Source organism: Benincasa hispida, chromosome 2 (assembly GCF_027475165.1).
Source record: "Benincasa hispida cultivar pf3 chromosome 2, pf3_genome.v1.1, whole genome shotgun sequence".
NCBI classification, from domain to species: Eukaryota; Viridiplantae; Streptophyta; class Magnoliopsida; order Cucurbitales; family Cucurbitaceae; genus Benincasa; species Benincasa hispida.
Window position 1 is genome coordinate 25,276,152 of NC_143479.1, and position 72,089 is coordinate 25,348,240.

At 34.7% G+C, this 72,089-nt stretch overlaps 4 protein-coding genes across 8 annotated transcripts; 3 read left to right on the top strand and 1 right to left on the bottom strand.

Moving 5' to 3' along the window:
* The first annotated feature begins 6,239 nt into the window (after positions 1–6,239).
* Positions 6,240–6,800, top strand: LOC150037767 (uncharacterized). Its single transcript, XM_090311019.1, has 2 exons — positions 6,240–6,590; positions 6,741–6,800. The coding sequence occupies exons 1-2, from the start codon at positions 6,240–6,242 to the stop codon at positions 6,798–6,800; spliced, it is 411 nt and encodes a 136-aa protein (XP_090167145.1).
* A 14,054-nt stretch (positions 6,801–20,854) lies between these two features.
* Positions 20,855–24,092, top strand: LOC120071415 (MAP kinase kinase kinase, putative (DUF1644)). 2 transcript variants are annotated; one of them, XM_039023689.2, is made up of 2 exons: positions 20,855–21,083; positions 22,633–24,092. In XM_039023689.2, the coding sequence occupies exon 2, from the start codon at positions 22,708–22,710 to the stop codon at positions 23,728–23,730; it is 1,023 nt and encodes a 340-aa protein (XP_038879617.2). In that variant the 5' UTR covers positions 20,855–21,083; positions 22,633–22,707; the 3' UTR covers positions 23,731–24,092. The 2 variants fall into 2 exon arrangements, with proteins under 2 accessions (XP_038879617.2, XP_038879618.2); XM_039023690.2 differs by having other exon boundaries at positions 20,861–21,083; positions 22,698–24,092.
* A 2,182-nt stretch (positions 24,093–26,274) lies between these two features.
* Positions 26,275–29,138, top strand: LOC120072357 (deSI-like protein At4g17486). 3 transcript variants are annotated; one of them, XM_039024838.2, is made up of 4 exons: positions 26,275–26,866; positions 27,652–27,939; positions 28,480–28,560; positions 28,706–29,138. In XM_039024838.2, exons 1-4 carry the CDS (start codon positions 26,713–26,715, stop codon positions 28,843–28,845), a joined length of 663 nt encoding a protein of 220 aa, XP_038880766.1. In that variant the 5' UTR covers positions 26,275–26,712; the 3' UTR covers positions 28,846–29,138. The 3 variants fall into 3 exon arrangements, with proteins under 3 accessions (XP_038880766.1, XP_038880769.1, XP_038880768.1); XM_039024841.2 differs by having other exon boundaries at positions 26,297–26,866; positions 28,641–29,138; XM_039024840.2 differs by having other exon boundaries at positions 26,350–26,866; positions 27,549–27,939.
* A 2,104-nt stretch (positions 29,139–31,242) lies between these two features.
* LOC120071282 (alpha/beta-Hydrolases superfamily protein) lies at positions 31,243–38,241 on the bottom strand. 2 transcript variants are annotated; one of them, XM_090310885.1, is made up of 11 exons: positions 37,842–38,113; positions 37,362–37,440; positions 37,148–37,226; positions 36,371–36,485; positions 33,184–33,220; positions 32,920–32,989; positions 32,583–32,687; positions 32,269–32,419; positions 32,096–32,178; positions 31,650–31,743; positions 31,243–31,542 (listed from the first exon to the last, which is right to left on the bottom strand). In XM_090310885.1, the coding sequence occupies exons 3-11, from the start codon at positions 37,176–37,178 to the stop codon at positions 31,470–31,472; spliced, it is 759 nt and encodes a 252-aa protein (XP_090167011.1). In that variant the 5' UTR covers positions 37,179–37,226; positions 37,362–37,440; positions 37,842–38,113; the 3' UTR covers positions 31,243–31,469. The 2 variants fall into 2 exon arrangements, with proteins under 2 accessions (XP_090167011.1, XP_038879397.1); XM_039023469.2 differs by lacking the exon at positions 37,362–37,440 and having other exon boundaries at positions 37,842–38,241.
* Positions 38,242–72,089: the final 33,848 nt, after the last annotated feature.

Consider the following 72,089-nt stretch of genomic DNA (forward strand, 5'->3'; position numbering starts at 1 on the left):
GATAGTTTTGAGAGACTATAAATACTATGTCTAAGGCTAAAGAGATGGGGGAGTAGGAAATTGGGAGGAGTTAAACTCTTTGTCTAGCAGGGTAAGCAGGCAAGGGTGGAGGAAGGAAAGAGGCATCTTAAAGGAGTTGGGTGGATAGGTTGTCGAGTGTAGGGTACTCAATGCACGTTTCATGCATTGACAGCCAAGGTTCAAAGTTATGAGCAACCCTTCCATAAAAGTAAAAATATGATTTCGATGCAATAAATAGTTGTCTTTAAGTAAAGCTTTATTGATTTAATAAGATATTTTGTAAATATGATGCTTTGAACTTGACGCGTTGAAGAATTCTTTATTTAATAAGTGCTGAAAACATGATGTTTTGAATAACATGAAAATATGTTTTACTATGGCTAAAGCGCATAGTTTGTAAATTAATGTTTTAAGATGACTCATATAAAAAATATTGAGTAAGCGTATGGTTGATAATGTATATAAAAGTGGTTTCTTCCACTTACGTGATTATATTTTCGTAGTACCGCATGGGATGGTCAGAGGATCTTCAGATCTAGCTTCTGAGCCTGTGACAAGAAAGTAGGATGTATGTCTACGTGCACGTACGACGAGATCAGGCTGTGTGCATTGAGTTGGTTCACACCAACGAGAACTGGGAGTGTTAAGTTGGTTCACCAGGATAACTCAGGTACAAGACTGATGATCAAAATTACGAGTGGTATTTATAAATTATTCTGGTGAACTTTGATCCGTTAAAATGGATTGAACCATGTGTTGAAATATGTTTTATTATGAACCACGTGTTGAAGTGTATTTCTTTGTAAGTTCCTTTCTATGCGTTGAGGTATGTTTTATTATATAGTTCTTTCAGGCATTGAGAAGTGATAAAACTGTCTTATACGTTGTAGCTCTATAATTGGCCACTATTGAGAATGTTGAATCTATGTGAGTTGAACCTGGCCACATGTTTCGAAACGTACGTGAGCTGAGTGCGGTCGCATGTTGGTCTATCTCATTGTGGTAAACTAGAGTATGCGCTTGTGATGATTTTATGCATTTATGATGTTAATGAAATAATCTTTAAAAATTTATCTATTACGATCGGGTAAAAAAATGTTTAAAGTTATGTTTAATAGTTAAAATTGTCGCTCACTGGGCTTCCTAGCTCATGCTTTTCAAATGTTTTTCCCCCCAAGTAGTGGAAGAGTTCCAGTTACCTCTTGAAGATGAAGTCTACCATATTGTTGAAGAGTCATATTTCAAACTTTACGTTCATAGTTGTCGAGTCACCATGCATTGACAAGTTTGATGTTATGTAAAATAAGTACATGAGACCAAAGTCATGATATGTAGATTTGAAATATTTTAATAAGGAATAAAAGAAAATACATGCATTTGTAGACATTATGCATTTTCCTCGAGGATAATATCATGAGAAGTTATGTGTAAGTAAGTCATGTTGGCTTTTTGGCCCTTAATCTCAAATTAATTAATTAATATTTTGATAATAAAAAATCTAAACTTATTGACCAATAATTTTAGTGTTTTAAGTATCCATTGTGTAAAGCTCGGAACAACAGTTCCAACACTATTTGATTCACTTAAATCGGAGCTCAAACGAAGAAGATAAAAGTGAAACAAGCTTAATGAAAAAATTCCGAACTGATGACGTGGCAGATTATTTTTCATCAAAGTGGACCAATTGAAAGGTGCCACTTGGAGCAATAGAATAGTGATATATGGTAGGTTTTTGATTTTTGAATTGGTTTTGAAAAGAAAAAAAATTTAATATCATGTTATGTTTGTGACATGATGGATTTATACCTTTTGTTGGGTTTCAAAAGAAAATAATTTAAGATATATACATATATATATATTGTGTCTAACGGCTAGTTGAGCTTAAATCTCCACCATTCAATTTTCTTTTATCAACATCCAATGACCCAAATTGAATTTAATTTTCACCTACCTTCGTCTCTTTTTAAACTCTTCATCTTCTCTCAAATTAAAAAAAAAAAAAATTACACATTTTTTACAATCCTAAAAGCCACCATTGTTGTTCTCGCTAAGCTTCGTTATTTCTTCTTTCCATTTAATTCTTTATAGAGATTTATGTATCGTGAGAATTGATTTGTGCGAGATTAACAATTGTAAATCCACTCTATTAAGAGAGTTGTAAGAGTATTCTTTAACATTTTCCAACTTGTAAGAGTTGCTCTTGATCCAAAAACGAGTTGTTATAACAGTTTGATCCTCAACCGTGAAAAGAATCGGGTTTGTTCTTGCACCTGGAAAAGGAACGTTGTAGAAGTTCGACTCTAAGTCGTGGAAAGAGTCAAGTTCGTAGTGACATACCCAAGAGAAGCTTGGGAAGTGGATGTATGTCGGGCTGTGCCGAACCACTATAAAATTACCGGTGTCAATTTCTCTATTCCTCTCCTATTTAATTTTGCAATTAATTTGTTATTATAATTTATTACATGAAATTAATTGCAATATTTGTTCTTGAAGTTAATTGCTCATATTTGTATATTTTGATTGATAGTTCTTAAATTTTTACATTCATTATCAATCTTGTTATTAGAATCAAATTGGGTGCTTTAAAGTAGTATTATTAACTTTATTTTGGGTTGAATTTATTTGCATGAATTTATTGTTTAAACTACTTGTTAGCAAAAAGTTTATTAATTTGCTTAATAGGGCCCACATTAGGAAAAAGTTTTAATTAATTTAAATAAACCTTATTCACCCCCTTCTAGGGTTGTCATATCGATCCTAAAAGTCAGGCAATAGATACTATCGTGAAGATGATTTCTATCATTCTCACACCCCTCTCAAGGTTAAGAGGGTAGTTTGGGGAGGAATGTGACAATCTCATCGTTGTGCTGGCCTCTGGGAAGCTACATTTATAAGGTGTCTTCCATATAGACTTGTAAAAAGCATCTAAAATGTGCTTTTATTACCTTCAAATTTAGAACTAATGTTGCTAGTTTTGTTTGGTTTGACGTGGTTTATTGAGTAATTTTAGGAAACTAAGCATCAGGAGCAATTTGCACAAAAATGATCAATGAGAAATTACGGGTTGGCTATGGAATTAGAAAGAAACCAAGGACCCAAGATCAAGAAAAGAGACAAATTTGGAAGGTAATTCGGGGGAGTCAGTGTTGGAAGAATGTTGCAACGCTGCTCCCTAACACTGTAGACTTGAGAGCAAGTTGGAACAGGGCACGCTGCAACGTTACGACTTTAACACGCGGCTAGCATGACGCCAGCATTGCAATGTTGGTTTGCAGTGTTTCAATGCTGCGAGTATATTATAAATAAGAACGTGCGCCTCCAGATTTGAGAAAAGGAAAAATATAGGGCCGACTTGATATATTCTAGTTTGCACGAGAGCCGAAACAGAGCAATTTTGATCCTTTTTTGTTGAAGACTCGAGATTTTAACTGAGAAGTGATCTAAGAGCGTTTCTAGATTGATCGTGATTGTGTAGTGTTGTTGAAGAACAATTCGATATTCGTGGCAGAGTCAAGAAGATCGTGATTGGGATTCGAACCTATTGAGGGGAGATCGTTCTTTTTTGTTAATTTATTTTTCGCCATTATGATTGTTTGTTTATTGAATACTGTTCTCAGAATCATTTGTGGCTAAACTTTATTTCTAGGGTTTTGTGGATTTTAGGGATGTTACTTTGAATATTAAGTTTACAATTGATATACTTTGCATAGATTTCTAAATTATTTGTGCTTAATGCTTTTAATTAACTGACCACTAATTGAATGAACTTAAGTTAATTAGATCTCTCGAGAGATAATTTAATTTGTTGGACCCAATAATTTAGATTGTTATTCGAAATTGCACGAGAGTGAATTTAGAATAATAAAGGGTGCGAATGAAGGGTCTTAATGTTGTAACTATTCAAGTGATAGAAGAGATTTAAGTCGATAGGTAGTTATTATGATGGTTTAAGCTCGAGAGGGGATTTCTTGATTTTAGAACTTCTAGCCTTAATCTATCCATTTCAATCAATTGCATGTCATATTCATTGTATTCCCTAAATGATACAACACCCTGGAATTGTTTTGCTCTGAATCGTTCTTGTGTGTGACTGAATTTTTGTTATCCATAGTAAAGATAAAAATCATCTTTTGGCTGCCTGGATAAAATTGACAAAGAATTGTGATAGCTAGGTTAGGAAAATTTTGCTCAAGCCGATCCCTGAGGACGATACCTTATTTGAGATTTATTACTTCGTTTGTATGCGCTTGCACATAACGCATCCAGTTTTTGGTGCCGTTGTCGGGGACTGGCACAAATTTTTTTCTAGCTTAATATTGCTAAAGACTGAGTTGATCTTAATTTGAGTTTTTTTTTTTTTTTTTTTTTGTAGTTGTTGTTGAATCCTATGTATGCGAAGAAGTCAATAGGATGAACTTGTTCCTTGTGATCCAGAACTTGAATGGACTTTGAGAAGAGTAAGAAGGAACAAAAGAGTTGAGCTCGATGCCAGGGGAGACCAAGGAGGAGTTGTTAGAACTATTAGAGATTATTTCTAACCAGCTATCCCTACAACCCAGACGGGCATTGCTGATGCCCTAATTAATGCCAATAATTTTAAGCTAAAACCTGATTTAGTTCAAATGGCACGAGACCTTACATTCAGAGGAACTCTACATGAAGATCTACATAAGCATATCCGCTCTTTCTTGGAAATTAGCGAGACAGTAAATTTAAATGGAGTCTCTTCTAATGTCATTAGACTGAGATTATTTCCTTCTATGTAGGACAAGGCGAAAGATTGGCTGGAGTCACTTGCAACGGGAAGCATAACCACATGGGATGAGTTGGCTCAAGCCTTTCTGAACAAATTCTTTCCTCCTACGAAAACGAGCGCAGACTGAGAACAGAATTGGCACATTCAGATAGAGAGAGGACGAGCAGTTATTCGAGGCATGAGAGTGCTATAATGAGTTGTTGCGGAAGTGTCCCCAACATGGATATCCTGACTGGTTATAAATCCAGTTGTTCTACAATGGGTTGACCAGTACAACGAAATCCATCTTGGATGCTGCTGCAGGTGGCTCAATCTTTGCAAAAACTGTTGATGCTACTCAGGCATTATTGAAGGACATGCTGCCACGAGCTATAATTGGCCCTCATAACGATCTTCATCTAAGAGTGGTTGGAGTTTAGAAACTCGATGAGGTAAATGTTTTAAAGACGCATATGGCTACTTTGACTAATGCCATTAATCTTTTGTCCACAGGTACTCGACCATTGATTGCATCGATGGTAGCTTGTAATGAACTCACATTATGGGAGGTACCTAACCCTGAGTAGAAAAATTATGTGCGCCAAGCAAATCAATTTCAAAGTGCCCATCAAAATTCTTATCAGATGAACTAACCCACTCATTATCACTCAGGTTTGCGCAATCATGAGAATTTTTCATATGCTAACAATAAGAATGTTTTGCTTGGGGATTTCATATGTGGAGGCTTTGCTTGGGGATTTCATAAGGAGTCAAGGAGCAGAACCAATTTGTTGGAGAGCACAGTAACGAATCATGGGAAAGCTATCCAGAACCTTGAGGTTCATGTTAGCTAGATCGCTACTACATTGAATACTATGAACAAATGAGCTTTTCCTAACTGTACGGAGAATCCAAGGGAAGAGTTGAAAGTAATACCCTTGAGAAGTGGGAAAACTATTGTGCATCCTGTAATAGACTAGATAGAGGAACAGGTGGTATTGAGTCCTTCAGCTGGTAATGTGAATAAAGGAAAAAAGAATGATGTTCCTATATCATCCAAATCAGGGAGTAATTCAAACCTTCACCTGTTGTATTGAATAAAATGCACTATTCCCAACGCTTTCAGAAAAAGAAATTGAATGATCAATTTGTTAAATTTTTGGATATTTTTAAGAAGCTTCACATTAATATTTCTTTTGCAGATGCATTGGAATAAATGCCAAACTATATGAAGTTCATGAAGAAAATGTTGTTTTCAAAGAAAAAATTAGAAAAGTATGAGACAATTAGCTTAAATGAGGAATGTAGTGCTATATTTCAAAGGAAGCTACTACAAAAGTTAAAGGATCCTGAGAGTTTTACGATCCCCTGCACTATAGGGAATTTGACGATAAAAAAGGCCTTATGTGATTTAGGAGCCTCAATTAATCTGATGTCTTTATCTTTGTATAAGAAACTGGACATAGGAGAGGTATAGTCGACAATGATCTCATTGCAGTTGGCAAATCGTTCCCTCACGTATCCTCATGGTTTAGTAGAGGATGTTCTGGTTAAAGTCGGTGATTTCATCTTCCCAGCAAATTTTGTGGTCCTAGCCATGGAAGAAGATGTTGAAATTCCCATCATCCTTGGACGACCATTCCTAGCCACAAACAAAGCTTTGATTGATGTTTATGATGGCAAGCTTACACTTCAGGTGAATGATGAAGAGGTAAAATTCAACATCTTTCGTTCTTCCAAACCTAATGAGCCTGCAAATTTGTGCCAAGAGGTCAACGAAGTAGATGGTAAACATTCTGAACAGTCTCCTTGTAAAGGAAAGGGCAAGGAAAAGGTAATTTGTTCTGAACAACCTCCAAAGGAAGGAACAGTAAATTTTCTCGATTATATTCGTAAGGGAGATATTGAACTGGTGGACGAAGAGAGAGAGGATTATGCTTTTTTTTATAACTGTTCTTCGACTAAATTTTTATGTGAATGTCAGTGCGGGAGAAAAATATATATTCCAGGTGTTGCTGTGCATGAAATGATGACGCCACCTTAAAATTTGTCTGAATTAGAGATCTGGTCTAGCTAAAAACGTTAAACTAAGCGCTTCTTGGGAGGGAACCCAAGTGTTCTTGTTTTAATTCAGTTTGATTTTAGTTGTTATTTGATTTTTTTTAAAAGATAGAGAGCCACCTCTCTTGTTTTGATCTTCAATTGGAAAGGATGCTCAAGTGTTTTCAAGCACCAATTCGCCATCCAGATTCGTGAATCCCTGCTCACTACTCAAGCTTGATGTGTGATTGTTTGAAATGTTATGCATTGGGGACAATGCATCTTTTTAAGTCTGGGGTGGGGGCATACTTTGTGCTTGAATCTTGTGTTTTTATGCATGTTGTCTTGAATTGATTGTTTTATGCATGTTATTGTTAATTTTGAGAAAAAATTGAGAAAAATTGAAAATTTTGAAAAAGAGTTGATTTTGGTTAGGAAGAATACTAGACTAATTGAATTGTATTATTTGGTTCCTTTCTTTTATTATGATGGTTGATGAGTCACACATGATGTATGCCATGCTTTGAAGTAGAAATTGGATAAAATAGTCTTGTCTTGAGTGTTCTTTATTCTGAATCCCTCTTTGTATCCTCTGTTATCTTGAGCACAAACTACTTTAATTTAGAACCTCTAACTGAACAAAACATTAATTTAAGTCAATTTAGTTGTCACCTCGAAAGACCCCACTGATTATAGAGTATCTTGCATGATGGGTTGTAATGTTAGACTAAGAGGAAAGAAAAGAATATTATTATTTCCATTGAAAAATATATAGAGAGAGTATACTCATGTGCGTAAAATAAATATATTTGTATTATTGTAAACTTGTAATGTGTATGCATGGATGGGGGTAAAAAGAGTTGCCTTTGCTGTGATCAGTTAGGATACCTGGGAATTGACTGGGTATGGTTCCCTGCAGTAGATGTGTGAAAGTCAGTGCCGCTAGGTAAAATGATGCAAATTAGGGTCTTTTTGCTGTAAAAAAAATAATAAGATATATAAAAAGAGAGAGAGAGAAAAATGAAGAGAAACATAAATAAGGCACCTTAGTGGGCATATTACTTCCTTGAGTGTAGTGATACTTGATGATTGGTTCTTGAGCTAGATTAGGGGGAAAACTGATGAAGCTTAATTAAATCTTAAGTCAGTTTTTGAGTTTTGAATTAAAGAAGGAGACACATACACACACAAAGGATTCAAAGTTTTGGCTTTAGAAACTCTCAACGATTAGGTTGTGTCTGAATTTTTCTATGGATAAGTGTTATATATGTTGAGAAGTTTATGAAGGAATAAGAGATTGCATGCCTTGAACCTTTTCATTTCAGTATTCATTACTTCTCCTACTTTATGTTTCTTTCTTTTCTTTGCTCGAGACTAGCAAAGTTTTAAGTTTAGGGTGGTGAAAAGCATCTAAAAAGTGCGTTTATTACCTTCAAATTTAGAACTAATATTGCTAGTTTTGTTTAGTTTGATGTGGTTTATTGAGTAATTCCAGGAAACTAAGCATCAGGAGCAATTTGTGCGAAAATGATCAAAATCCCAGGGCAAAACTCCAATTTTGAGCAATTACGGGTTGGCTATGGAATTAAGAAGAAACCAAGGACCCAAGATCAAGAAAAGAGACAAATTTGGAAGGAAATTTAGGGGAGTCAACATTGGAAGAAAGTTGCAACACTACTCCTTAACGTTGTAGACCCGAGAGTAAGTTGGAATAGGGTAGCGTAGCGTTGCAACGCTACGACTTTAACACATGCCTGGCATGACGCCAGCATTACAACATTGGTTTGTAATGTTGCAACGCTACGAGTATATTATAAATAAGAACGTGCACTGCCAGGTCTAAGAAAAGGAAAAATATAGAGCTGAATTGATATATTATAGTCCGTATGAGAGCCAAAACAGAATAATTCTTATCGTTTTTGGTTGAAGACTCGAGATTTTGACTAAGAAGTGATTTGAGAGCGTTTCTGGATTGATCATGATTGTGCAGTGTTGTTTAAGAACAATCCAGTATTCGTGGCGAGAGTAAAAAATATCGTGATTGGGATTCGAACCTATTGAGGGGAGATCGTTCTTCTTTGTTGATTTATTTTTTGCCATTATGATTTTTTGTTTATTGAATACTGTTATTGGAATCATACGTGACTAAACTCTGTTTCTAGGGTTTTGTAGATTTTAGGGATGTTACTTTGAATATTGAATTTACAGTTGATTGACTTTACATAGATTTCTAAATTATTTGTGCTTAATGTTTTTGATTAACTGGCCATTAATTGAATGAACTTAAATTAATTAGATCTCTCAAGAGAGAATTTAATTCGTTGGACTCAATAATTTAGATTGTTATTCGAAATTGCACGAGAGTGAATTTAGAATAATAAGGGGTGCAATTGGAGGGTCTTAATGTTATAACTATTCAAGCGATAGAAGAGATTCTGGTTGATGGGTAATTATTATGATGGTTTGAGCTCGAGAGAGGATTTCCTAATTTTAAAACTTCTAGCCTCAATCTATCAGTTTCAATCAATTGCATGTCATATTCATTGTATTCTCTAAATGAAACAACACCTTGGAATTGTTTTGCTCTGAATTGTTCTTGTGTGTGACTGAATTTTTGTTATCCGTAGTTATAGATAAAAGTCATCTTTTGGTTGCCTGGATAAAATTGACAAAGAATTGTGATAGCTAGGTTAGAAAAATTTTGCTTGAGAACGATACCCTATTTGGGATTTATTACTTCGATCGCGTGTGCTTGGGCATAACGCATCAAGTTTTTGGCACCGTTTCCGGGGACTGGCACAAATTTTTTTTGCTAGCTTAATATTGCTAAAGACTGAGTTGATCTTAATTTGGGCATTTTTTTTCTTTTTTTTTTTGTAGTCGTTGTTGAATCTTGTGTATGCGAAGAAGTCAACAGGCTGAACTTGTTCCTTGTGATCCAGAACTTAAACGGACTTTGAAAAGAGTAAGAAGGAACAGAAGAGTTGAGCTCGACGCCAGAGGAGACCAGGGTGGAGCTGTTAGAACTATCAGAGATTATTTCCAACCAGCTATCCCTACAACCCAGACGGGCATTGCTGAGGCCCCAATTAATGCCAAGAATTTTGAGATCTGGTAAGAAGCTCTCTCACATGTCTCTAGAACCTATTTTATAACCATCTAGTCTTTTTCCTTTGCCCGAAAGAAAATACTACCATCTACCAAAAAAAGTGAGAAATAGAAGGACAATATGGATTAATATGCAAACTTGAAAAGTGACCAATCCATTCCTCCTCTTGCAGAAGAGTATAGAGACTTTTAGTGTAAATAAGAAATAGATAGGGTGACAAAGGGTCCCCTTAAAAGAACTCGTATGAGGAGAACCTTGAGCGGAAGTAGATCGACCAAATTTCATTAATTATTGAATACAAAGTTTACAGTAAATAGACTATAAGATATGCATTTAAAATCTAAACTACAGCATGCTTTACAAGAAAAGGTTTCAAGAAATATCACCTTTGTAGAACTTTTCTTCACGATTTTCCTCATACAGATCACGAACTTCTTGAAGACCTTCTTCAAAATTAATCTCGAACCAAAACCCGGACACTACCACAATCATAACCTTGGTATTCTCAGGGTGAGAACCCAGGAGTGGTGGGCTCTGACTATTTTGGTTAAGAGGGAAAGTTTAAGGTGGATGAGGAAGATTGAGAAATATCTCAAGAACACACAAAACACAGAACGCTTCTATAATTTCTTTCTCTCAATCCTTCAACAACAACGTAGAATAAAAAGAAAAAAATTTCTTTTATTCTCCCTGCCATAAAGAATAACCACCCCACTAATGTGGGTGGAGAGAAAAGATAGGGAAGGGAGTTGTAACTCCCTTCCTTATTATTTAGGATATAAATATGATAACTAACTTATCATATTATATATTATATCAAATATAACATATAACCTATGGTTTTAATATTGTATCACATACAATATAAACTATAGTTTCTTTTCTCTATTTTATGGCATTTAATATAAATCTCATTTATATTAAATTTAACAACTATGAATCTCATTCATAGAAAATATATTTGAATCTCATTCAAATATTTATTTCCTCCCATTAAGTTATAATGTATCAAATACATTATGACAATTATATCATATATAATTAAATCCCTATATTAATTTAAATAATTTAAATTAATCCAAAAATTGATTCTCAACTAAATCCTATTAAGCTACCAAGGGGATCTCATGGACCTGTAGATTAAAGCTCCAACGGTACATGAATAATTAATTAAACTCTTTAATTACATTATTCACCATCCATTAACTGTCGAGCACTCCACTAAAGACTGACAACTGCACTCTTCGTACTACAGATATATTTCTGTGTTCATTGGATATAACCAATCAACAGTACGATGACCCTTCATAAATTACTCGTAATTACAATTGGACCAAATTACTGTTTTGCTCCTGTAGTTACATCTAACTCCTTAAGTACCACTAATCCCTCTAATGAACAATAGATAATAGTCCTACTATGATTAAACCCCTCTCGAGCCAGGAGAGGGTGTGGCGCCACAATGTTCAAGACCCGGAATCAGCTTTTAAGGGAGCAATTTATCTACTTGCCCCTGCCTCGGAGAAAGAGCGAATTCCATCTTGTGTAGTTGTGTTCCCAGCTCCCCAATCAGACGAATCCCCAAAATGGTAGGCTTGTTGAGTCGGCAGTCTGGCTACTCTCACCCATACAAATCAAAGGACCGCCCTCAAAGGCATGAGTTCAAAACTCACTCAAGATTCAGGCCATGTTACCTATGGTCATCCTGGTGAAATGTAAGTCTCTATTATGAACGGTGTTATATAATGAGACTAAACATTTCGTGGTCTGGTCTTATATAAACTCCTTTGTATAGAATATCTCCGCTCATATGTCTATACATGAATGATCAGGATCAGATCATTTGTAGCATTTTACAACCATTGTAACACCTACAAAATGGGTCATACTCGCATACCCGTAGTGTCACCATGATAAGGTACCCAACCCTATCCATCTACTACAGACCATTTAGGTTATCACTTAAACATGATCCACCCATATGTCTCCACATACATGTTTAAGTTACAAAGTTAACCTTAAAGGAAATCACAAATAGAGATCTCCATGAGTGGCAGAAGTGGATCGTTCTAAATTCCATTCGAATGAACACAATGATTACAGTCTTAAACAGAAATATACATATTATGCATCAATAGAAATTGCAGCATGCTACAAGAGATTCAAGGGATAGAGTATGTGTACCTTTGAAGAACCATTCTTCAAGTATCCCTCTATCAACGTCCAATGTGTCCAACAATACACTCGAACGCAACGACCGGTATAACCAATAACACAACACGGACACAACGATCGTATGAATGCACCTCGAACTCAATCAAGTCCAACTCGATTCACAAACGGATGTAGAACACCACCATAAGTGTTACCTTGGTATTCTCGGTGTGAGAATCTAGGAGTTGTGGGCTCTGTATGATCTTGGCTTGAGGAAGACAGAAGATATGCGATTGAGTAGACAATCGAGTAAGTGGGAGATAAGAACACTGTCTATCGCATAAACAATGTACTCAATCGTTTAGTAAATGAAGCCTATCGCATAGACTTTTCTACTCGATCGTGTAGCAACGATCAAAAGAGTAACTATCGTATAGTCAACTCTTAAACGATCGTGTAGACTCTGTCAACGCTATCGCTTAGTAAAACTCCTTTTACTTGATAGCCCTTTTTCAGTGAGAATTATCTGAATGGATCCAACTTCTAAATTTGGAAAACAATTTTTCTTTTATCTCACGATTACCATAAAACTTCCAATTGTTGGGGTTGATGCCCTAAAGTCTCGTGTTCTGTAGTTTGTAAATAGTACATACGAACACCTGTGATTCTTAATATATGATATTTACTTCACATCTTGTTGTTTTGCTCATTTACTTGTTTTAGTTGCTTTACCACAAACCAATAAACATCAAATCCCTGGTTATCTATATGTGACTCAAGCATGCATGTGGTGGCATACAAGTGGATCATGTTTTGAGTGATAACTAAAATGGTCTGTAGTATATGGATATATGAGGGAAACCTTATCCTGGTAATGCTACGGACGCGGCTCGCTTTGTGGAATGGTCACAAGTGTTGTGACTTGCCACAGATGATCTGATCCTGATCATTCGTATTGGGGACATGCAAGCGGGGGCGTCCTATACAAAGAGTTTGTATAAGACCTGACCATGAAGTGTTATGTCTCGTTATATAATATCATTCATGACAGGGACTTCACTTCACTAGGATGACCATAGGTAACATGACCTCAATCCTGAGTGAGTTGGGAACTCTTGCCATTGAAGGCGATTCTTTGATTTGTATGGGTGCAAGTGGCCAAGTCTTCGATTTAAACCTACCATTTTGAGGATATGTTTGATTTGGAAGCTGGAAACTCGGCTACACAAGAAAGAATTCACTCCTTCCCTGAGGCAGGGGTAAGTAGATAGATGGCTCCTTTAAGGGCTAATTCCAGGGCTTGAACGATGTAGCGCCACACACCTTCTCATAGCCTGAGAGGTGTTCACACATAGTTGGACTATGTTGTATTGTTCATTAAAGGAATCAGTGGTACTTAAGGAGTGAGATGTAACTACAGGGGCAAAATGGTAAATTGGTCCAGCTGTACTTACGAGCATCTGTGAAGGGTCATCGTACTCATGATTGGTTATATCCAATGGACACAGAAATATATCTGTGGTAAGAAGAGTTCAGCTATTGGTCTTTAGTGGAATCACTAATAGTTAACGGATGGTGAATCTCGTGGCTAAAGAGTTTAGTCAGCTATTCACGTACCGTTGAAGCTTCGAGCCACAGGTCCATTAGATCACCTAGGTAGCTTGGATAAAGTCGAGAACCAGTGTTTGGGTTAATTTGAAATGTTCAAATTAACAAGAGGAAGTACAATTATGTATGATATAATTAGAATGGTTAATTATATATGATATAATTGGCTAAATGTATGAGATACAATATTTTGGAAGAAATTAGATATAAATATGATTTATATCAAGTATAGGAAAAATACTATAGTAGATATATGATATCAAACTATAAGATATAAATATAATATGATTATATTTATTAAATAAATTAATTGATTAATTATTTAATAATTAACCCATTTTCACGTTTGTAAGTGGGAACGTGGGCCGCGAGGGTTAAGGTAACCGGCGGGATACAAGTTGAAAATCGTTTTCAATTTTTGGGCAATTCATTCGTGCAAAAAGAAAGCCCGCACCCAAAAGAAATCGTGAAAGACTGATTGTTGAAAGCCTATACGATAGATTCTCAATCGTTTAAACGATCATCTAACTCGCGCATTCCCTAAACGATCATGTACCAGTTTCCTAAACGATCGTGTAGTTTTACTATACAATAAGCGTCCCCGCTATACGATAGCAAAGTTCTTCTCGTGTGCGCATCTACACGATTTCTTCTCCTCCGTCTTCTACCAAACTCACTAGAGCCCACTCTCTGGGTTTTTGACATCGAGGATACCTGGGTCTCCCTATTGGTGGTGTTGTCCCCGGCTCCTTGTTCGTGTACGTTCGGATCGTGCAGTATCAAACGAGAGACTCGCCGGGGTGCTGGTAGATCGGTGGAGTTCTTCTGCTGCTGTGGGTTCATATATTCGAAGACCGTCTTCCTCTGGTAATGAACCTCTTCTCTATGCTTTATTGTATACTGAGCATGTTGTTGTTGAGTTTTATTATGCATAACTGTTAATTTAGAATGTATATCGTTTATATTTTGGTCACTGTGAAAATCGGAGCGATCTAAACCTGCTCATGAAATTCTCGTTTTGAGATCCTTCACCAATAACCTCCCACTCAAACGGTTATTAGAGGAAAAAAAATAGTTATCATATAATTAACATATTATAAATAAATATGATAACCAACTTATCATATTATATTTATAACCTATAGTTTTAATATTTCATCATATGAAACATATAAATCATAGTTGTTTTTCTATTTTATTATACTTAATATAAATCATATTTATATTAATTTCTCCAATTAATGTATCTAATACATCACACCAATTATATCACATATAATTATATTTCTCTTGTTAATTTGAACATTTCAAACTAACCCAAAATCCGATTCTCAACTTGAACCCATTGAGCTACCAAGGGACCTCATGGACCTATAGCTTGAAACTTCAACAGTACGTGAATAACTGACTAAACTCTTTAGTCACGAGATCCACTATCCATTAACTATCGGACACTCCACTAAAGACCGGCAGCTGCACTCTTCTCACTACAGATATATTTCTGTGTCCATATAACCAATTAATAGTGTCCCTTCACAAATTGCTCGTAAGTACAGACCAAAATAAGGTATCCCTCCTTTATCCTTACACTACAAACCATTTAGATTATTACTTAAGGCATGATCCACTTATATGTCTTACATACATGCTTAATTTACATAAAATAACCATAGATCTTAGTTTATTGGATATGAGTAAATGCAATAAAATAACATGTATTTTTTTATTTTATTAATAACAATGTGTATCAAATGTTTACAAACTATGAGACCACCGGGAGAATTAAGACATCAATCCCAACAATCCTTGGATGTTAGTTTATTGGTTTGTGGTTAATGCAACTAAAATATCATATATTTTATAAACAATGAATAAAATATAAAATTTTTTATTAAATACATCAAGAATTTGTTCAACAATGTTTACCAACTAGAGGACCCTACAAGATTTAGGACATCAACCCAACACCCCATACCTCAGCCACGAGATAGTTTGAATTGCTATAGTCGTTATTGCTGATGATGACAGTGAAAGTAACAGATTCAGCACAATGCATAATCCACTGAATCCACAAGTTCCCCCATTACTTGATGAAGAAACCCCCACTACACCCGATCGTACGCTTTACTCATATCTAATTTAAGGGCAACGACCCCAGTTTTACCAGACCGCTTGACTGCACACATTCGGATCTAATAAGAGCATTATCCATGTGAGCCTCCCAGGGACAAAATCAGACTACGAAGAGGAAATAATAAGATCCAGTACCTCTTTCAATTGATTTGCCAAAACTTTAGCCACAATTTTATAGACAACGTTGCAAAGACTAATGGGGCGAAAATCCGACATCAAGAAAGGATTACTGTCCTTAGGGATGAGCACAATTGAGGTATAATTAAGATTCTTCAGTCGATCCTCGTCATTCAAGATATTGAGGCACAACCTTGTCGCATCCCCAACCACCTCTCAATAACGCAGAAAGAGCATGGCGTTTAATCCGTCAGGACCAAGCGCTTTGGAAGGTGCATACTTTTCACAAAAGCCTCAATTTCAACGGCAAAAAAAGGTTTGACAAGATTAGCATTGGTCTCATTCGAGATTGTCTGAGGGATGACATTTAAAATTTTAGTGACACTGTCCGGCATGATGGTTAAAAGACTTGCAAAGATTTTCAAAGAACCGAGTGGCCATTTCGGCCATCTCCTTCTCATTTTCCACACAAGAGCCATCCTGAGATTGCAATCTATGAATCTTGTTGATTTTCCTGTGATGCGAAGTCCGTGTATGAAACCATTTAGTGTTCCTATCTTCCCATTTTAACCAGTCCTCACCTGACCGTTGTTTTCAGTACATTTCTTCCTCATCCAAATGCTCTAATTCCCTCTCGGCTTTTTCCTGAATTATCCCTTTCTTTTTGTTTAACAGCACCTCCGATCGACCCATTCACCCTATTTCTATTCCATTGAGCAAGATTTTCTAGACAGGCACTAGCCTTTAAGCAAAAGTCATCACCCCTTCTATCTCCTGTAGTGGTCCATACGTTTCTAATAATCTATTCAGATTCTTCATTCTCCTTTTTTACTTTTACTACTTCGTTGGTCAACATATATATATATATATTTTTTTTTAAATTTCCATACTGCTAATACATATTTCTAATTATTCAACATCTATATTAAAATTTTCACCCAATAGCTTTAAAAAATACTTGGTCCTTTTTTTGAAAAAAAAAAACTATAAATATCTTATTTTATTTTTTTATATATATATATTTATGTGAAGTAGTAATTTTTAATTAATATTATTTAATTTAAATACCATATATTAGTACATTAAAGTTATATATTTATATGAAAGTCAAATTATAAGTTTAGTTACACGTTTTGAAAACTGTGATTAATAAATTATTGAATTTCTAATTTTAAATCTAGTGAGTCATTTAAAAATGTCTAATAAAAGTATAAATTTTCTATTTTAAATTTAATAAATCTAAATATTAAAAATTAACCGTTTCATTAAATTTAAAATTTATTATTTTTGTTACTAATTAAATCTTAAATGTTTCAAATTTTAGTTAATATATCCATTGATTTTTAAAATATTATATATTTAAATTTAATATCTAATATAACATTTTGAATATGTAAGAGACTATTCAATGCAAAATTGATATTCATAAGTGAAAGTTTAAATTTCATTTAAAGAGTGATAGAAAATAGTGAAACTTAGGCCCTTTGATAACCATTTGGTTTTGAAAATTAGGCCTATTTCATCTACATTTCTTAAAATGATTTACATTTTTCTTAAGAACAATGGTTGAATTTCTAACCAAATTTCAAGAACAAAAACAACATTTTGAAAACTACTTTTTGTAGTTCTCAAGATTTGGCTTAGTTTTTTAAATCATTGGTAAAAAAATAAATAACAAATGAAGAAATTTGGAAGTGAAAGGTATGTCCATAGACTTACTTTTCAAAAATAAAATCAAAATGTTCAAATGGGGTCAGCTTTTAAAATTTTGTTTTTATTTTTGAAATTTGGCTATGAATTCAACAAATATGCAAATCATTGTAAGAAATAAGGAAGAAATAGGTCAAATTTTCAAAAGCTAAAAACAAAAAATGCAATGGTTATCAAACGGGGTCTTAATGTTTAACATTTTGAATATATAAGAGATGTATTGGATGCAAAATTGATATTTTGAGAATTTAATAAACAAAAAATAAGAATTTGAGTACCTATTAGAAATTTTTTAAAATTCAAAAACTATATATAGACTTAAATTTAAAAGTTCATGATTAAAATTGTGTCTATCGTGACATGAATCTCCTAAATCGATCACTATATATATATATCGACGTTAAATTTCAATATAGAACTTTGACCTAAATTTTTTTTAATTTTCGGGTAAATAATTAGTTTTTCTTTCAAGAAAAAAAATGATATTATATTAGTTAATAACAAGTTTAGGTGAATCGGGAAGTTGGTCAAAGTCAAAGGGATCATAAAGAATCCAAAAGCAGCTCTTCCAGCGAGTCAGCGGATATCCTCTCTTCACTGCCGGAGCGCGCGTCTTCAACAAGCGCCAACTTCAGCGCGTTCAAAAGTCGCCGTACTTTTCTGAAATTTGAAGGCGGCAAAATTTTATTTTATTCATAACAGGCCCTTCACGCACTAAATTCTATAATCAAACTCTTTAATACTAAAAACCACACTTTTCAAAAAGGAAAAAAAGAATTACAAGCCGTAGCCAACTCAAAAATGTAGGAATTTTAACAATCTATTAATCAAATGCACAAATATTTGGTAATAATCAAGACTCTGTTTGAATTTCTTGGTTAACATCTTATTTAAGTATAAGAATGGTATTTTTGGCCAAATTCTAAAAGATAAAATTAAATACTATTTTTATAGTTTTTAAATTTTAGTTTGATTTTGAAAAAATTGGTAAAAATAGATAAAAAAAAAAAATAGAGATAAAAAGAGTATGTATAAGCTTCATTTTCAAAAATTAAATAGTTACGAAACAAGTCATAAATTGGATAATATTACAAATTCACATGACATTTTAGATATGTACGAATTTTCACAATTAATTGTAAAAGTTATAAAATTATTATGATTTGGCCAATAATATTGACCATTAATTTTTGCTTTTTCATTTTTCAAATCAATAGTGAATTTTCATTTTCGATTTTAAAATAATTTAAATGAAAAGACTTTGAAGATGATTGTAACGATATTGTTGTGTCAAAATTTAGATGGGGAAAAATGCATTGAACCTTCATGTCATAGCAACTGTAAATTTGTAATGTAGGGAAGAACATAACTTGAAAAATAGAAAGATCTAGACCTTGGTGTCGTGTTTTCATATAAGTTACAATGCTTAAATAAAAAATATATATATATATATAATAAAATAACTCTATAGCAAGTAGAGAGTTTAAGTATTAAAATTAAGTATTAGAATGATCTTACTTCTACGGTCATATCAATGTATTTATAGTGAAATTCTGACCTAGGACGTCCACATCATGGCTTTTGAGTCATTAGGTATTCTTAGATTAAATGGGTAAAGGCATGCTTTGTCTAGTTTATCAAATTTATTTGGAGGCTCGAACTCAGGCTCAACTTCACCCTTGGATGAGGTTTGGATTTTTTACCGAAACTATATACCTAGTTGGTTTACCAAATAGGTCAAAGTATGCTCCATTCATCAATGGGAGGAGGGCAAGTAAGTGGGTGTGGGCTTGACTCCAACTCCCTACTTTCTATATACCTAGTTGAGTCATAAGGTGCACTTTTTTTCTCCCTTGAATTTCCCTATTTTCTTCTTGATTGGACAGTTTGTAAAAATTGATTACGTCTTCTGGTCCAAAGTTACCCCAACTTCTATATTTTAAATTAAAAGAAGTATATCATTATACCAATGCCATGGATATTAAAGTCCACACTTATGTTGTAGAATTATAAAAGAACAAAATAAAAACTATTGCGTCAATACAAAATTTAATACAAAGTTTAATTGCTTTTTTTTAAACGCCAGTTTGTAAATAGTATGAATAAAAAATATTACCATAACTCGAATCACTGTTTTGTAAAGTAAAGCTTAAAATATAGCAATGTCAGTAAAATGCAGATGGTTTCTAATATTTTTACAAAAAGTATATTAGGGTAATTATTTTAAATGATAAAATTGTTGATTTTTTTTTTAAAATATCAGATGTCTAGTCTATCATTGTTTTTTATTGATAGACGGTAACATTTTATTATATTTATAAATAAGTTAGTTTATTTTTTATATTTGAAAAAAATCATAAAACTTAACAAATAAACATTTTAAAATGAGTTAGAATTCTTAATTTTGTATATTAGTAATATTTTGCTATATTTATTTTATGTTTTATCGACTTTTTTATGATATAATGAAAATGTTGATTTACCCATATGTCATGTCAAAATTTATGGATATCTAAAAGTATCTCGCAACAATTTAATATTTTTAATTTTTTTTATTATTCTACCATTTAATACCTTAGATTAAAATAGTCAATACAAGTCGAATTTATTCCTATTTGTAAAAAAAGAAAAAAAAATTGACCAACTTTTTATATAGAGAGTGATAAGTTCCTCAAAAATAAATAAATAAAGCGAAAAGTTAAATTGCAAGCTCAGTATTTAATTTTTAAGTTTATGAGGTCCGTACACCATTTTTTTAATTCTAATTTTGTGCTAAATACATTCTTGAATGTAATTATTTTTCTTAAATAAGCTGATTTATTACATATAAATATTTTATACCTAATAAAATCATAAACTTTTGTTTAGTAAGTGAATTTAAAATAGGTATATTTGGATGTATGTTAGTATGTTACTATCATCATAGTTAAAAATAAATAAACTAAAATAATTTTAAAAAAATAAATAAGAAAAGAAAAATAATTTAAAATTATAAAATTATTAAAAATGTTTAAAAATAATAGAAAGTATATGGTAGATAGACGATAAATTTTTGCTATATTTATACCTATTTTGATTTATCTTTCCATACAAACAAAATGCACCATATATATGTAAAGAACTATCGAATATTTTTAAAATTTTATAAACCAAATAGACAGATACCATGGCTAAATTGGTAATTTGGCCAAAAAAATATAAAATTAAGGTAAAATTTATTCATTAGCGAACTCGGAACATCCACGTCGATTCCATGTAAGCAGCGATTTGTTTATATATAGCCCTGGGAATTTTTCTGCCCCTTCTTTCTCGCTGTTGCTGAAGCTGCCCTAGATCGAGCTTCCATTGTCTGAGAATTCATCATCGTCTTCCTTCCTTGTCCCCGAATCGATAAGATTATTATCTCTTCACTGACAACTTCTCAGGATTCCATTTCTTTAATCCGTTTTCTCTTTGGTAATTCTCTGCTCTTACCCTCTCCCCGATTCTTGATTCTTCAGCTCTCACCGATCTTTCCACAATCGATTCATTTCCCTTCGCTTTTGTCCCCGATGACCCTTTTCCCCCTTTCAATTTGTGGGTTTGGGGGGTTTGACGGTTTAAGTGGACTTTAGACGAGCTTTAGGGGACTTGTGGTTGTGAAATTGCATATATGTTGAGCTCATGGTTTGGCTGGGGATGGTTATTGGATTGTGTATAGGCTTGGTTGCTCTGGTGTTTTGATATTTATTTTCTTTTGAGTTTATAATCGACTTTTCGTTCTGGAAATGAGAAACGCTCTGTTCAAAATATTACTTGCAACCAACTGTCTATTCTTGTTGTAATCACTGAGAACATGGATGGTGGTATTGAAAGATATGAACATGTAGCTTGCTTATAGGATTGATTTCATGGTTTCAATTGCTCTAGTCTCGTGGTGTTTAGAATTATTTATTTATTTTTAATTTTCAAATGTTGTGGGATATGGGAAGGAAGAAATGGAGATCTAAATCATTTACCTCTGCAGTTATATAGGATTTGGTTTCAGTTTCATCCATTTCTGGATTGTGTGTGCCATATAAAATTAAGCCTCCGTAGGGTAACTATTTGGTTTTTGAAAATTAAACCTACACTACTTTCACCAATAAATTTCTTTCTTTGTTATCTACTTTTTACAAATGGTTTAAGAAACCAAGTCAAATTTTGAAAACTACAAACTGAAACTTCTAAAAACTTATTTTTGTTTTTGGAATTGGGCAAGAATTCAATCGTTGTACTTAAGAAAGATACAAATCGTTGTAAAAAATTGGTAGAAATAGACTTAATTTTCAAAAATAAAAAATTTAAAACGAAATGGTTATCAAGCGGTGTCTAAATAATACAGCAAGCCGTACATTCATAATCAATTTTTTTGCCGGATACTGCAATTGTAGTTGCTAAGAGCCAGCATCCTTGGTATCTCCAGGAAAATTTGCAAGATAATGAATTCATGTATTGAAATACAATATTGTATTATTTAATTGAGTGAGATGAGAGAACAACTTTTATTGATGCAGTCTTCTATGTGGAATTTTGTTGAGTACGTTTTGTTATTTTCAGCCAACTCTATTAAGTTGCTGTTCCATGTTTTTCTCATGTTTTGGAAAGAGTCGTTTTCTTGATTTACAGTGAACAGCATGTCTGCTACAAATGAAAGACTGCTAGATTGTAGCTTTTGTTCCTATGCGACTTGTTCTTGTGCAATCTGCTTTATCAATGTCTTTTTTCTTTCCAATTTTATAATTTATTTATTTTTTTGTGTTGTCATTCTAATCTCTTGGTTTTACTTTAAGAAGTAATGATCCTAGTCATTTAATGGCATAATTGGGGGCTCCCTTTTTTTATGCCCTCGGCCAAATTTCCTGTACCGGGATTTTAATCATATGATAACACAACACAGAATATGGGTACAAACGTATATACCACATCTTATTTAGTATTATGGAAATAGGATGTAGTTTCTGAAGTTAGAATTGATCTCTTACAGGTTTTTTTTCCTGCTATTGCCTGGTTAGTATTGCTCAGCACTTTAGAGCTCTTTTTCTATTTTAGAAGACTCATCATGCCAAAGGAGAGAAGAGATCGTTCTGCATCTCATGATAGGTATAGAGCATCTCCATTCAGTTGCAGCTCCAGTCGTTCTAGACGATCTTCACCTAAACTGCCCTTGGGAGGTGAGGATAATTTGAGAGAGTGGGAAGAAGTTAGATGCCCTGTCTGCATGGAACATCCTCATAATGCAGTTCTTCTCATATGTTCATCCCATGAAAAGGGTTGCCGTCCTTACATGTGTGATACTAGTCGTCGCCACTCAAATTGCCTAGATCAATTCTGCAAGTTGTTTTCAGAAACTTCAACAGTGATTCCAGTGCAGGCAGACGTGGAGCTCCCAACAGTAAACTCTTCACCAACATTGGAATCTGAGCCCGTGGTTGATGATACGCCAGATGAACAAAGTGAGGGGATTGAACTTGATGTGCACCCTTCATCTTGTGAGAATCAGATGCAGCCAAAGCTGGTATGCCCTTTGTGCCGTGGGAAGATAAAAAAGTGGGTCGTTGATGAGCATGCTCGTCAGTTCATGAATGCAAAATCAAGAAGTTGTTCCTGTGAGACATGTAGCTTCAGTGGAACCTATACAGATCTTCGGAAGCATGCAAGGAAGGAGCATCCTCTTGTGCGTCCATCAGAAGTAGACCCCGAACGGCAGCATAATTGGAGACGACTTGAGCGGCAAAGGGACCTGGGAGACCTTTTGAGCACACTACAATCATCATTTGGAGAGGATAGGGTTGATGATAGTATTTTGCCCATTGATGATGGGGGTTGGCTCACAGTTTTTTTCCTTATTCGAGTTTTTAGACCTGAATCCAGTAGAAGGAGCAGCAGTTGGTCTAATGTATCTAGAGCTAGAGGCCAACCAAGTTTTAGGAGGAGAACAACCAGACTGTGGGGTGAGAGTTACGATGGAGAAATAGGTTCATCTTCCAGAGATGATGATAATGATTCATCAGATGGCGGATCAGGCCCGTTGAGGCACCATGAGCGCGTACTGCGACAGACAACTCCAGATAATACACCTTGATACTTAATGTATGTGCTTTTGTTTTGATTCTCATGCTCTGAGGATGGTTGGGTAAACAGGTTTGCTCAATCTGTGTGTGGCACCAGATAGCAATTGGTTACTGCTTCTGTTGCCCTTTTATTCTCCCAGACGGAAAGAAAGATGGAGGCTATTCCTTACTGCCTTTTGTCATGTGTTCCATTGATTCTGGATCGATTCTGGTTCGAATCTTGTAATTTACTGAACCTCGAGTCATTTAATGTCTTTATTTGGCAGCTCTCGTACTCTACATATGTTGCTGCAGTTTCAACTTAGTTTCTCTCTCTCTCTATATATATATATATTCAACTTTCAATAAAAATTACTTTGATTTCTCAGGGGAAGTGATAAATTCAATCAAAAGCTCTTGGACCATCCGTCTTCTATGCCAGCCAAATGAATATTCAACCTCAAAGAAACAAACACAAAAAGAGGTTCTATCATTACTGCTAAACTACTAGCTTGGTATGATTGAATAAGTAAACTCGAATATCATAATTCACATTACAACTGTAGGCTATGTGAATGCAATCAAGTAGCCAAATTTGCCTCTAAGGTGTATGAAAGTGAAGCAAGATAAACTTTAATCGGATTTTGACAATATGCTTTTAAAATCGTGAAAATCAACTGGGAAAAGGATCTCTCAGAACAAGGACTATGCTACTGGAACAATTACTTGATTGCTTACTTAAGTATTAATGCATTTTTCAGTCCCATGAGAACCAATAGTCTGTGCTATGTTTATGCTATAATTTCTATGCACCTTAAAACTAGCTTGAGAGGCACTTCCAAATTTTCTCTGGCATATGATTCTCTTCTGACATGCATCTCAGACCTTGGCAAAGGCTCTTCCTAGAGTTTGTGATAGGTTTATATCAGGTTCTTTTATGTGGCGTTTAGCTTATATAGGTTTGGTTTGGTTTAGCTTGAAATTGTGAATTTTGAGTAGAAAAAAATTGGGTGCAGCTTAAACTGTACCTATCTCTTGTGCAGTCCAAATAACACCCAGTAAAAGGCCGCCATATATCAATTTTTTTAAATGATTTTTTAAAATTTTATTTTTACTATGTAAAGGTAAGGAGAGCATGAGATTAGGTTGCATGTAACCATTATCTTTGGGAATATATTTTTCTATGTAAACCTACTTGTCTTAAATTTGAAATTTGTAAATAATGATAACTCTTTTTAACCAATTTCTCAGTTATGTTTTTTTCTTTTGTAAATGTGATAGAGATGAGGGATTCAAACCACAGATCTATTAATTATTAACACATATTACATATCATAAAAATAGTGTGATGAATATTCTTTTAGAGATTTTTCACGTGTATAAAAGATATATTTCATAAGTTATCTGTGAGATTACCAAGTACATAGTTTGAAATAAATAATCCTATATATCAAATACAGGTTCGACTTTCTAATCTCAAATTAACGATAATCTCATAAGTTTGTGTTTGAATTATGCTTTTCTTTTTCCAGAGGATGGGACAATCTTGACATTACGTTTAAAGTTATTTCCTACCCACCAATCAAGGAGTGTCACATGCCTATAAACAAATCATGTCTTACCCATCTAACAACTTTAATAAATTGCAGAAATCACAATAACAATTATTTTGGGCAATTAGGGCTTGTCCACTCCATTATTTATTAATAGGAAAGAAGCTCTCAATTTAAAGATACATGGTCCTACTTCTTCCCAACAAAATTTCACCAAATTGAAGGTCATTTCTATTTTCTATCATAGCCACAAATACCCAATGCCATTTGAAGCACATCTTGAAATCCAGCACTTCTGTAATCTCTACTTATTCACTTATCTCCTCATCATCTTTGGTCTTGGGCAAATTATAACTCAACTTTTACTCATATTTCTCCGACCAAAATTTAGTAATAACCCAATTTAGAAAATTATATCTCTGGGATTCAATTTCTAGGTCTTTTGGTACATATATTTATATCAATTGAGTTATTCTCACTTTGACATCTTTACGATATATATAATGTAAAAGAATGAAGTTTTACTAACCTTTATTCTGACTTTGACATCTCTACAATAATATAATGCAAAGAATGAAGTTTTGCTAACCTAAACATAACTCAACTGGATAAAACATTTGCTCGCTCTTGAACAAGATAGAGTCTCGAGTTTCTCTCCGTGTTTTTGGCATCTCTTCAATATATATAATATAAGAAAACGGAGTCCTACTAACCTGAACATACCTCAACTCTCTTGGTTAAGATATGTGTTGAGTTCCTCTAGATGTTTCAAAACAACTTCATTTTCTTTTAATATTTGTGAGTGTTCGGACTAACTTATGCGCACCTCGACTAATCTGAAACCTATAGGATATTAAATCGATAAAGTGACTATCATGAATTGAACCCATGGTCTCTTCCACTATCACTAGGCTAATCCATGATGGTTTGTTTTAAAGCAACTCCATGAAATGAATTTTTTTTTTTTTTTTGTAGATTTTTTTTTCCAATAAAAAAGACGAGTATTATTGAGACCTTAAAAACATTCTATCCTTCAATAGAATTAGAGTTTTTTCTTTTCTTTTCTTTTTTTAAGATAGAATGAGATTTTAAAAAGGCAGTATTTTGAGTTCAAAGATGGTAGCCATATTTGGGGAGGGCTCCAGATGGAACGTTTGGGAGCCCACCTTTCCGTTTATCCTAATTCCCATTGCCACTTTTTCTTAAAAGTTTTTTTTAATTGATTCATGTTTTTGTTTATGATAAATTTTCGAAATTCCTAATCTTTTTCTTTTTCCCCTTCTCGCCGGAGATCAATCTCTTTTCTTTGATTCATGTTTTTTTCTCCAATGGGCAGAGAAGGAAAAGGGGAAGGAAAATTTAAAGTAAAAAGATCTTTTTTTTCTTTCTAGATTTTCAAATTTAGATCCATTTGGGATCATTCAGGAAAAGATATTGTTGCAGCGATAAATTTTTTTGAAGATGGGAGCAGAGAGTACTTCGAAAACGACCCCCGAAAGTGAAGATTGGAACAAGAAGTACGAGACCCAGGTGGTGTTAAACGTTTATGATCTCACCCCTGCCAACAATTATTCTTATTGGTTTGGTTTTGGGATTTTCCATTCGGGTATTGAAGGTGATTTACTGATTTCCACATCCGCTTTTGCCCTCCTTCCCCTTTTTTGCTATCTTCCTGATTTTGTTTGGTATTTTGTGCACCCTTTATGTTTGTTAAAATGTCTCTGAAGAAAGATTGGTGAAACTGTTCCTTTTCTTTTGGAATTATTTTAATTATTTGGTTTAGAGTGGAACTTAATCGAAAGTTTAGCACGGGAATATGAGAAGATTGGACTTAGGCACCTGTTGGTTAATGTCTTGGATTGAAATTAACTTTGAAGATCTTCCATTGTCTGGATTGGTTGATCTGAAGCTGATTGTGGATATATGATATATTCGTATAAAGATAGCTTGATTTGCGTCCAATGAGGTGTAGCAAAATCCTTTTGTGTAGTTGTCATTGACATATCTGAACCTTCAGGGTTAGCAAATTGAAGCTTCATAATGTGGGTTATTTTCAGGCTGAGCACAAGCTTTTGTTTGATCTTCCGACTGTTTTGGATCTTTTTCTTCTCTTGTTAGCATTGAATATTTGAGTGATAATGTCTTTGTGGGGAGAATAAAACCACTTGATTTCTGTGTGTGTGTGAGAGAGGGATTCAGAGATAAGAGAGATTTTTTGGTATGATCTTCATATGTTGTTAAGTTGTTACATTGTTATATAAGATTAAAGCTGAAACTGGATTGGTACCTGTTTGCAGAGAAAATTCTAGATTATGAGCTCAGAATTTTTTGTTCAGTGTTATCGTGCTCTTGTGAACCTAACGTGTGAATCCATTCAAATGTCTTCCATGTTGCACACAGTCCATGGCAAAGAGTATGGGTTCGGAGCTCACGACTTCCCCGCTAGTGGAGTTTTTGAAGTAGAACCAAAGAGCTGTCCGGGTTTTATATACAGATGTTCTGTCACGTTGGGACATTTTGATATGCCCCCCTCTGAATTCAGAACGTTTATTGAAACTATTGCTTCTGAATATCATGGAGATACATATCATCTTATTTCCAAGAACTGTAATCATTTCACGGATGATGTCTCATGCAGATTGACTGGGAAAAGGATACCTGGATGGGTTAATCGGCTTGCTCGAATGGGTAACAGTTTTCTTGATTGAGTGGTCATTGGTCTTTATCTAGCAGACCATTGTTCGCTTTCTTTGCATTCATCTTTTAGTTAAACTCCTTGTCATTGTCATATAACATATCGCCATCCATTATGTTGAAGCCAGTGAAATGTGGAGGAAGACCTCCATTTCTAAAAGAGCCACTTCTTTATACATTCATCTGACATCTTGTATAAAAACTGCATTACTTGTGTACTTTCTGCTTTAAAGAAGATGTCGACAACTCTGGTTGAATTGATTTGCCTTCCAAATATTTTTTTTTAAAAAAATGGCAAATATGATATGTACCTCTTTGTTATGATAATGGTTTGTTACACTCCATCGATGCATTTTCAGTCTTTATTATGATTGAAATATAAAAATGAATTATGTTAGTTTACTCTTATAACCTTTACTTAAGCACGTTTGATGGGAATGGATGTCGCCAGTTAGATATCGAGCTAGGCCTTTGCATTCATTTGCTCGTGTAAAAGTGAATTCTGCTAACTTATTCTTCTGGTGAAAACTTCAGGTGCTTTGTGCAGTTGTTTGCTTCCTGAAAGTCTTCAAGTAACTACTGTCAAACAATTGCCCGAGTTCCACGAATACTCAGGTTTGTGGTCTTTTACTCGAAATGTTTTTGCTTTCCTTGAATGGATTTCAAACGTGCTGTCTGATCAAATACGTATGTAGTTAAAACTTGAATCCAACGAAGTATGCTGTTATTAGCATTACCATTTGGGGTTTGTTTCCTCCAGAGGAAGAATGCACCTCCGAGTCTTTGTCACTCAACACTCGGCAAGTCTTGGCAGAAGTCGATGACGATGAAGAGAGGCGGCTGCTGACACTATCACCTGGAATTACTGACGTTGCTTTTGTCAAAGAATCTCACAACTGAAGGAGTAGGCAGTCAGTCTCTTCTATTGCTTACAAATCTCATCCCATGCGCTCTATGATCTTGTCTCCATTGCAAAAGTAAAATCTGTTTCGCTTCTTTGTATTAAACGTTTGGAAATAGAATGTTTTTGTTATGTAGATGTTGATACTTTCAAGCTTTAATTGACCCAGGAAAGTATAGAGATCAATTTGTATGTTGTTTTATTTCCATATCCTTAGAAATGATGACACTATTGTCTCAATTTGCAAAACAATTCTACAATATTGAGTTTGAATATCATAATTATATCACAACATTGTTTGTTTGGTATGATATTAAGCCACAACATTAATTAGCGAAGAATTCACCGATGCAAACATGTCAAAATGATTTTTTTCCTTATGGTCTCTACGGTTCGCTAGCGGATTGATTTTCATGGTCTTATCTAGTGTGTTTACGGATGTTTTTCTTCTTTTTAAACTTATCGTTGCTTTTTGTTTTGTTGTTGTCCCTAGTTGTGGGGTTTTGTTTTCTTTTCTTTGGTCTTCTCCCTGGTTGTTTGGGGGTTTATTCGTTTATGTTTTGGCTTTGTTCTGGTCTTATCTTGTTACCTTTGTTTGTGGTTTTGTTGTCCTATCTTTGTTTGTGTTTTGTTGCTTTGATACCTTGATCTCGGACTGTGAGATCCCTTTGTTGTATAATAATATCACCTATTAAAAAAAAACAAACATATCAGAATGGTTTTGATAAAAAGTTTCTTAGGGGCTGTTTGAGACGTTGAGTTGAGATAGGATGTTTAGAGTTCATACGTCTTGTGGAGTTTGTCTGTTTGGGATGTAGAGTTATTTGGTTTCATATGTCTGTGTTTGCATGTCTAGATATCTGAAACAATTCTTTAAACTCTAAATAATATGTTATTATGATTACTATTTTTATTTAGATTTTTTTTATTCAATAATTCTACCCATCTTTGTTTAAAATAAAATATGGATGATAATTTTTTTTTTAATTTTTAAAATTTTCTTTCTTTCTTTCTTTCTTTGTTGGACAATGAACAACAATTAATTCATTACATTCCTGATAGAAATATGGTTAAATAAAATGAGAAACTAGAGTGAAATCAAAACTTTTGACTCTAGCTAATTTTTCTCCATGAATTTCATTATCATCTTCTTTTTCTTCTTATTCCTATTGCATATTTTTACTACGTCATGAATTTTTTAATTAAATCTCTCTCATCATCGTAATAACCAATGGAATGTCACCACATTTCTTCAACAGTTTCACTTTCATTTTCTCTAAATTTGAAGGATTATTGATAAACAAATTTCTATTTTTCACTAATTCTTGCTGAAAAAATCTAGGATTTTTTTTTTTCATTTGAGGGTTTTTTTTATGTTACATACTTTTCAAATACATACATAATTTTTGTCTAAATATTTTTTAACACTCATTTGATATGTGAATTCATTACGTATAAATATTGCACTTAACTTAGACAAAATAATATTTTTTTATATAATCAACACTACAACATATTTTAACAGTCATCAGTCATAGTAGTCAGAAGTAGTTGTCAAAGTCGATTATCGAAAATAATTTTTGTGTAGTCAGAGGTGGTTTTCGAATCCCTAGGTTAGTCAGGCGAAGATTGTAGTCGAAGGTAACTGTCGAAACCCAAAATTAGTCACATGAAGGTGGTATTAGAGTTGGTTGTTGGAGTTTGTCATCGAAGGTGGTGTCGAAGTCTCGAGCTGATCATCAGAGTTGCTCGCTCAAAGGTGATCATCGAAGGTGATTTTCATCGGAGTTTGTAGTCAAAAGTAGTTGTCGAAGCCTATGAAGGTGGTTGTCAGAGTTTGTCATCGAAGTTTGTTGTCAGAGCCAATTGGTCGTCGGAGTTGGGTCACTAGAGGTGGTTTTCGAAGGCCAAAATTGATTGTTAGAGTTGACCGTGCGAAGGTTGTCAAAGCTCAGAGTTGGTTGTCAAAATTATCATTGGAGGTTGTTGTCGAAGTCCGAATTTCGTCATTGAAATTGTCATCGGAGGTAGTTGTCAAAACCTGGAATTGGTTACCAGAGTTGTCATCGGGGGTGGTTGTTGAAGACCAAAATTGGTCATCGGAGTTGGTTGTCGAAACCCGGAGTTAATTTTTGGTGTGACAGTGGCCGATGGGTAGAGCCAATTAAAACATGGGAAGGGAGAGTTGGGATGAATTGATAAAATATACAACTCAACTCTACCAATATTTAGAGTTGGTGAGCCAAACACCCCTTTATATTTTCAAGGTAGATATAGTGTACTCCGAGATATCAAGTATCATTTTGATTTCCAATACAGAAATTTCAATTTCTAGACAAATCTGTTGGGGGGAATATCAAAATGACAAAATCAAGCAAAACATAGAGGGAATGATGTTGTAAATAGTAACAATCAAGTGTATGATTAGGTTATCCAAATTTCATGTCAGAGTATCTTTCCAATTCGCCAAAAGGTTTCAATCTTGGTGTCAGAACCATATCAAATATAAGGTCCAAAAGGAAGAATAATATCACACCAAATTTGTTCCCAATCAACTGTAGGTCAAAAGAATGTCTAAACAGCAAGGTTAAAAATTGTGCAATTTGAAGAGCTTCCCCTCCCTCTATAGCCCCAACTTTGAAGTTAACCAGGCACAGACCTCATCCATCTCTTCAGGGACTGTGTAGTGGCCAACTCTGCAAACAAAACATGAGTCGATATCAAACACTTGCAAAACTTAGTTCTTCAATTCAGAAAGGAAACACACACAAGTTCGAGAACTTTACAGCCTCTCGTAACATACCCACTGTAGGATTTGAATGTAACGTCTTTAAATCCACATGAATGTAATGCCTCTGAAGATTTCTCTCCAAATTTATAGAGAACCACATCATCAACTGCAATGAGTTTCACACCAAACCATTATCAGAATCCAACATCTTAAAGCCTAAGTTGTGCAATGTGCAATTTAGCTGAGACTTGGAAGTTCATAGACAGTTATGAGAGAACCATTTTCTCAAACTTTAATTCCTCCTTTGCTCGAATGCAATTAAACAATGACACCCATCTTTTTATGTTAGATTAGAGCAAAGTGTATCCCTTCTTAGCCCATATTAACCACAATTAAGAAGAAAATATAAGCCATAAGGTCAACACAACAAGCTGAAATCAATTCAGCCCAAGCACAGAACAGAGAATCTGTAAGAAAAATAACCATATTCTGCTGAACAATTATAAATTTATAAGTACCTTTTCCATGGCATAGCAAAATAGGCAAGGATCCCACTCCACTATTATTGGCGTTCTTCTCTTCCATCTTGGTTTTCAAAGTCCTGGAATCACCATAATAACTTGTTAAATGAAACTTCATATTGATTGTAAAAGAATCAAAGGCTGTCCATATGACAAAACTAAGAGCCAACTTTGAACATGGAAGCCAGCCACTAAGCCCAACAACTGCACTCAGATTGGCTGGATAAGGATTTCCGTTCCCATATTTTCCCACTGCGTGGCAGGTTGCCGAGTAAAGCGCAGTAGCTGCTCCCATACTGAACCCTCCTACACCAAGCTTAACTGTAGAAAATATCACAGCAGAATTATGCCAACAATCAGTGGCAAAGGCAAAAGGAATAGGCGTTAAAGTGGTCTAATCATTCAAAAATGCTATTGAAACTCCAAGTTAAAGAAAGCGTTGGATCAATGATAGCCACGGACATAAATTGCAAGAGAAACATACTGTCAGCTGGCTCTGTTGATAACAAATATGCAACATGTGCGGCTGAAGCATCCAAACCCTCTAAATCATCTGGACCATCTTCTGAAAGATCTTCCACATCAAACCCTGGTTTAATAAGAATATCTCACTGTAACTTTCGTTTCACACTGTAATATATGTTTGTCCAAGTGAGTTTTGCCTCTTTCAATAAAGCTTTTGCTTCATACATAGGAGGGATAACATTCTTGATGCCCTTGTTATTGTAAAATACATAAATAACAATTTGACTTTGCAGCATAGAGGTCTTGGTTTGAGTGATCTTATATAATCAAAGAAAAAGGGATTTCAGTAAGCTTACATGCAGTGGATGGAAAGCCACCAAATAAAGCTATTGGTCGAGTAGGCGCAGTTGGACATATCCATTTAATCTGCATCAGAAACTCTAAGTTTATACAATGACACTAAATAAACGATTTCATCTTCCAGCAATAGATTTTTCCATCTAGTTTTTGCCTCTTAATCATTAGAGAAGAATTGCAAAAAGAAAAGTGACTAAGTATAAATTCTAGAATAAATTTTAAATAGATGCTTCTAAATACTTTGATAAGCTTCATATTCTTACATTTGGTAAGGGAAGCGTCTCCAATAGTTGCGACCAGCTGTCAAACAAAATCGAAACATTTCTAAACATGACATTCTACTGAATAAAATGGTGAGGTATTATTAAAAGGGGGGGGGGGGGGGAAGTACATGTCATGTTTCACATTATATTCTTAGAAGGTCTTACATCCTAAGGATGATGTTGATGTGGACATGTGTCAGACTGTCAGTTAAAAGTTTGAACTAAAAATGTCTAAACTATAGAAAATACCTCTAAACTTTGTAATTTGTGTAAAAAATACACTTGAATTTTCAAAAGTTTCAAAAATACCTTTAAACTTAGAAAATACCCTTATGAACAGAAATCGATAATACTCTCTTACTTCTTTATTCTCTTTCTTCTTTCTCCCCTCTCTTCTTCAATTCCCTCCTAGTCCCCTTTTTTTAACTATTTGACATTTATTTATTATTTTCTTTTTCAAAAAAAAATTGTTCACTTCAATTGAGGTATATATAGACTACAAGAAAAATGAGAATAATGGAAGCAACATGAGACTTTAGGACTTAAATGTTTCAATAAGATTGTATGTTAGTAGTTGAATGAGTATTAATACTCAAATACGTCTTTTTTGTATTTGGCTATTTATCGTTTTGGTAAGTTTTAAGGAAAGATTTTTTAACTTTGTGAGATTTTATGTTTTGGCTTAAAGTTCTGGTTTATATTTGGTTGCTGAGAAAAATGATGTAAGAATTGGTCAAAGAGGAGAAAAATGAGAGTACCTATATGAAAAAATTGAGGATATCTATATAATTTGTTTAAACATTGGTTCTTTTCGAACTCAAGAAAACTTTAAACAAATTGATCACTATACTAATGATAGGAGCATTTTTATTTATTTATTTTTATTTTTTACTTTTTTGAAAGATTCGGAGTATCGATGCAACTTTTGAAAGTTCACGAGTATTTTTGAAAAAAAAATTAACAGTTTCCATCCAAAACTAATGGTAAGAGTATTTTTTTAACTATTTTTGAAAGTATAAGGGTATTTTTGAAACTTTTGGAAGTTCGGTGGTATTTCTAACACAAAGTACAAAGTTCGTGGGCATTTTTTATAATTTATCCATTAAAATTCTACCAGGAGAAGTATCCTTAGCACTCTCATGAATCATACCAAAAAAAGGTGAAAAGATAAAATAAATACAGCCTTATATTAAAAGTTTCACAAGGTTAACTTTGATATGTGGAGAAAGGTCTGAGTATGAAGCCACTTCGACGATAATAATACTTCCAACACTAAGAAAACAACTCAATCACAACATTCACCAATTTCTACAAGTGACAAAAAATCTGCATGGATTTGTGGCCAAAATAAGTCCTGGTAGATAAAATCTTGGAGTGTGTACATAAATAATTGCTGATGAACAATGAAAGATGATCCCTCCCCCTTCCCTGTGACTCCAACCCAGAGAGCGTATTGTACAACATCTAGGCGACTTGGAAAGAAATAGGATATGGAACACTTTAAAAGGTCTGTTCTCCTAACAACTGAACACTTGTCATATCACAGTAACTAAATCAGAGAAGATAATGGAAATTCAATTTCTTTAGAAGGGGTCTAGGATTTTGTACCGGAGGAAACAATCTTTGCATTGGAAACACAAAATTAGAAAAAGCTTAAGAGTGGGGGGTCACAGCATGACCCATGTTAGAGTGTTGATATGATATTAAATTTAACATAGTCATTGGCTTAAACTTTTAGGTTAGTTAGTGTTTGACATGGTATCAAAGTAGGAAGTCTTAAGTAAGAACCCCGGTAAAGTCATTTTCTCCCCAATTAATATTGAATCACTTATTGGGCTGAACAAACTTTCAAGCCCACAAGTGAGAAAAAATGTTAAAATATTGATATAATATTAAATTTACCATAACCATCAGCTTAAATTGTTGGATTGATTGGTTGTTAACAATCCAAACCATAGCCAAGAGGTTATAAAAAATGCCTCCAGTTAGTATTAATGATGAAAGGAAAGTAATTAGAAACATTTTCACCTAAAGAGCTCCAACTAGACCCAACAAAAAGAATAAGGTCAAAAAACTCTCCACACTCCTGCAGATCTAAAAGCCTTCTTTTGCTCGAAAGACACAAACTTAGACCTTCACTTATTGCAAAAGACCTTATCTTTTTTGCATTGCAACTATAGTCTAAACGCTTTTATATCCAATTAGAAGAATTTCTACCCAAAAAAGGAGAAATTTCTGATGTGGGAGCACAGCCATGCTTGTTTGAACACCCAAGATCGATTACAGAGACATTTTCTGTGGTTTAGCCTTTCTCCATCTTTTTATCCACTGCACTGTGTCCAGAAGGATTTGGCCAACCTTTTTCAGCGCTTTTAATTGGTCGGTTACTAACCCAGTGGACCGTATTGAATGGCTGTCTCTCATCCTTATAGATCACCTCTTCACAGCTGAGGAAAGGATTATTTGGTTTAACATTTTCAGAGCCTACTTTTGGGAATGAAGTGATAGAATATTCCAAGAAAAAGAAAGGCTGATTGCAAATGTCATTTATCTTAACTTTTGAGTTTTTTTATTAGTGTAAACATGTTTCTTCTTTTTCAACTAGTCATAACACTCTTATATCCAATTAGAGGCATCTTTTGTAACTCCATTGAATGGGACTTCATTTCTTTTTGAAAAGTTCCATCCTATCAATCGAACTGTTTCCTAATAAATTCTCTGTTTTTTCTTTTTTTCTTTTTTTTTTTTTTCTTTTTTTTGTGGAAGACTTCAACCACCAATCAGAAAACCACAAAACAAATTGTATAATCAACTTCATCAAAATCAATCAGAAAATCCTGAGAGGAAGCTCGAGAAAGAGTAGACAAACTGACAAGGTAAGTGGAGCTAGCAAATGCAGAAGGTCAGTGGACACATGAATAAAATCAATATTTTCCCATTTCTTGTACAGTTAATGCAGAATGGGGAAGTTCAAACAATCGGTCTAGCTTCGAAAACAACAGGGAGAGAAGGTCGAATATTATAGTTTCTGAAGAAAATTTGTCACTGAAGACCAAGACAAGAAGTGATGAAACTAATTGAATGACTAATTGAATGATCCGCATGCAGATAAACTAGGGAAATGAATTGATGCTATATGCAAAAAATTTAAGAGAAGATGAAAAGAACAGATAGAAAAGAAGAGAACCTCGAGCCATTATCACCAAGACCATGAAGCCAGACAACGGTAGCTTGGTGTTTTCCCTTGGGCCTCACTACGTAGGTTTTACCAAACTCGATTGCCTTTTTGGCAGCTCTACCACCTGAAAGTGACAATGTGCTCAAGTAAGATAGCTCAACTTCCACAAAATAATATATATTTTAAAGTGAAGCCAACATAGAACCTAGCTACTCCCATGATTTCTTTTAAGACCCCAAGTTTTCGTTGAGAAAAATGAAAGAATATAGAAGCCCGCAAAAAAGTAATAAAAAGAGAAACCACCAGAGAAGACTTCAACTATAGGAAAGGTCTCCACTCCAAAAGAATGAATAGCAAACGCCCATAAAGACACAATAAACCTCTCTCCTACAGCTCCTCTAAAGAGTAACGACTGCTCAACACCTCTAAAAGATCTATCATTCCACTCAACCCACATTCCCCAAAAAATAGCAAAACGACAAGCCTGGCACAAAACTCTCCCCTTATCCTGTGAAAAGAAAAAGTCGTCGGGAACTCCTCCAGCAAAAAGCGAAAGTCTCCACATAACTCTTCGTTTGGGGACATCCGATAAAATTGGAACCATCCAGAGCTACTCTCACAAACAGAAAAACAGTATCATTTCTTGAATAAAACAGTAATGTTTAAGGGCTCTAAGGATGGAAAAGGAGATGAATCCAAAAATGAGATATGCAATAGAATATAACACCTTAAAATCAAAGGAAAAAACTAGCAGACAGGAGAATGCTGAGGGACAAGTACACTAACCAGCAGCAACGGAAGAGCCAGCAAAACTCATATTTGCAATACAAAAGCCAAGTGAACCACTACCGACTATGAATTGATCCTGCTGGGGGTAAAAAAAAAAAAAAAACAAATCACAATAAGCCACCTACGCACTGCTGAAATTATTTCGAGAAACTTGCAGAATTAACAATCATCCAAGGACGAAATCTCGTCAAAACAACATCCAATAACAAACCTCGTTAAAAACAATGCAAGGACGCAATTCATTTCAATCTTTTTGACTAAAATTTCCAGGATTCAGTCCCCTTTCAAACCTCCATGGAAGAAAGAATGAAGAATGAGAGAGACCACAAAAATACATATATTTCAAACCAACCCCCACAAGATTACAACATATTTTCCCTATCACTACAGCCAAAAAATCCCACAAACAAACCACAACACTTTAAAACCCCCACCAACAGAACACTACCCAAGATTCAAAAACTTCTCACCATCACCAAACCATCCCATCCCCCAAAAGAAATCCAACAACCCAAATGACAAAACATTCAGGAAAAAAAAAAAAAAAAGACCGATCACATCAAGTATTCCATTTCAAAAACTAAAAGAAAAACAAATCAAAACAAGGAAAACATCAATGACCCATGAAGAAACAATGAATCTAGAGGCAAAAATAAAAAAGGGTATTAAGGATTTGAGAGAGAAGGTGAACCTGGGTGGGGGAAGAGCCGGAGAGAGGGGTTTGAAGTGGGTGTGTTTATGTCTTTATCTTGTTCTTCTTGTTGTTGTCGCTCGCTGTATTGATTGTTTCTCTCTCTCACACACACACACAGTTTTCTTTGGAGGGGCGTGTGTGTTTGTGTCCCCGCCCTGCCCGGTCCGCACCTGTTGTGTTTAATTTGCCATAGTTGCAGCGCTGGTGGGTACTCCCAAACTTAGGAAAAGGTTGAATTTTTTTATATCTTCGATGAATGATTCAACCATGGAGGAATTTTAATTATGATAATTGGTGTCAAGATATACTTGAATTTGCTATAAAAATGAGTCTTACTTTTGGCTATCGGGCCCCCAATGCCTACGTGCTAACCCTTCTCCCTTCAGTTGACATTTCTACTATCTTCTCCAAGCCGCACCACAATCTTCGCCACCTGACGTAGGTATATCCTATCCATTCATGCCACTTAATTTCCAATTTTTTTCTCAAGAAAAACAAATAATTGTTTCAATGCATTTCTGACTTCTTCACATCTTGGCCTTACTAAGTTACAACCCGAACGTTTTGGAAAATAGTTAGAAATAGTCCTTCAAATTTTAACTTTTTAAAATTAGTACACTTTTTAAAATTCGTTCGACTAGTTTTTCTCGATCAATCTTAAGTAAAATAAATCAATGAGATTTAGTTAAAAACTTTGGTCTAATTTATCCATTGTTTTAAGCCTTGTACAACTCGATTACACCAACATCCTACCAATTTTTCCAAATATATTATGCTTCCCAAATCTTATATATTTCCAATTAAAAATCCAAATCAAAGTTTTTAGATGGATGTTAAGTGATTTTTTAAATTTTGGAGAAGATTAAATTTTGCAAAAAAAATAAAATAAAATAAGATACGGAAAATTTATAAAATCTCGATTTTAATTTCAGCCGATTAACATCGAGATTCTATATATTTCTCATATCTTAATTTTCTTGCAAAATCTGATATTTCTCAAATTTTTAAAATCATAAGTTCATCATTTGAAAACCATTTGGATAATTTGGAAATTAATATAATTGGGGAAAAGAAATTGAGCTAAAGATTTGAAAAGTTTTTTAAATATATGATAAAATGTTTTTAACTAATTTGTAGAAAGTCTAAAATTATATAAGATTTAGGGAGTTCAAATAATATTTGAAAAAATAACCAAATTTAAGGAGGTTAAATAATATTTAAAAAAAAAAAAATCTCTATGTATAATGACTGAGATGTACGAAGACCCAAAATAATAGATAAGTTAGAACATGTTATTTTTTAACTAAATTTCGGTCACCAATCTCGTCCGAGATAGATCGAAAAAAACTATTTGAACGAATTTGTAAAAATGAGGTTAGTTTTGAAAAGTGAAAACTTGAAAAGATTATTTCTAATAATTTTCGAAACGTTTTAGTAATGTTCCTAATAAGTTTGTAAGTTGGAAATCATTATATAAGAAAAAGAAAACAATTTTTTACCCTGAGTTTAAGTGGTATTCATTTTATTTTTAAATTTTTAAATTTGTCAAATCAGGTCTCAAACTTAGATAATTGGTATAATCTTGTGTTGCAATTTTAATCAAGGAGTTGTGTTAAGTTGAGATATGATGCATAGAGTTCATATGTCTATGTTTGGGTATAGAGTTATTTGGTATGAGTTCATACATTTGTGTTTGGGGTGCAAAGTTGAGTTCTGTTTGAGTATCTAGTACAGTTTTTTAAACTCTGAATAATCTACTTTTCACGATAGCTATTCTCGTTTTGAAATTTCTTTATTCAATAATTTTATCCATCTTTGTGTTGAATAGAATATGGATTACAATTTTTTTTTCTTTTAGTTTTTAAATAATTTCACATTCTTTCTTTCTTTTTTTTTTAGCTAATGAACAACAATTAACCCACTATGTTTATGGGAGGAATATAGTTAAATGAAATAGGAAATCAAAAAGGAATCAAAACTGTCATTAATTTTCTTCATATTTCTGTTGTTGCTTTGTATTTTTACTTATCATTAATTTTTTTTAACTAAATCTCCTCCATTATCTTAGCAAGCAATGAAATGCTATCACATTTCTTAGACGATTTCACTTTCAATTCCTCCAAATTTGGAGGAAAATCAGATAACAGAATCTCCATTTTTCACTATCTATTGCCATGAAATGTTATAGGAAAAGATATTCATTTTATAGTTTTTTTGTTATGTATTACATGCTTTTCAACTGCATATATACTTTTTCAAATATTACTAACACTCATTTGATATGTGAATTCAATTAAATAAAAATATATTTTATAAATTTCTACGTAAAAGTATTACACTTAATGTAGACAAAACAATATTATTTATATAATTAATAACCCTACAACATACCTTAACAGTCATTGGTCTTATAATAATCGAAAGTAGTTGTCGAAGTTATTGAAGGATCCCAAAATGAAGGGAACCTTGAGCGGAAGCGAATTATCCCAATTCCCATTTCTCATAGAATTTAATATTTACATAAAAGATAGAACAATTAGATTGAGGATTCAAGTCACTCGTGATTCAAGTCATGTTACCTATGGTCATTTTGGTAAAATATAAGTCTCTATTATGAACGACATTATATAATGAGACTAAACATTTCGTAGTCTGGTCTTATACAAACTTTTTTGTGTAGAATATCCCCGCTCACATGTATATACATGAATTATCAGGATTAGATCATTTGTAGCAGTTTACAACAATTGTAACACCTATAAAGTGGGGCGTACTTGTAGTATCACCAAGATAAGGTACTCAGCTTTATCCATCTACTACAGACCATTTAGATTATCACTTAAACATGATCTACCCGTATGTCTCTACATACATGTTTAAGCTACAAGATAACCTTGGATGTTAGTTTATTGGTTTGTGGTTAATGCAACAAAATGTAGAATAAAATATCATATATTTTATTAAATAAACAATGAGTTTGTTCATATCATTTACAAACTAGAGGACCCTATGAGATTTAGGGCATCAACCCCAACAAATTATCGAAAATGATTTTTGTTGGAATTTGTAGTTGGAGGTAGTTGTCAAAGCCTAAAGTTGGTCTCGTGAAGGTGGTATTGAAGCTGATCATCGAAGTTTGTCGTCGGAGGTGGTTTTCGAAGTCCAAATTTGGTCGTCGGAGGTGGTTGTCAGAGCTCGAAGTTGGTCACATGAAGGTGGTATTGAAGTTGGTTGTCGTAGTTGCTCACTTAAAGGTGGTCATCGAAGTTGATCATCAAAGGTGATTTTCGTTGGAGTTTGTAGTCGGAGATGGTTGTCAAAGCCTACAAAAGTGGTTGTCGAAGTTGATCATCAAAGTTTGTTGTTGGAGGTGATTGCTGGAATCTAAAATTGGTCGTCATAGTTGGTCGTGCGAAGGTGGTCATTGGAGTTGGGTCACCGAAGTTGTCATAGAGATGGTTGCTGCAGCCTGGAATTTATCTCAAACTTGGTCGTCGGAGGTGATCGTTGGAGTTGCTCGCTCGAAAATGGTCATCGCAGTTGATTTTCGTCAGAGTTTGTAGTCGGAGGTGGTTGTTGAAGCCTACAAAGGTGGTTGTTGACGTTGGTTATCGAAGTTTGTTGTCGGAGGTGGTTGTCGAAACCCAAAATTAGTCGTCTGAGTTTGTCACATGAAGATTTGTTGGGAATGTCTTAAACTCGTAGTTCGTAAATATTGTTAACATATTATATTTATCAATAAAAATATTGTTGAGTATTTTATTCAATAAATTGTTGTTGATATTGCATTCTTATATGAAAATCCAATAAACAAATTCATGGCTATAGTATGAATACTTTAACTTTATGTGACGACATAAAAGAGGATCAAGTTTTAGTATATAGCCAAAATGGTCTACAAGTATATGGATGAGATTGGGTACCTCATCTTGGTGACACTATTGGATGCGACCCATTTTGTATACTCATACAAATGATGTAATCCAAAAATCATTCATGTGGAAACACGTGAATGGGGGCACCTTGTGTAATGAGTTTGCATAAGACCGGACCTTGAAATAGTCACTTTTCTTTATAACAACTATTTACTGTTAAAATGGACTATTTCAAAAACTCAATGACCTAGGGTAACTTGATCTTAGTCCTAAGCTAACTATGAACTCCTGTTTATTTGGGATTATCCTTTAGTCTGCATAGGTGAGAGTAGTCCAACAGCACTGCTCAATAAGCCTCCCATTTTGGGGATAAGATCGGATAAATAGCTGGGGACATAGCTTTGCAAGATGAAATTTACTCCTGCCCAACTTAGGGTTAGCAGATAGGTTGTTCTCTTAAGGGTTGATGCCTAGTCTTGAACAACGGGGCTTCATCCTCTCATGATTTAGAGGGTTTTGATTTATAAGTTGGACTATAAATTAATTGTTCAATGGAAGATCAGTGGGAGCTTAAGGAGCAAGATGTATTTACAGGAGTAAAACGGTAATTTTGACCTAGCTGTAAATACAAACGTTCTTTGAAGAATCGACATATCGATTATGGTTAAAATGGACAGAAATATATCTACAATGAGAAGAGTACAACTATCAAGCTATAGTGGAATATCTTGGTAGTTAACGAATAGTGATTAATTCGGTTTAAAGAGTTTAACCGATTAATTGCAAATTGTTGGAGCTCATGATCAATAAGTCCATAAGGTCACTCTACTAGCTCATAAATTGGATTAGTAAATTGAGTAAATTTGATAAGATTCGAAATTAAGGTTTAGAATTTGAAATGTTCAAATTCAATTAGGGTTTCTATTAATTGTATTCAGTACAATTGAAATGTTTAATTTTATCGTAATTAAACAAAATTAAAGAATTCAAAATATCTAAATATTGATTTAAATATTAGATGAGGTGTAATATTATATTTAATATTAGATATTAAATTTAAATAAATAATAAGTTTAATTTATTATCCAATTTTAAATTCAAAATTTGAAATTGTTCAAAATTAGAATTTTGATTAATTTAAAATTGAATTTATTGAAATTCAAAATTACAAAATTAAAATTAAAATTGATTTTTTGAAAATCATATTTTAATTAAATTAAATTAATCAAAATGGATAAAATTAAATTATTTTTAAATTTGAAAGTCTGGATTTTCCCACTAATTTCCACTTCATGCCATTTCAATTTCAAGTGGCATGTATATACTAAATTTTTTAGTTAATTGTATGAAACTCATGTATATACTGAATTTTTGAACTTTAATTCAGCTTCATGCAAACTGATCAACTCCAAAAATTCTGCAGAAACCCTTCCCTTCAAACCCTCTTCTATCTTATCAAAAACCAGTTCAATTCAGTGTTTCCACCACACAATCTTTGCAAGAGAATAATAGAGAAGATTTTTGTGGTATCTACTTGAAGATTGAAGCACCAATTCGTGGAACTCAACTGGATTTAAAGACGATTCATCAAATTGTTTTACAAAAGTATGTTTTAAACTCAAATTAAATGTAATTAGAATACTTATTGATTCTGATTTTTTCCGCTGCATATTAGTTTACTCTATCAAGATAGTCATCAAAGTTGGATCACTGGAGTTGTCATCAGAGATGGTTTTCGAAACCTAAAATTGGTCGTTGGAGTTGTCATTGGAAGTGGTTTTCGAAGCTTGGAGTTGGTCCCTAGAGTGTGGCAGCGATAGTTGCCGATAGTGGACAATGGGTGAAGCCATTGAAAAATTGGAAGAAAGAGTTGAGGTGAGTTGGTAAAATATATAACTCGACTCTACCAACATTTAAAGTTGGTGGACCAAACATATATCAACTCAACTTAACTCAACTCATATTGGTGAGCCAAATATCTCTTAACTAGTTTCTCGCTTAAGATTGAGTTAAAAAAATTTTGTGCATTTAATGAATTATAAAACATATATAAAATATATAAAATGATATCATAAAATTTGGGAAAAAACAAAAATATTAGAGATAAATATTGAAAATTATGATTTTGGAAAAGTTTTTTAATGGTTAATTTATATATTGGTAAATTATAGCGCAAATTAGTGAAATTTTAATGATGAGAAAAAATTAAAATGTTTATTTAAGTTTGTTGAGAGTTTTCCATACAAGACTTAAAGCTCATGGGAGTGTCAGGCCTAAGGGAAATCGGGAGGCGACATAAGAAAACATGTGTCCTAGAAGGAAAAAGTTAGAGTCTTGAATTTTGGGCTAATTAGCCAAGTTGGTGAATATATACCAATCGAGAAATAATCATCTGTGCCCACACCTTACAACCTTGAGTGTTGCAACTACCTTGTCTTAGCCTTGATCCTACCTTTTTTGTTTGTTGACTCTATAATATTTGGGTGTCAAAGAAAACGCAGGATATTAAATTTTAAATAGGTGGCCACCATGAATTAAACTCACGACATCTTAGCCTTTTATCAAAGTTATGTCTTCCTATTCACCACCAGGACAACTAACGATGGTTAACAAAAGTTTCACTAACAGCAGATTTAGCCAATTAATCTACCAAATGATTTCAGGTCCAATTTGTAAATGTTCTTCTTTGAATATTATGTTCAATCTTTCAATTAATTTCTGCTAAAGAATTTTTTTATTTCTATAAAATAAATATTCTAGATCCATAAACAGATAAAACCCAATTTGATTGCTTTTTTCAGGAAAAAGTTTTACTTAAGAACAGTTTGTTTTTGGGAATATAGATAACCGGAATCTTTAAATGCTCGAAATTATAGATTTCTGGAATTACAGATGTCCTACATACTTAGATAACCATGTTTGTTTTGTAGGAATATTTATTAAGATATCTAGGAATATTAATAATTGTGTTTGTCTCATAGGACTTCTATTAAGTTTACACAATGTTCCAAAATGTCTTTGCGACTATTCATTAATTTATAATTAATTCAATATAATTTGAACTTATATAATATATTTGTTTTTATTAATATATTAATTAAGAATTTTAAAAAATTTATATAATGTGATTTTTCTTAACAAAATAAATATTAATTGGTAATGCCTTAATTTACAAAATGTTGTTTTTATCAACAAAATAGTATATACTAATTTAGATTTTTTGTAAATAAATATTAATATTAATTTTAATATCTTTCTAAGAAAATAAAAATAACTACAATTCAACTAAAGAGAGTGAAAAACATAGTTGATAATATTTATATTAATTAAAAAATGAAAATAGAGAAGAACGATATCTATATGTGTGTGTGAAAAAAATGAAGGGTTAAATAAGTAAAGAAGTGATGCCCTCAACACAAGAATCCAAAAAAACTCATTGAACTTATATAATATTGTTAAATGAGAAATTTTGGACCAATCATAAATTGTCACATTATTTACCAAATTAATGATAAAATTACATATAAGTGAATTTGGGACTATTTAAAAGTTGACATGTGTCCCATGTGTCCCAAATTGAAATTGAAGACACGAATTAGCAAATCCTGATGAAGCCACATGTTTTTCATTATGACCATTGAATTAAATCAAATTAATTTGGTCCAATTTTATGTTATTATTTGGGCTAAAGTCCAATTGAGCCCAAAAATATGCTTAATTTAATCCAAATGCTAAATAAGACTCAAATCCAATTAGGTAGGCCCAAACTCAAGCTTACAAAGTCCACCAGAGAGCTCTATAAATAGAGAAGTTTTTCTTCATTTGAGGGGTCAGAAATTTTATACTACAGAGAGCCTAGAGAGAATTCTCCCAACAATAAAAAAACTCCTGAGTTGACCACACTTTAAGATTGAAGTAATTTGGAGATACAAGCATTCTTTTAAGAATCCAACTTCAAGAACATGTACGTGTTCCACTTCCATACATCATGCATACACATTCAGCTGAAGAGAATCAAAGGATCAAGTACTCGAGACCGAACCATGCCCGCAACAAATCTACATCAACACAAGTTCAACTCCATAAAACACGTATTCTCTAAAAACCTCGTACGAACAAATCGACACTTCCGGTGGGACATCTCTACCTCTCATATTTTCTCAACATTCAAACAATCAATGGTACCAAAGAAAGCTGCATCCAAAGTAGCTGTTGCAACCTATGCCTACACAGGACCTATTACCCCCAATCGTTCAAAGGAGATCATGCAGGAACAAGAATAAGGTTCTGCCCTCACGAAAAAAATATTGGAATAGCTAATGGAATCTTCTAAAGGCGGGTTTGTCATCAAAGAAAATCTCTTATTTGATAACTCTGCTTCTGATCGATCAAGGAAAGAATCACACCTTGATGTGATATCTGCCATGATGGTTGATGTAACGACTGAGGCAACCATGGCAGAGATGGAGAGGAACGTAGATCTCTTAGTGAAAGTTGTAGAGGAGCGAGATTATGAAATCACCGCCTTAAGAGATCAAATGCAAGCTCGAGAAACTATAGAGACGAGTCAATCTTCAACTACTAAAGTCAATGACAAATGAAAGACTGTCTTGTAGGAAAACCAACCACAACAATCAACATCTGTCGCCTCATCATCAATTCAATAGCTGCAAGATATGATCACAAACACCATAAAGCCTCAGTATGGAGGACCGTCACAAACTTCATGTATGTACTCCAAGTCGTACACCAAGAGGATCGACAACCTGAGAATGTCAGTTACGTACCAAGCTCCAAAATTCCAACAGCTCGATGGAAAGGACAATCCAAAACAACATGTTGCTCATTTTATTATGTAGTATCGGTACAACAACCATAAAAGAGGGTGAATAGGGGTTAATCAAACTAACTAAAATTATTTCCTAATGTGGGTCCAATTAAACAAATTAACAAACTTTTTGCTAACAAGTAATTTAAACAATAAATTTAACCAAAAATAGCTAAGTAATTAAAACTACCACTTTTAAGCACCCAATTCAATGTTAATGACAATATTGAAAATAGATATAGAAATTCAAGAAACCAATCAAAATAATCCAATATGAGCAATTAATTTCAAGAACAAAAATTGCAATTAATTTCAAGCAATAAAATATAATAACAAATTAATTACAAAATTAAATAGGAAAAGGATGGAGAAAATGACACCTAAAATTTTATAGTAGTTCGACACAACTTTCCAAACTCCTCTTGGGTATGTCACTATGAACTTAGACTCTTTTCACAACTTAGGGTCGAACTGCTACAATATTCTTTTCTTAGGCGTAAGAATAAACTCGATCCTTTTCATAGTTATGGGTCAAATTGTTACAACGACTCTCTTTTTTTTTTTTGGATCAAGAGCAACCCTTACAATAAATTGAAAAAATAAATAGCACACTCGACAGACTCTCTAAAAGAGTGGATTTACAAATGTAGCACTCCATGAATCAATCCCCATAAAATAAAATATCTCTCAAGAAGAAGATGAAAAGAAGAAAATTGAAGTTTGGAAAGAGACCAACAATGGTGGCTTAATGAGTTATGGAGGATTGAAAATAATAAAAATCGTTATTATGATTTGAAAAAGAAGATGAGTTTAAATAGAGAGGAAAAAATTGTTGAAAACCACATTTTATTTGGGCCATTGGATCTTGGAAAAGAAAAATCAATGGTGGAGATTTTAAACTCAACTGGCCATTAGACACAAACAAAAACGTAATATAGTAATATATATCTTTTAAAATCATTTATTTTAAAAACTAACAATAAATAAATAAATAAATGTCCACCATGTGTCCAAAACTAGCCATTAGACACAAACATAAAATAATAGTAAATTCATTTTTCTTTTAAAATCATTTTCTTTTAAAAATAAATCCAAAAATCAAAAGTCCACCATGTGTCTTCCTCTCGTGATCCAAGTGGCACCTTTCAATTGGTCCACTTTGATGAGAAAAATTCTGCCATGTCATCAACTCGAAATTTTTTCGTTAAGCTTGTTTTGGTCCTATCTTATTCGTTTGAACTCCAGTTTGAGTGATTCAAATTAAGTTGGAACCGTTGTTCTAAACTCTACACAATGAACACTTCAAAATACTCAAATTCTTAATAAATAAAAACAGGTCTGTTATCATCAAAATATTAATTAATAAATTAATTAATTTGAGATTAAGGACTAAAAAGGAAACACGTTAGAACCTGCAAAAATGCAGGAACCAAAGGAGACCTGCTAGTCAAATAGTTCATCCGAACCTTGAAAGGAAATGCTTGCTATACTGATCTAGAGCTCGAGATGACTGACAATTGGAAAAAGAGTTTCTGAACCACTTTTATAGCATCTAATTTATTTATAATAATTATAAAGAATAAATTAAACAAATTAAAATCTAAGATTGCATCTAATGACATACTTTGTAAAAGTATAACATTTATAAATTACCTGCTTCATGCAATCCCATTTTCATTACTTAACATACATAGCATTTATATATTAATAACATATATCCATATATACCAATTATATATTATAACCATTATAATATAAGTGATGCATGGTAATGTTATTAATGCATGCGTTTATATATTTTATATATTATAACTCGCATGAACATGCTATTAATTAAATCATACAACTATATTATAACATTTATAATATTCATGATGCATGAATAAAGCATAACCTATGGTGGGATTTACTCGATATGACATACATTATGACATATTTATAACATAAATCATATATCCAATGCACAACTTTTAAAAAGTAAACACATTTTAGAGTGGGGTTGGCTTCCTAACAATTAGTTAAATTAATATAATATTTATATTAATTTAATTAATTAAAAAAACTAATTATTACATTAATAAATAATGAAAAATAAAGTTGAACCGCCTAGGAAAAAACCAAACCACTAGTGAATCAAACCATAAACTGCGAACTACTGGTTGAATCCGCTCCAACGCGTGCATCTCGGAGCATTGTGGAGCTAGGGTATAGTGTCGCGACACTGTTGTATAGTGCGTGTCTATTCCCATTTTCCTCCGTTTTGGCCCCGAAACCTCTAGATCTTCTCCGGAAAGCATCACGAAAAACTCGAATTTAACAAATATAGACTCGATAGCAATTACGCCAAAAAACAAAAGGGCCTTTACATATCCAATTGTAAAAATAAAGTAAAAAAACTAAAGCTCATCCCAATGAAAACATAAAATATACATAATGATCACATTCATCATCATAAATGCAACACAGAACAAAAATCTCATCATAACTCTGAATTAATTTAAAAATAATAAAATGGTGACTAAGAAATGTCCGCTCTGGTACCAATTGAAAGCATGAGCGAACATCCGCAATGGAAGGAGGTTGGTTCCAAACTTAATTATTTTACAAAAACAGAAATTCAGAGGACGAAAATCATATGCATTCTAAAAAAAAAATCATGCTACATGAAACCAAAAGAAGAATTTATGGTTTAGAAATTACTGACTCTTGAAGTCACTATTGTTCACGGATTCTTATCTTGGTTACGAACCTCTTTGATCTCTTCTTTGGAACACAAACACGCCAAAAGACAGCAACCCAAATCCCAATTGATCAGACACCACCACAAAGAAAACCTTAATATTCTCTATAAGGTTGAGAACCAGAGGGACTTTTATGGGTTTCTCTTAATTTTAGGAGAGAGAAGAGTTTTTTTTTTTTTTATTTATTTATAGAAGAAACGAAAGGTAGAAAATGATGCCTTGAGGAAGCAGAGATCTTCTTTGTATCAACAATGAAGAAACAGCATTAACTCCCCTTTCCACGAATAAAGAGAGAGAATTAAGGGGTGAGTTATTTTTATAACTCCATCCTTTAATTTAATTCAAAAAATAAATTAAAGAACTAACTTTTTAATTTAATTAAATAGTATATATATATAATAACTAACTTACTATAATATATATTATACTATATGTTATATCTAATATAACACATAATCTATGGGTTATATTATATCAAATATAATATAACTTATAGTTTGACATTCTCTCAATTAACCTATAGTATTTAATATGAATCAAATTCATATTAAATTTAACTTATAGTTTTTATATGAATCAAATTCATATAATTAATATTTGAATCATATTCAAATATTTATTTCCTCTCAAATAAAACTTTATATTATAATACATCAAATACATTACATTAATTATATCACATATAATTAATTTGAATAATTCAAATAATCCAAAATTTATTCGATTGTCAATAATCCCACTACCAATGGGACCTTATGAACCTATAGATTGAAGCTTCAATTGTACTTGGTTAATTAATTCAACTCTTTAATTAAATTACCCAACTTTTATTAACTGTCGGTCGCTTCACTAAAGATTGATAGCTACACTCTTCGCACTACAGATATATTTCCGTGTTAAGAAAATCGATGAAGGTTCTTGTGTGGAAACGTGGGGATTAGTCCCAATTTTATTTTTCACAGAATCACAAAATTTTCCAGAATAAAATAAAATTATGCATAGTCAATAAAATTAACATGTTTGGAAGGGAATTAGGAAAGAAAAGACTTGCCCTTGAAGTCAATCTTCTTCGTGTAGTCCCTCGATCTGGATCACAAACTCTTTGAACTCCAATCTGAAATGTCAAAATGGGCACCGCCACTAGAGAAGCTTCTGTATTCTCTTAGGATCGAGAATTCAAGCAAAAGTTATGAGCTTTGCTTGAATTTGAGAGAGAGGGGAAAAGGAAGAGAGGATGGAGAAAAAACTTGCTTTTCTTCTCTGTGTTCTCAAGGAGAAGAACTAGAGAGAGTTCTTTGTGTCAAAAATGGAATTGTGGAAGAAAACTAAACCCCTATTTCCACGTATTAGTTGAGAGAATTAAGGGGACTCCCTTGAATTAAATTAAAATTAAAATTAATTTAATTTAATTGATACACACACATACACACACACACATATATATAATAGCTAACTTATTCTATAGATATACTATATGTTATATCAAATATAATACATAACCTATAGTTTTTATATTGTATCAAATACAATATAATCTATAGTTCTATTTTCTCTCAACAATACATGTTATTTAATATATTTAATATAAATCATATTTATACTAAATTCAATTATATGAATCTCATCCATATAATTAATATTTGAATCATATTCAAATATTTAATTTCCTCTCTACCATTTATGATATTTATATTAAAATTTAATTATATAAATCTCATTCATATAATTAGTATTTGAATCATATTCAAATATTTAATTCTTCTCAAAATAAATTTTATATTATAATGTATCAAATACATTATATTAATTATATCACATATAATTAATTTAATTAATTATTATATCATATATAATCAATTCTCGCAATTAATTTGAAAAATTCAAATTAATCCAAAATTAATTCTCAATAATCCTTGTTGAGCTACAGAGGGGACCTGATGGTCCTATACATTGAAACTCAAATGGTGCTCGGATAATTAATTAAACTCTTTAATTAAGTTACCCAACATCTATTAACTGTCGGTCACTCCATCAAAGACCGACAACTGCACTATTCGCACTATAGATATATTTCTGTGTCCATTGGATATAACCAATCAATATTGCGATGATCTTTCACAAATTGTTTGTAAATAGTTGGGCCAAAATTACTGTTTTGCCCATGTAGTTACATCCAAATTCTTAAGTACTACTGATCCCTCTAATGAACAATAAGTCATAGTCCAACTATGACCAAGTCCCTCTTAAGCCAAGAGAGGGTGTGGCCACATTGTTCAAGCTCCAAAATCATCCCTAAGGGAATAATTTATTTATTTACTCCGACATCAAGGAATGAGTGAATTTCATCTTGTGTAGCTATGTTCCCAATTCTTCAATCAGACGAATCCCTAAAATGGTAGGTATATTGAGGTAGTCTCACCTATACAAATCAAAGGATCGTCTGCATAGGCTGGAATTCACAACTCACTTAGGATTCAGGTCATGTCACCTATGGTCATTCTAGTGAAATGTAAGTCTTTATTATTAACGGCGTTATATATGGGACTAGTCACTTCTGGTCTGATCTTATACAAACTCTTTGTATAGGATACCCTCGCTCACTTGTCTCCACATGGATGATCAGGATCAGATAATTTGTAGCACTTTGCAACACTTGTAACATCTGAAGGAAATCGAATACGTGATTTCCATGAGCAGCAGAAAATAGATCATTGCAAATTACAATCATGTATGAACATTATAATTACAGTCATAAACAAAACATACAGATATGCAATCAATACAGAAGTTATAGCATGAAAACTACAAATGAACAAGGAGAAATATCTCTATGAACATTTATAAACTCGTCTCCATGCTCCTTGTTCACGAACGCTCGAACACAGTAATGTCGAACACTCGAACAACACGACTGCAACACTGTATGAACACTTCACGCTCGTCCTTAGCGATCGCCTCGGTCACGAACTCTCCAGCAGCACGAACAGCCTCAATAAAACCTCGACGGTGTCGAGTTGAGTAAGACACCACCAAGAAGGTTACCTTGGTATTCTCGATGTGAGAATTCAGAGGGTGGGCTCTGTATGGACTTGGAATGAGGCAAATGAAAGAGGAAAGAACAATCGTGTACACGATTGGGCAAGTGGGAGAAGACAGAAACTTATCGCATAGGTCGATACCTAATCGTTTAGCTCAGTGTCTGTCGTCTACAAAACACTACACGATCGTTTACTTCACTCATACTTAACAACTTCCGTGAGTTTCTTTTGTTAGAGAATCTCAAAACAATTTTTGCCAAAACTTTTAAAAAACTTACTAAAATTAGGAAAACAATTTTCCTTTTAACTCACGGTTACCATAAACCACCAATAATCTCCCACTCAATTGGTTATTAGAGAAAAAGATTTAATTATCCAATAATTAATATTATTACAAATATAACTGATAACCAACTTATCATATTATATTTATAACCCATAGTTTTAATATTTCATCTCATGAAACATATAAACCATAGTTCTTTTTCTATTCCATGATACTTAATGTAAATCTCATTTACATCAATCCTCCACTAGATGTATCTCATACATCGTACCGATTATATCATATATAATCAAAATACCTCTTGTCAATTTGAATATTTCAAATCAACACCAAGAATTGATCCTCAACTGAATCCACATAGCTACCAAGGAGACCTTATGAACTTGTAGCTTAAAGCTCCAACAGTACGCGAATAACTGACTAAATTCTTTAGTCACGGGATCCACCATCTATTAACTGTTAGGCACTCCACTAAAGACCGACAACTGAACTCTTCTTACTACAGATATATTATGTGTCCATCTTAACCAATCAGCAGTGTGACAACCTTTCACAGATCACTCGTAAGTATAGCTCGGCCAATAACCGTTATGCCCTTATAGTTATATCTAACTCCTTAAGTACCACTGATTCCTCTAATGAAGTTAAGTCATAGTCTTACTATGATTGAGTCTTCTCTTCCAAAGAGAAGTTTTGGCCACTATGTTCAAGCCCCGGAATCAGCCCTTAAGGGAACAATCTCTCTACTTATCCCTGTTTCGAGAAAGGAGTGAATTCCATCTTGTGGATTGAGTTCTCAGCTCCCAGATCAGACAAGGCCCCAAAAAGGTAGGCATGTTGAGTTGGCAATTTAGCCACTCTCACCCATACTAATCAAAGGACCGCCTTCAAAGGCAGGAGTTTCCAAAACACTCATAATTAAGGTCGTGTCACCTATGGTTATTTAGGTGAGATGAAAGTCTCTAGTATCAACGACATTATATACAGAGTCTAGTCATCTCGTGGTCCAAGTCTTATACAAACACTTTGTGTAGGACACCCCACTCGCACGTCTTCACATGAATGGTCAGGATCTACCATCTATATTAGTTTATAACACTTGTAAACCTCTACAAAGCGAGCCGTATCTGTAGTGTCACCAGGATCAGGTATCCCACCTTAATCCTTATACTACAGACCTATTTAGGTTATCACTTAAAGCATGATCCACTTGTATATCACATATACATGCTTAAGTTCACATAAGATAACCAAGGAGCTTTGTTTATTGGATATGAGTAAATGCCAGAATTAAATAATATTTATTTTATTTATCAAACAACGTGTATCTTTACAAAACAACGAGACTCCGGGAGAATTAGGACACCAATCCCAACAATCTCCCACTTGTCCTAATAACTCGGGAGACTAATGTACAATATAATATAAAAATGTACAGTATACAATAAACTAGGGCATACCCCAGTATCATCTCCCACTTGCCCTAGACAAGATGTTGCATGTCCTGCAGACCCAGACTCTCTAGGTGACCCTCGAACACTTTAGCCGTGAGGGTCTTTGTAAAGGGATCAGTAATGTTGTGCTCCGATGCGATCTTCGTGACTATCACATCACTGTGATTCACAATCTCCCTGATCAGGTGATATTTCTGTTCGATGTGCTTACCCCGACGATGACTCCGAGGCTCTTTTGAATTTGCCACAGCCCCACTGTTATCACAATAAAGAGTGATAGGTAATCCATATTTGGAACAACTTCTAAATCTGAAAAGAACTACCTCAACCAAATAGCCTCTTTAGCTGCTTCACAAGCCACTATGTATTCAGCTTCCATAGTGGAGTCCACGATACATCCTTTCTTGATGCTTCACCATACTACAGCTCCTCTATTTAGAGTGAATACTGACCCCGATGTTGATTTGCGAGAATATCTATCGCTCTAAAAGTCAGAGTCCATTTATCCTGTAAGAATCAGATATTTATCCCCATACACAAGCATGTAGTCCCTTATTCTCTGAAGATACTTGAGGATCGTCTTGACTTTCGTCCAGTGATCAACTAGATTGGACTGATACCGACTGACAATCCTTACTGCATAGCAAATGTCGGGTCTAGTACACAATATTGTATACATCAAGCTTCCTACAGCAGAAGCATAGGAAATCCGTCTCATCTCCTCAACCTCTTAAGGTGCTTAGGACATTGATCCTTAGACAGAACGATTCCATGCCTGAAGAGTAACAAACCCCTCTTGGAATCCTGCATCTTGTACCTAATCAACATTTGATCAATGTATGATGCATGAGACAGAGCTAACTGTTTGTTCTTGCGATCCCGAATAATATGGATCCCGAGAACATACTGTGCCTCACCCAAATATTTCATTTGGAACTGAGCAGCTAGCCACTTCTTAATGTCAGTTAGATACTCTACATCATTCCCAATGAGTAGGATATCATCCATATACAGTACCAAGAAAGCTATTGAGCTGTTGATGATCTTCTTGTAAACACAAGGCTCATCAACATTCTAATCAAAGCCAAACAACTTGACAGCAGTGTCAAAACTGATGTTCCAAGATCTAGATGCTTGTTTCAACCCTTAAATGGACCTATTAAGCTTGCAAACCCTTTGTTCTTGATCTGGAACTACGAACCCCTCTGGTTGAGTCATATAGATGGTCTTTTCAAGATTACCATTAAAAAATGCAATCTTGACGTCCATTTACCATATTTCATAATCATAAAATGTGGCTATGGACAGGAGAATCCTAATAGACTTGGGCATGGCAACACGTGAGAAAGTTTCTTCATAGTCAACTCTTTCAACCTGGGTATAACCCTTTGCCACGAGTCTAGCCTTAAAGGTTTGCACTTTTCCATCTACCTCTCTCTTTCGCTTATAGATCCACTTACACCCAATAGGTATTACCTCATCAGGTGGATCAACAAGCTCTCAGACGTTATTAAATTACATAGACTCAATTTCTTGGTTCATGGCTTTAACCCATTCATCTTTGTCAACTCCATTGCTTTCTTAAAAGACAATGGATCCTCGACCCCATCATTCGTAATGATGTTTTGGGATTCAGTCAAACCCATGTAGCTATTCGGTGGGTTCATAACCCTCCCACTATGTCGAGGCAGTCTCAACTCTTGAGCTGGTTGACTAGACATTCTGACCTCAACAAATTTTGTTGATCTGTTGGCCTGTTCATTAACTCTTGTTGAACCCTCAACAATCTCAGTCTCACTTGAGATCTCACGCAAAACGAGCTTACTCCGTGGCTTATGATCCCTCATGTGGTCTTCTTCCAAGAAGATAGCATTTGTAGAGACAAACACTTTGTTCTCACTCAAATCATAGAAGTATCCACCTTTCGTTTCCTTGAGGTAGCCTACAAAGAGGCAAACCTTCAAACGTGATTCCAACTTCTTTGGGTTAGTTGCTAGCAAATGTGCTGGACAACCCCCAAATTCTGAAGTGGCATAAACTACCTTTACGGTCTCTCCATAACTCAAAAAGTGTTTTAGAAACACTTTTCGAGGAAATGTTGTTTAGGATATAATATACAGTCTGCACTGCATAACCCCAAAACGAGTCTGAAAGATGAGCATAACTCATCATAGATCAAACCATGTTCAACAAGGTTCTGTTTCTCCTTTCTGATACATCATTTTGCTGAGGTGTACTAGAGGCTGAGAGTTGGGATACAATTCCATGTTCTATCATATAGTTCTGGAATTGGAGGAACATATACTCTCCATCACGATCAGATCGTAGTGTTTTTATCTTCTTACCTAACAAGTTTTCAACTTCAGCCTTATACTCCTTGAACTTGTCAAGGGCTTCAGACTTACGTTGCATTAGGAAGAGATACCCAAACCTTGAATAATCATCTTTGAAAGATATGAAATATCATACCCATCCTGAGCTCTAACATTCATGGGACCACAAAGGTCTGAATGTACAAGCTCCAAGGCTTCCTTGGCTCTGTAACCTTTTCCAGTAAAAAGTTGTTTGGTCATCTTGTCTTCGAGGCATGATTCATATACCGACAAGGAGTTTTCTTCTAAACTCTTTAGAAGTCCACTTTGCAGCAGCTTCTCAATCATATTGAGGTTGATGGGACCTAACCTTAGATGAAAAAGATGGGCATTTTCCTTCGGAGAAACCTTTGATCTTTTAGCTGTTGTTGTCTACTGAACATTTCAGTATTAAACAAGGTTTTTATGACTAACGGCTTTAGTACATATAAGTTATTTTCCATTGAACCATAACCAATCTCCATTCCATTCTTGAAAATAAACACTTTATTCTCAGAAAAGAAGACGGTATAGCCGTGTTCAATGAGACAAGAAACCGAGATTAAGTTCCTCTTAATATGAGAAACTACAAAAGCATTATCCAGTAACAGATAACGTTGCTTGTCAACAAATAACTTCAGTCTGCCTACAGCAACAGTTGAAACAATCTCACCAATACCCCCTCAAAGAATCATCTCTCCCTGTGGCAACGTTTGCCAAGAACTGAATCCTTGGTAAGAAGAACTAACATGATTGGTAGCACATGAATCAAGGTCCAGGTAGAATCATCATTCTCTACCAGACACGTCTCCAAGACCAATAAATCATATTTACTGTCTTATCTCTTCTTTTGGAGAGTAGTGGGATCGAAGTCATTTGCCACAAAATTCATTTCATACGATTCTTTCCACCATAAGTAATTGGTCATTTTAAAAGCTTTAAACGGAAATACTAACGAGTTGCTGAAAAGAAAAACACATTGACCTACGTTAGGTTTTAAGCAAATACTCGTTGTAAAAAAAAAAAAAAACATCTAATAAGGTTTTAGCAAAATTAACATGAACCCCATGTGACATCTAGTTTCGCAATGACTCTTCAAAGATTTAGGACAAAAGCCGCCAAAGGGAGGCCAGTTATCCCTCCTCTGAATTGAGAAGTTCTCAACCAGCCATTAATACCAGAACAACTCTTGTTCTTATAACGACTAGCCATCATTGATTTGGCCAAGAGATCATTAACTTACTTAACAATCTCCCGTAAGTGTGACCCACCATTTTAAGCCCTAGAGGTTCGTCCCAAAAGGCCAATCAGAAGGGGAAAAATCCGATTGGGGCAAAATCTAAAGTGACCCTATCCATTTCTGGAGTTCACCTTAATCTTGACCAACTGCATAAAACCCATCTGAAGGGGGACACACAAAGGCAACACGAGGGAGTACAGAATGATCTCACGGTGTGAACCAATGACAGAGACCATAGAACGTGTTGACACACACCTTTCACCCACTTACTATAAACACTATCTCTGTTCACCTTGATATTGACTTATGTAAACACCATCCAAAGGGGGATACATCCAGGGCACCACGAGGCCAAGCATGAATCTCACAGTGTGAACATACAAGGAGAAACATGAGTGGAATCATAGACATATCTGATATGCCTCTTCCTCCAACTGAGTAGTTTATAACCTAGGGTTTAGCTTACTTAGAAAAAACACGGCTAAGGATTTTAACTAAGTGACTTTTAGGTTTGCCCAAGAGTAACATTTACCTTGGATAGTTGAACAACTTTTGATCATCATTCATTAAACTCTTTAACGGAATCTTTGACCAAATCGTCTCATGCTTATTGAAAATCTATCTAATTCACCTTTTTAGGTAGGTTCCCAGGTAAAGATGTTACGTTTCTATCAACTTAAGAACCCCAGCCTAGCCAAAACCCGCCTTAGACAAAAAGTCCCTTATAGATTGGTTTACAACAAATTTAATCTTTTATTTCAACCAATTTAATCCTATTAAACCGATTTTAAAATATTAATCTAGGTTACTAAACTCTTTAGAACCACTTGAACTTAGGTCTATCTTAATCCAATTTTAAAACCCTTTTAAAAAACTTAAGTTCACCCTAAGTCTGCATGCAACTCTTAATTATTGATTTTAGGTCTAATTTCCTTTATAACGGAAACAATCACAATGCTAAGCTAACACTGCAAGGCATAACGCTTATAAACAGCCTAAGTGTCATGCTCAATGCATTGTCCATTCATTGCTACTTTTTTTATAAAACACTTATACAAAACAGCAATGAAACAAGCAAAACATGCTTCCATTCACCCTTAGACTATAATATTTATAATAAAAGGATGATGCATAATTATGCTCACTGCATGCAAAATATAACTCTTATATTTCATGATGCATGCACATGCTTTCAAATAATTTCTTCATGCACGATTATAACAATTATAATACATGATGCATGAATAATTGCACAACCTAAGGTGGGTTTTGAACTATATGTCGAACACTTTGGCATATACACCACATCACATGCATAATAAACCAATGGTGATGAAAAAGGATCTCATACCGAGAGTTCCATGAGTGTGTTTGGATCGCTCCGATCTTAAAGTGACCGAAATAGAACAATATACATACGACACATACAGTTATGCAATCAAAACTTAATTAACGGCATGCTATGAACAACAAAAACATAAGGGAAAGAGTTCCATACCAGTTGAAGACTATCTTCAAACTTCAGAACCTCAACGATCCAGAACCCTCCAATAGATCTACCAACGGCCGGCGGGAACGTCGACTGCAACAGTACGATCAACGTGAACTCACGATTGCAATGGGGACGACATCTCCACTAATGAGCCCCGGGTATTCTCGGAGTGAAAATCGAAAGAGTGGGTTTTGGTAAATTTGGTAGAAGACAGAGGAAATACGAATCGTGTAGGTAATAAGTAAGTGAGAGGGAGAAAGTCGCTATCGCATAGTAGAAATGATTATTGTCTAGAGGAGCTACATGATTGTGTAAGATTTACTGAACGATCGTTTAGGAAAAGGTATACGATCGTTTAGTTAAATCGACACATTATATGATCATTTAGAGAAGCTATTCGATCGTCTAAGTAAAAGTGTGTGATCGTTTAACGCGAGATGGATGATCGTTTAGACGGAGAAGCGACTATCACATAGGCTCTCGAGTGATCATTTTCTTTCACCAACGTGCACTTCACAATTCTTTTGGGTGATCTGACGAATGATCGAATGCACGATTCAAAAATGAAAACATTTTTCATTTTAACCCATTAGTTACCATAATCGATGTTGCCCACTAACCCACGTCCGAACGTGGTATTAGGATTAATTATCATATAATTAATCAATTAATTAATTAATAAATATAATCATATTATATTTATATCCTATAGTTTGATATCACATATCTACTATAGTATTTTCTCCTCTACTTGATATAAATCATATTTATATCTAATTTCCTCCAAAATAATGTATCTCATACATTTAGCTAATTATATCATATATACTTAACCAGTCCAATTATATCATATATAATTGAACTTCCTCTTGTTAATTTGCATTTCAAATTAACCCAAATACTGGTTCTCGACTTTATCCAAGCTACCTAGGGGACCTAATGGACCTGTGGCTTGAAGTTCCAATGGTACATGAATAGTTGACTAAACTATTTAGTCACGAGATCCACCATCCGTTAACTGTCAGACATTCCACTAAAGACCAAAAGCTGAACTCTTCTTACCACAGATATATTTCTGTGTCTGTCGAATATAACCAATCATGAGTATGATGACCCTTCATAGATGCTCAGAAGTACAGCTGGGCCAAATTACCATTTTTCCCCTGTAGTTACATCTCACTCCTTAAGTACCACCGATTCCTCTAATGAACAATACAACATAGTCCAACTATGTGTGAACACCTCTCGGGCCAAGAGTAGGTGTGTGGCGCCACATCGTTCAAGCCCCGGAATCAGCCCTTAAGGGAGCCATCTATCTATTTACCCCTGCATCGAGGAAGGAGTGAATTCCATCTTGTGCAGCTGAGTTCCCAGCTCTTAAATCAGGCGAATCCCCAAAATGGTAGGTTTGAATCGACGACCTGGCCGCTTGCACCCATACAAATCAAAGGACTGCCCTCAATGGCAGGAATTTCCAACTCACTCAGAATTGAGGTCATGTTACCTATGGTCATCCTAGTGAAGTGAAGTCTTTATCATTAACGATATTATGTAACGAGATGTTAACACTTCGTGGTCAGGTCTTATACAAACTCTTTGTATAGGATACCCCCGCTCGCATGTCCCCAACACGAATGATTAGGATCAGACCATCTGTGACAAGTCACAACACTTATGACCTTTCCACAAAGCGGGCCGCATCTGTAGCATTACGAAGATAAGATTTCTTTCATTTATCCATATACTACAGACCATTTTGGTTATCACTCAAGACATGATCCACTTATATGTCACCACATACATGTTTGAGTCACATACAGATAACCAGGGATTTTATGTTTATTGGTTTGTGGTAAAGCAAATAAGACAAGTAAATGAGCAAAATACAAGATGTGAAGTAAATATCATATATTAACAACACAAGCTTTCATACAAACTACAGGACATGAGACTTTAAGGCATCAACCCCAACAATCTCCCACTTGTCCTAAAGCAAAGTGGGGTGTATAATAAACTTAGTACAAAACAATAAACTAGAGCACAAAAAAAGAACCTAATTAATGTGATTGCATAACTGTATGTGTTGTATTGTTCTATTTCAGTCACTGCGAGATTGGAGCGATCCGAACACGCTCATGGAACTCTCGATATGAGATCCTTCAATTGGTATCAGAGCCAGGTTAGCATAATCCTACATTCTTTGGCTGAGAGCTTTCTGCACTTTGTTAGTAATGTGATTCTTAATGAAGTGAAGTATAACCTTACAACTCCCCTCAACGAGTTGCAGATATACCAATCTTTACTGAAAAGTAAGGAGAGGCAAAAGGGTGAGGCAAATATTGCTTCATCCTCCAGGACGTTCCATAGAGGTTCGACCTCAGAAACGAAATCTGCATCTTCTGCTTCTAACTCTGCAAAGGGGAAGAAGAAGAAGGGTGGTAAGGGAAAAGGGAAGGCACCTGCTAACCTACCACCTGTCGCCCCAAGGAGGCGTCCACAAGTTGCTAAAGGAAAGTGTTTCCACTGCAACCAAGATGGACACTGGAAGAGGAACTGTCCTCGGTATCTGAAAGAGAAGAAAGCAACCAAAGCTAAGACCAAGGCCGATAAAGGTAAATATGATTTACTTGTGCTTGAAACTTATTTAGTGGAGAATGATGATTCTGCCTGGATAATTGATTCAAGCGCCACTAATCATGTTTGTTCTTCTTTTCAGGGGATTAGATCTTGGCGGTAGCTGGAGGCTGGTGAGATGACGATGCGAGTAGGCACGGGTACGTCGTCTCAGCTGTGGCAGTGGGAGGACTCCAGTTAACTTTACAGAATAGGTTTATTATTTTACATGATGATATATTGTTCCTGAACTAAAAAGGAACCTAATTTCTGTAAAGTGTTTATTTCAATGTAAATATACTGTCTCTTTTAATGTGAATAAAGCATTTATTCATAAAGATGGTGTTTTTATTTCCACAGAAAATTTGGAATCGAATTTATATGTGCTAAGGCCGTTAGCCATTAATTCCCTCCATAATACTGAAATGTTCAGAACTGCCGTAACTCAATCAAAACATTGACAAATTTCTCCAAAAAAAAATGCCCAACTTGGCATCTACGTTTAGGGCACATCAATCTCAATAGGATTGAGAGATTGGTGAAGAATGGACTTATAAGTGAGTTAAAAGAAAATTCTTTACCTGTGTGCGAATCTTACCTTGAGGGTAAGATGACTAAACGATCTTTTACTGGAAAAGGTTATAGAGCCAAGGAGCCTCTTGAGTTAGTACATTTTGACCTTTGTGGTCCTATGAATGTGTGAGCTCGAGGTGGCTATAAGTATTTTATCAATTTTACTGATGATTACTCCAGGTACAGGTATGTTTATCTTATGCAATGGAAGTCTGAATCCTTTGAAAAGTTCAAAGAGTTCAAGGCTGAAGTTGAAAACGCATTAGATAGACGGATTAAAACATTTCGATCGGATTAAGGTGGAGAGTTTTTGGACTCGGCATTCCAGGACTATTTGATAGAACATGGAATAATTTCCCAATTCTTAGCGCCGGGTACACCTCAGCAAAATGGTGTAGCATAGAGGAGAAATAGGACCTTGTTAGACATGGTTCGCTCGATGATGAGTTATTCTTCCTTACCGAACTCATTTTGGGGTTTCGCAATGGAGACTGCGGTGTACATACTCAATTGTGTTCCCTCCAAGAGTGTTGCAAGAACACCTCTGGAGTTGTAGAACGGGCGTAAAGCTAGTTTACATCACTTCCGCATTTGGGGTTGCCCTGTACATGTGCTTGAGGCTAATCCCAAGAAGTTGGAACCACGGTAAGGTACACGAGGGGGTTATTTTTATGATCCGATGGAAAATAGGGTGTTTGTTTCAACAAACGCTACTTTCCTAGAAGAGGATCATATAAGGGAGCACAGTCCACGAAACAAAGTCGTGTTGCGTGAGCTTTCCAATGAAACTACTGAAACTTCAACAAGAGTTGTTGAAGAGCCTGCTACATCAACAAGAGTTGTTGATGGGAGTTCATCCAGTAGGTCGGTTCCACCTCAAGAGTTGAGGGAACCTTGACGTAATGGGAGGGTTGCGAACCCACCCGTTCATTATCTGGGTTTCACAGAAATCCTTGCTATGGTAGCAGATGGTAACGTTGAGGATCCGTTGTCTTATAAGAAGACAAAGGAGGATGTTGACCGGGATGAATGGGTCGTGGCCATGGATCTCGAGATGGAGTCGATGTACTTCAACTCAGTATGGGATCTTGTAGATCAGCCTGATGGGGTTCGCCCTATAGGTTGTAAATGGATCTACAAGCGCAAACGGGGTGTGATGGGAAGGTACAGACCTTCAAGGCTCGATTTGTGGCAAAGGGTTATATCCAGGTAAAGAGAGTCAACTATGAGGAGACTTTCTCGCCTGTTGCCATGTTAAAGTTGATCCATCCTCCTGTCCATTGCAACTTATTATAATTATGAGATCTGGCAAATGGACGTCAAGACGATCTTTCTGAATGGCAATCTTGAGGAGACCATTTATATGGTGCAACTCGAGGGATTCATAGCCCAAGGTCAAGAGCAAAAGGTTTGCAAACTGAAACGGTCCATTTATGGCCAGAAACAGGCGTCTCGATCTTGGAACATATGATTTGATACTACGATCAAGTCTATGACCAAAACGTTGATGAACCTTGTATTGGATTTTATGTCCTAAAACTCGTAGTTTGTAAATTAATAAATATATTTTGTTTTGTTTTTTGATAAAGTTGCTATTGAAATTGTAATCTTGAATCCAATAAACTAAGGTTCCGAGGCTATTTAATGTAATTTGAACTTTATGTAGTGACATAAATGTGGATTAAGTTCAAATATATAGCCAAAATGGTCTTAGTATATGAATAAGGTTGAGCGCCTTATTCTAGGGACACTATGGATGCGGCCTACTTTGTAGATAGTACAAATGATGTGATCCTGAATCGTTCATATAGAGATATGTAAGTGGGGGTATCCTATGTAAAGAGTTTACATAAAACTGAACCATGAAATAGTCACTTTTTACATTCTAAATGTTGTTTTATGTATAAAACTGACTATTTCGTTAACTGATTACCTAGGTAACTTAATCTTAATCCTAAGCTAACTATGAACTCCTGTTCACTCGAAATTATTCTTAGATCTGCATAGGTGAGGGCAGCTCAATATGCCTCCCATTTCAGGGGTAAGATTGGGTGGATAGCTGGGAACATAGGGTGCAAGACGGAATTCACTCCTACCTGTTATAGGAATAGTAGATAGGTTGTTCCCTTTGGTACTGAATCCAGGTCTTGAACAAGGGGCCCCACCCTCTCCTTGGCCCGAGAGGGATTCGGTTTATAAGTTGGACCTTAAACCAATTGTTCATTAGAGGATCAGTGGAACTTAAGGAATAAGATGTAGTATTGGGGGTAAAACGGTTTTTATGACCTAGTCGAGATTACGAACAACCTGTGAAGGATTAGCTTACTCATCATGGTTATATCAAATGGACACAAATATATCTATAGCGAGGGGAGTGCAACTACAGGACTTTAGTGAAATGACCCGTTAGTTAACAAATGTTGATTAGCTCCGTCTAACGAGTTTAGCTAACTAATCTTGGATCGTTGGAGCCCATGATCTATAGGTCCATTAGGTTCCCCTACTAGATCCTATGGAATAAACTTAGAACAGTATGATAGAATAATTTGAATTGTTCGAATTATGTAGAGAGAGAGAAACCGACAAGTATATGTGATATAGTGGTTGGGTTTTTTTTAGCTTAGAGATACAACTTTAATATTTAGATATGATTTAAATATCAAGAATATGAATACGTTCATATTCGGAAGCTCGAAAATGATGGAAATGGTCAAAGTTGTAAAAAGTCAAAGAGTTGACTTTTGACTTTGAAAAGTCAAAACTTTGACCGACCTTATATTCAAATGTGATTTGAATTTCGAGAAAATGAATGCGGATTCATGCTTGGGAGGTCAAAATTAGTCAACACGGAAAAAATCATAAAAAGTCAAAATATTGACTTTTTGGTCAAAGTTTGACTTTGACCAAATGACTATTTTGCCCTTTGACTATAGTTAGTGGGAAAGTCCAAATTTTTGTTGGATAATTCCATTAATAAAATAGTGGGCTAGGTGTTGGCTTATAGTGGAGACATTAAGCCCACTAAGTGAGTGGATTCTAGGTGTTGGGTTTTTTGTGAAGTTTTTTCATGCAATTATTGCATGTTTTTTTCTATAAATTGGGCTTTTCAATTTAGTTAAAAGACTTTTGCCATTTTGAAAATTAGTTTTTTGATATTTGGGCTGGAAAATTACAACTTGTGAAAAAGAAAAAGAAACACCCAAACCTACTCAAAATTCCATACCTTATTTTCATCTATTTTCTCTCTCTCGGATCTCTTCATCCACTAGGTCCCACAACTTGGTTCTGAGTCCAAAGGATAGTAAGTCAACTCTAGTAGTGGTTCGTCTATGTTCGGGTCGAGATTCGGCGAGGAAAAGCATTGTTCGGGAGCTTCAAAGGTAACATCTCATCATTTTTAATCACTGTTTTCCCTTCAATTGCATGCTATTATCCTCTAATTTAGAAGCAATTAGAGTGTAATTAGGTCCCAATTCCGCTGTGTATGTCTCGTATTCTATCACCTTGTGTCTACAAGAAGATCATCAACGCTTCAGTAGTCTTCTTAGTGTTGTATGTAACGTTATACTACTCATTAGAAATGATGTAGATCTACTGACTGCAGTTAAGAACTAGCTAGTGACCCAATTCCAAATGAAAGATTTGGGAGAGGTTCAGTTTGTTCTAGGTATACAGATCTTTCGGGACCGTAAGAACAAAGTGCTAGCACTGTCTCAGGCATCGTACATTGACAAGATGTTGCTCAAGTACTCGATGTAGGACTCCAGGCGGGGTCTAGTGCCGTCCAGGCATGGAGTCACTTTGTCTTAGGACATGTGTCCTAATATGCCTCAAGAGATTAAGGAGATGAGACGGTTCAGTCTAACCCAGGCCATTTTAATGTTGCTGATCCCTTTACGAAGGCTCTTACGGCTACAGTGTTTGAGGGTTACCTATGGAGCATGGGTTTACAGGATCGCCCGCGGCTGGACTAGGACAAGTGGGAGATTTTCTTATACTGGGCCCTTTTTCCCGAGTTTATTGTTTTGTAGTAAAGCAAATAAAACAAATAAATAAGCAAAATACAAGATGTAAAGTAAATATCATATATTAACAACACAAACGTTCGTACAAACTGTTTACAAACTACAGGACACGAGACTTTAGGGCATCAACCCCAACAGTTGAACTGGGTGAAATTGTCTTAAAACCACAAAAGGAAAGCTAACTATTAAAAAGACAAGAAGTCTTCGATTTAAACAAGCGAACCGGGCTTGGGCAAAGCATCGTGTCTCCAATCATCGAGTACTAAGCACCCCGTGATCGTCTACACGATAAAACAAACACTTTGCTCTATCACTTACCAGCGCTCCCAGAGCTAAACGATCGTTTAACATTTACTACACGATTGTTTAGAAAAATCAAAACGATCGTTTAGCTATTACTACACGATTGTGTACCTTTACTAAGCGATGAAGCTTGAAGTACACGATCGCTTAGCGCACTCCGCATAACGCCCGCCTTCTGTGATCGTCAAAACGACTACGATGCTGCGAAGCACCATCGCCTAAGCGATCGCTTAGCTTGCGCCTCCATTTCGTATACGTGCGATCGTGTAGGTAGTAACTAAGCGATGAAGCTTGCTAACTACACGATCGTCTAGCGCACGCTTTTTACTAAACAATGAGCATCACATGCTCCCACTACGATCATCTACCTCCAGCACCTACGCGATTGAGCAACCAACGCTATGTGATAGAGTAAATGATTTACCCCATCGCTTAGCATTAGCTAAACGATCGTTTAAAAATACTACACAATCGTCTAGAAAAATCTAAACGATCACTTAGTTAAATCCCAACGATCGTTTACCTAAGGCTACACGATACGACCAATGCTTGGTTTTCTTCTTCGTTGAGAACCACATCTCCATGCTTCGAAGCTTCATCACGAACGATTCGACTAATTCAAACTCTTTGAATTACAAACTTGATTGCAAAGTTAATTATGTCCAAAAACACAGGGGCCCTTACAATTAACACTTTGTAATTACAAAAAGCTTTAACTAAAAGGCAATTAAGCTCGAAACATTCATCAACTTAACCACAAATGAGGAAAACAATTAACCACAAATGCAAAAACCCACCTCGACTGAAAATTGAAGTTCAAAACAGAGTTGTAATTTGGAATATCAGAACAACCTAGCTCTGATACCAATTGAAGGAAATCGAAGTCGAGATTTTCATGAATAGCGAAAAATAGATTATTCCAAATTACAATCATGTATGAACGTTACAATTACAGTCATAAACAAAACATACATATATGCAATCAATACAGAAATTACAGCATGAAAACTACAAATGAACAAGGAGAAATATCTCTATGAACATTTAAAGACTTGTCTCCACCCTCCTTGCTCACGAACGCTCGAATACAACAACCTCAAACGCTCGAAAAACACGACCACAACACTGCACGAACACTTCGCGTCGTCCTCAGCGATCGCCTCGATCACGAACTCTCCAACAGCACGAACAACCTCCACAGAACCTCGACGACGTCGAGTTAAGTAAGACACCACCAAGAAGGTTACCTTGGTATTCTCGGTGTGAGAATCTAGAGGTTGGGCTCAGTGTGGACTTAAAATAAGGCAAATGAAGGAGGAAAGAACAATCGTGTACACGATTGGGCAAGTGGGAGAAGACAGAAACCTATCGTATAGGTCGATGCTCAATCATTTAGCTAAAGCTAAGCGATCATCTAGCAAAAGCTAAGTGATCGTTTAGCTCATCATTTAGCTCAGTGTCTGTCGCCTATAAAACACTACACGATCATTTACTTTGCTCAAGCTGTCGCTTAATAAATTTGTATTTACTTGAAAACTTCTGTGAGTTTCTTTTTGTGAGAGGACTCTCAAAACATTTTTTGCCAAAAATTTTCAAAAACTTGCTAAAATTAGGAAAATAATTTTCCTTTTAACTCATGGTTACCATGAACCACCAATAACCTTCCACTCAATTGGTTATTAGAGAAAAAGATTTAATTATCTAATAATTAATATTATTATAAATATAAATGATAACCAACTTATCATGTTACATTTATAACCTATAGTTTTAATATTTCATCTCATGAAACATATAAACCATAGTTCTTTTTCTATTCCATGGTACTTAATGTGAATCTCATTTACATTAATTCTCCACTAGATGTATCTCATACATCATACCGATTATATCATATATAATCAAAATACCTCTTGTCAATTTAAACATTTCAAATCAATACCAAGAATTGATCCTCAACTGAATTCATTGAGCTACCAAGGGGACCTTATGGACCTGTAGCTTGAAGCTCCAACGGTACGTGAATAACTGACAAAACTCTTTAGTCATGGGATCCACCATCTGTTAACTGTCAGGCACTCTACTAAATACTGACAGCTAAACTCTCCTTACCACAGATATATTATGTGTCCATCTTAACCAATCAGCAGTGTGACAACCCTTCACAGATCACTCGTAAGTATAGCTCGACCAATAACCGTTATGCCTTTATAGTTACATCTAACTCCTTAAGTACCATTGATCCTTCTAATGAACATAAGTCATAGTTCTACTATGACTGAGTCTTCTCTTCCAAAGAGAAGCTGTGGCCACTATGTACAAGCCTCGGAATCAACCCTTAAGGGAGTAATCTCTTTACTTATCCCTACTTTGGGAGAGGAGTGAATTCCAACTTCTGGATTGAGTTCCCAGCTTCCAGATCAGGTAAGTCTCTAAAAAGGTAGGCATGTTGAGTTGGCAATCTGGCCACTCTCACCCATACTAATTAGAGAACTGCCCTCAAAGGCACGAGTTCTCAAAACACTTAGGATTGAGGTCGTGTCACCTATGGTCGGTTAGGTAAGATACAAGTCTCTAGTATCAACGACGTTATATATAGAGTCTAGTCATCTCGTGGTCCAGGTCTTATACAAAGTCTTTTTATAGGACACCCTCACTTGCACGTCTCCACATGAATGGTCAGGATCTATCATTTGTATTAGTTTACAACACTTGCAAACCTCTACAAAACGGGTCGTATCCGTAGTGTCACCAGGATCAGGTATCCCACCTTAATCCTTATACTACAGACCTACTTAGGTTATCACTTTAGGCATGATCCACTTGTATATCACATATACATGCTTAAGTTCACATAAGATGACCAAAGAGCTTTGTTTATTGGATGTGAGTAAATGCCAGAATTAAATAACATTTATTTTATTCATCAAACAGTGTGTATCTTTACAAAACAATGAGACTCTGGGAGAATTAGGACACCAATCCAAACAACATCTTCAAAGTAGGCCATATCCATAGTGTCACCAAGATAAGGTACCTAGCCTTATCCATCTACTACAGACCGTTTAGGTTATAATTTAAACATGATCTACCTGTATGTCTCTACATATATGTTTAAATTACATTAAATTAACCTATAGGATCTTAGTTTACTAGATTGAGTGTATGCTTATAGAATAACAATTATTTTATTAATAACAATTTGTTTATACAATGTTTACAAACTATGAGAATACAAGAGAGATTTAGGACACCAATCCCAAAATTGTGTCCATTGGATATAACCAATCAATGGTATGTTGACCCTTCACAAACTGCTCGTAAGTACAGCTATGCCAAAATTACCATTTTATCCCTGTAGTTACATCTAACTTCTTAAGTACCATTGATCTCTATAATGAATAATAAATCATAGTCCTATGACCAAACCCCTCTTGAGCCAGGAAAGGTTGTGGTGCCACATTGTTCAAGCCCTGGAATCAGCCCTTAAGGTAGCAATTTCTCTACTTACTCTAACTATAGAGAAAGAGAATTCCTTCTTGTGTAACTGTGTTCTGAGCTCCCCAATAAGAAGAATCCCCAAAATGGTAGGCATATTGAGTTGGTGATAATAGCCACTCTCACCTATGCAGATCAAAAGACTGCCTTCATAGATAGGAGTTCATAACTCATTCAGGATCAGGTCAAGTCACCTGTGGTCATCCTAGTGAAATGTAAGTCTCTTCGATCAACGGTGTTATATAGTGAGACTATTCATTTCGTACTCCAATCCTATACAAACTCTTTTGTATAGAAGACCCTGTTCATATGTCTCCACATGAATGATTAGGATAAGATCATTTGTAGTACTTTACAACAATTGTAACAATTACAAAGCAGGTTGTATTCGTAGTGTCACTAGGATAAGGTACCTAGCCTTATCCATCTATTACAGACCGTTTAGGTTATCACTTAAACATGATCCACCTGTATGTCTCCACATACATGTTTAAGTTACAAAGGACAACCTTGGTTCTTAGTTTATTGGTTTTGTTGGTTAATGCTATTAAATGTCAAATAAAATGCCTAAGATTTTATTAGATAAATAAATTTTTTATACATTATAATTACAAATTACAAGACCCACGAGATATAAGGCATTAACCTCAACACCTTGTTCTTCTCTGTTTTTCTATTTTAAAATAAAATTGAAAATTGAATCATACGACATTCGTACGCTTCCGCTTGGAATTAAATCCCTTCAAGGTGTAGGTTCATAGTTTCTTGAAATTTCGAGTATTCGTAGTTTCTTGATATTTTGAGCATACTCCATAGTTGTAGCATATTCTAAACTTCTGCATCATAAAGAATTCTTGAAATAGGCTTTGATATTATGACTAGGGTGGGTTGTTCACTATTTGCTGATTTGCTAGGAGTGAAATAAATGTGTCAAGCTTTATGAATTTAGTATATTTTGAAGGGGAGAAATTTGATGGAATGATTGATTTTGACTTATGAAAAGTGCAAGTCAAGAGATGTGTTCATACAATCTAGGTTATACAAGTGTAAGTTAAGCGGTGATGGTGCTTTAGTGCAATTTTGGAAGTGCAGTTCTGGAGTGATTCCAAAAGAGATTAAAAAAAGAGAGTCGTCGAGCAGAAGATAGGCTATTGGGAATGCAAACAGTTTGAGCACAAGAAAAAAAAAGAGAAGTTCATCAAAGTTCTTTGGATCAATGCTGACATTTTCTTTCTCATTAGGGGAGATAGTAACTTCATTTGAAGAAGACGAAATTCATCTTTATGGTATGTTTACTTTACTATGATAGAGAATATGATGTTAGTAGTTCCACAATTTGCATTGACTCGGTGGTTATGTAAGGTGTGTTGTGAAAGTTATGTCCAAGATTGAAGAACTTCTAGGTGAGCTGTTATGTCCATGACTGAAGAACTTCTAGGTGAGCCAAGTAGGTGGAAGTTACACTAAAAATTTCAACAAGGTATATCGACAAGTGATAAATAAGGAAAATCTTAGAAAGTAGTATTCCAAGTGATCTACTCTCTATGATGGAGTGAATTATAATTTTCCAAGATGAAAATTATGATTGTCGGTGAAGAAAATGGATGTTTTAGACGTTGTGGATTTTTTAGATATCTTACCAAGGTAGAATTTGTTGAGTTTTGAAAAAATATTAGAAGTACAATTGTCTCAAATTGAAAAGATCAAGGAAGTCATGGGCCCCAAACACTATAGAAGGAGTCCATGTCTTTGGTTTAATATCGTCCCAATTAGAAACACTTTAAGCTTTGTGTGCTAACTCTAGTTAAATTCTCTTTTGTTTTCTCTACTTTAATAGTGGGAAAGAGGGTGTAGGTAGTCAAATACTTTGAGAGAATGCTTTTATAATTAGAGTTTGTAATTGATATATTGAATAAAGAACTCAGAAA

Excerpts from the sequence above, each read along its gene's own strand:
- LOC120072357 (XM_039024838.2), top strand. The coding sequence starts at position 26,713 with ATGGGAGCAGAGAGTACTTCGAAAACGACCCCCGAAAGTGAAGATTGG. Across the intron at positions 26,867-27,651 it reads TTTCCATTCGGGTATTGAAG|TCCATGGCAAAGAGTATGGG; the intron begins GTGATTTACTGA and ends TGTTGCACACAG. Across the intron at positions 28,561-28,705 it reads CGAGTTCCACGAATACTCAG|AGGAAGAATGCACCTCCGAG; the intron begins GTTTGTGGTCTT and ends TGTTTCCTCCAG.
- LOC150037767 (XM_090311019.1), top strand. The coding sequence starts at position 6,240 with ATGATCTCATTGCAGTTGGCAAATCGTTCCCTCACGTATCCTCATGGT. Across the intron at positions 6,591-6,740 it reads AAGGAAAGGGCAAGGAAAAG|TGCGGGAGAAAAATATATAT; the intron begins GTAATTTGTTCT and ends TGTGAATGTCAG.
- LOC120071415 (XM_039023689.2), top strand. The coding sequence starts at position 22,708 with ATGCCAAAGGAGAGAAGAGATCGTTCTGCATCTCATGATAGGTATAGA.
- LOC120071282 (XM_039023469.2), bottom strand. The coding sequence starts at position 37,178 with ATGAGTTTTGCTGGCTCTTCCGTTGCTGCTG. Across the intron at positions 33,221-36,370 it reads CTTGGTGATAATGGCTCGAG|CTGGTCGCAACTATTGGAGA; the intron begins GTTCTCTTCTTT and ends TTTGTTTGACAG. Across the intron at positions 31,543-31,649 it reads ACATTCAAATCCTACAGTGG|AGTTGGCCACTACACAGTCC; the intron begins GTATGTTACGAG and ends TTTTGTTTGCAG.